The sequence below is a fragment of the Gossypium hirsutum genome, chromosome D06, assembly GCF_007990345.1.
Source record: "Gossypium hirsutum isolate 1008001.06 chromosome D06, Gossypium_hirsutum_v2.1, whole genome shotgun sequence".
In the NCBI taxonomy this organism is placed as follows: Eukaryota; Viridiplantae; Streptophyta; class Magnoliopsida; order Malvales; family Malvaceae; genus Gossypium; species Gossypium hirsutum.
In genome coordinates, this window is record NC_053442.1 from 4,951,423 (window position 1) to 5,023,511 (window position 72,089).

The following is a 72,089-nucleotide window of genomic DNA, read 5'->3' on the forward strand; positions in this document are numbered from 1 at the left end:
GGTTTCTAGATTTGGTTTTTTTTAATTTGGTTTTGGTTTTGGTTTAGTAAACGGTTGATACTTTTTTTTAAATAGTAATTTGCTTGTTTTAGTTGTTAATTTCCAAAGTAAAGATATTGTCAATATGTGACTGTTTGTATTTTAAAATTATTTATTAATTATGATTATTTTTAATGAATATAAAATAATATTATTTCGTATCAAATGTTAGAGATTTGTTGAAATTTGATCAACCATTTGATCAATTGAATCAGGGGTTGATAGATATATTAATTTGAATGAGACAAAAAATCGGTTGGTATGTTTATATGAGCAAGTTGAATCGGATTAAATTGATGATTAAGCCAAGTTTTATAATTCTTTATTAGTTACTCAATATGATGGTTTAGAGTATTAAAAAAGATGTGGAAATTTGAAGCTTAAAGTTTTGGGTTTTTGTTTATTCAGTAAATAAAAATGTTGATTTTTTAAGCTGATAGCTATGTGTGTGTGTGTATATATATATAAATTGCTTTGCATGTGCTTTCTGCGATAATTATATTTGTAGGTGTTTGGCTAGATCCCAAAATCCAACATTATTTTTTATACGAGTTTCCTTTTGTGACTTTCACTGCACTTTGTCTCTATTCACATGGTTTCCCTCAATTGGTTAGATGCGTTACTCCCGGCTTTAATAGCAGTGATATTCCTTTCTCAAAATTTTGACAGCAGCTGGTGCTTATGATAATAGTGTTTAAAAAACTGAGTTCACCTGTCGTACCGATCGTTCTGGCCTCATTAGTGTTGCATCTTGTCCTTCAGGAAAGCTAGTTCAAATCGAGCACCCTTGTCTGCAATCGAATCGGGTCAAACATCTCTTAGAATAAAAACTGCTAATGGGGTAGTAATTGCTACTGAGAAGAAATTGCCTTCGATCTTGGTTTAGCTATTAAGAAAATACAGTGTCTGACACTAAGTGTTGAAGTTGTTTACAGCGTTGGGCAGGTTATAGCATTTATGATCAAGTGTAACATAGAGTCTTTCTAAACTCGAATAGAACTTCAGGAAGCAAAGTAAGGCATTGATTGGTTCTCTTTCCATTAAACAATCAATCCATCAAAGCTATTTTAGTTCGCTCAAATAACATTTAGGTCGCCTACTTGAGAAGGCCACAATGATTTTTTTCAAGAGACCATAATGATAACGAGAAGGGAAAGGGAGTCTCAGTCTCAAAGTCCCATGTCCAATGCGTTAGAGGACCTTGTCTGATATCAACCATGACATCTTCCAAGAAGAACCAACAGTTGCCCCAAAAAGCACCGTTGTCTCTAAATTGAAAAGACACTAAGTTCCGATATCGGATTGAATAGGGAGCAGCAAAATGATTTGGTGAAGGATGTTATCAGGTAAATGACTAATGAAATCATTCGGGTCCATACTATTATTACTTTTCAGGCTATTGACATGTTTGTACGATTTCTCTTGATTATTATGCATGCACTTGCATCTCTTGATATATGATAAGTTATAAATAGCCTTTGAAGTTGGATTTTGCGAGTATAACTATGGGTTTCAAACTATTGTCGAATCTGCACTTGTTGAGATAGTCATATTTATGTTGGTATCACTTCAGGCAAATATGTTTTCCTCCCGCGAGTTTGATTATCTATCACGATACCTTGGATTGGAACAAAATGGTGTTATTGTACGTGAGCAACATGAAAAAGCTACTTGGAAAACTGCACAATAAGGAGCATCCTTGGATTTTTTGCGCCACACCTCTTCAGTGATGGCGTTTTCCAAGTACAATTTATTGAAAATCAGACATTTAGTAAACTTGTAAATTTCTTAAACATTGCACTAGAAGATTACGATATGAATAAGCATTCATCTATTGATGATGAGGTTTTTTATGAGATAGAATGCCAAAAGACACGGAATATCCATTTGAGTTGTTCTTCTTTTCTGCAATCCCATAAAAGTTTTGATATTATGAGTTTACAACTGGTGTGGATCTTTCGGAATATATGGTCCCAAATATGATCTGATATCGATGTTATGTGCTACAATTTGGTTCTCATCACCTTCCTAAGGGACATTAGTTTACTATTTATGGAGTATATTGCTGCTCTATTCTTGCATGCTCTATGTGTGAGTATAGATGTGACTTATATCTTTTGGGCTGTCAAGCTAATTTACGATCACGATTTTTGGCATTCTTATGGCTCGCTTGATTTAATATCACGACATTTGGTTTTTGACAACTTATGGACCTACGCTCCCAGCTGATTATTAAGGTTAGCAGAGTTAAGCTCGTAACCTCTGATCTAATTTACAAACAAATTCTATCTTATGGGAAATACAGGTCGCAATATTCTGCAATATAATTCTTGACTCCTTCATCACACTATCAAACAACAAAACTCACTCGATAAAGCTTCAAGTTAAAACCTGTATGATTAACACAAATTTGCCGCAAGGCATTTTCCATGGTGGATCACTTGAATACTTCACAGCAGATGACAATCAGCTTACTGGGCCAATCCCTCAAGGGTTGCACTAGCTTGAAGAGAGTCTGCCTTGAAAAAACTGATTTAGAGGTAGCGGTGTGCATTTTTTGGGTAAAATCAAAAAAATTAATAAACAAAATTATAATATATAACAAGTAGTTTATTTGGCCCCAAATTTCCTTAGTTTTCCCCATGTCAGAATCAGATTTCCCCGATTTCATTTTTCCCCAATTCAGAATTAGATTTCCCCAATTTCCTAACTTCTTTCCGCGATTTTCTTCACATCTGATTCAAGCTCCTCCAAGTCCTATTCGGAGTTAGGCTCCGATTCAGTTCGTCGACTGTTGATGCAGGTCTCAAAGGCGACGGTTTGAAATTTCTTGTTTTGTTTTTCTTCTGGAATGACGTTAGGGTTTTGAAATTTGAGAACTCGAGTCGAGCTTAGACGGAAGTCTTGTCAATTTTAGAGGTATTCTTTTTTCCTTTCTGTAAATCCTCTTGAATCATCGAGATGTCTTCGATCGAGGTTAAAAAGTAGTATAAATATGATTGAGCCTTCTTACTTTGTTATGGTAGATGTTACATAATGTATGTAAATACATATTTTGGTGACTTTATGATTGTAATTGCAGATCTAAAAGACCCAAATAATTTATGTGAATCAATATTGAGTGCTGGTTTAAGATGTGGGGATTTTATTTTTGTACTCAAAGAAACAAAATGTTTGATCAACTTCTTCTACAGGCTAAGGCTGCATGTGTTCTGATTGATCTATGTTGTGGTGTGCTAGCCCCTTGGATAACTTATGTCATTGCAAAGGTTGGTCTGAAGCATGTCTTCGTATTATAATCTATGGTTGGTGACGCACCACGATTACCATGTCAGTTTATAATTGTTCTTTTAATAAAAATTTTAATTTTCTTTATTTTTGAAACTTAATGGCTTCAGGTTGATTTAACGGTGGAACTCATGAAGGACCTTTTGGGTATAATCCAGGTATTATTACAAAAATTTTAAAGAAAAAGTGATTAACTGAAAAATGGAATTCAAAGATAAGTAATAAGGCATGATTAGTTTACTAAAGACATTTATGTAGGTGTTTGTATGAGAATAAAATTTAAGCCAAAGAGATTTATATGTATGATATTTACAGTTTACAAATGTATGGAATTGCTTGTTATGCTGTTAATTGCTGGTCTCCTTGCACTTTCCATGCCTTGGTTGAGAATTAAATAAAAAACAAATCCATGAACTTCTGTGCTTTTTAGATTTTGAAGATATCCAATCCAGATTAGTTTTGAAACAACATTTCCAAGTAGCATGCATTTCATTCCCTTTTTTTACTGGCAAGGTTCCTGTTTCAAAATTTTTATCTCAAGTTCAGAATGCATTATAGCCCATCTGGCTTAAATGCCTAACAGTTAGCATCATTGCAATATCAGGGATGCGATAGGTGAAGTTTAACATATTAAGGTGTTTTAATGTGCATTTTGGTTGGGGGCATGTGATACTTACAACTGGTTAGATTTCTAATAACTTTTTATGTTATATGTTTAAGCAGTTTACATGTCCCTTTGGCCAAACTGCAAATCCATCATACAGAAAAATAAGCAAACCTGTAGCTAAGGCATGCATCATTCCTGGTATTCGAAGAGAATCAACCCATGAATATAAGATCCCTAGAAATCTTACTTATTTGGAATGTCTATGCATGGGAGACAGTCCTTTTATCAAATAGTGGCATGCCTATCTGTTTTGATCATTTGGTCTACAATCGATGATTAACGTAGTGTTATCTGGAATTATTTGTTATTTGCTCCATGTTTGTTGTCCTATTCTTGTAACCGAAGTGGTGGTTCATTAGTTTTAGTTATTACTGGTCCTATTGATAAAGGAGAGTGTTAAGTAGTTTGGAATCAGCTTTATGTTTCCTTTTCTGCATGCACTTTGCAGTGAAATTTGTTGCTTGCGACATTCATTTTGTTTATTTCTCTTATGTAATGTAGTTGTATTATTTCTTTTAAAATCTTCTGCCAGGTAGCCTGCCGCTCAACAGCTCATGCTCGTGCTGCACTTAAGTACATAGTGATAGGTCTGTCTAGTCACATGGATGATATACTTGGGAAGTATAAGGTGCTAGATTATCATTTTCTTACTGTGTATTTGTATATGTGTTTATTTATTTGTGGATGTCGAAACCGTTTTTTTGAAAACAAAAATTTTAGGTTGTTGACTTAAAAAAACAAAACAAATTGGGAGTTGCCACCAATCTTTTATTAAGGTGTGATTGGATCACCTAAAAAACGGCTCTGGTCTACGAGTTTTAGAAAAATGGATTCGGGAGTCAGTTACGTTTGAGGAAGGATTAGCGCCCTCGTAACGCCCAAAAATTGGTACCAAATTGATTAATTAATGTCTTGAAGTCGAGAGTTTAAAAAATGCGATCCTTAATTAAATTAAATTATTTATTAAGACCTTCTCATTTTGAACAGAAAAATATCACACCCAATGCGTTAGGGCACAACATTTTATTCTCTTCACAATGAGTTAGTCAAAACTCGTGTAATAAAAAAATAAAAGAATATTCATTTGTTTAAGATTTAGGAAATCGCGGCCCAATACGTTAGGGCACAATTTCTCAAAATCCCAAACTTGGAATATTTCCTTTATTATCATTTTTAAAAAAAAAAACCTTTGTCTCGAGAAATCAATACGTCACATCCAATACGTTAGGATACAACATATTTAACTCCCCAATAACAAGCTTTTTATTTTTTATTAATGAGCAACCTTCGATCGTTGGATTTAACGAAAAAAATCGGAACCCAATACGTTCGGGCTCAATTTCCTTGAAAATCCTAAATACGAGTGTCATCTCAATTTTGAAAATCTTAAAATTGAGTAAAAAACAATGATGTGATGCTACATTAAGTATAAAAATGCAATAATAAATACAACAATGGCATAGAAATAATATGAATAAATAGGTAAATGAAACAAATATACATAAGGGAGAAAAAATTTAATGACATGCAAAATATTAAATAAACGAGCAAGATAAGAAAATAATGAAAACACAATAAAATAAAATAAAAATAAAGAATAAAAGGTACATGACATATACATTAAAACTATGAAGAATACACATGAATTTATATATAGAATTTAGAAAATTTATAAAAACAAAATACATAATGCATTGGTGAAAATAAATAATATATGTTAAAATAAGTAGGTATTTAAGCATTTTCGAAAAAAATAAATATATATGTGTTCATAAATATAAAAGAACATTTATTTTTTAAAATATATATATAGATTAAAAATAATAAATACATTATCAAAAATAAATATGTATATATACAAATATAAAAATATTTGTTTGAAAATAAATATGTACATAAAAAAATACATATAAAAATAATTACATATAAAATTTATAAAAAAATAGTAATTACATTATTAAAATTAATTAATTTTAAGATAAATGTAAAAAGAATTAAATTGAACTGCAAATAAAAAATCTGGGGTAAATCCATAAATAAATAAAGACAAAGGGACAAAATTGAACGCGCGAATTACATAGAGGGGCTGGAAGGGAAATTTTCCCTTCTCCTCTAAAACGACGCCATTCAAAGGGGACTTAATTGAAATCGCAAATAAATAAAGAGGCAAATTTAAAAGATAAAAAAACCTAATTGGGAATGTATTAAAAGGCGGAGGGGCTAAGAACGTAATTTGCCCCTCCTAAAAACGCGCGGATCCTAGGTCCAGATCGGGTCGACGCGCGGATCCTACCTCCTTCCAAACGGCGCCGTTTTGATTGGCTTATTTAAGCCAAATTTAAATAAAAAATTTCATTTCCCATTCTTTTTTAAAAAAAAAACAAAAAAAACTTTCAAGAAACTCTCCCCCTATTCAGTCATCCGGCATCGGCCGTTCATCGGCCACCGCGCCAGCCGCCGATCTCCGACGCTGGCACTGCCACCTGCGGTGGCTGGAAAAGGGGGAAACTTTAGATCTGGCTCCTCCGAAGCCCCAAAACTCATTTTTAGCCCCAAAACCCTCAAGATACCACTAAAAGAATACCAAATCTCCGAGAAATCTTTCGGCTTCCGGTCATGCACAGCGGTTTTGGGCACCACTCAGGTCGTTTCTTCCCTTTTGTTTGTTTTTTGTGTTTTATTTGTATGTAGAATAAAAAATAAAAAATATAACAAATAGAAAAAATAAAATTGCAAATATCAACCTTTTAATCGATTTGCTCATTGTATTAGACTCTAGATTTGCTGTGGAAATTCCTTTTTTTATTGATTTTCGAATCCGGATTACAGTATGTTTAATGGCTTTTTATAGCCATTCTCAAAATATATGAAGAAACGAATCTGCCTATATTGATTTGATTTTCAAATCTTTCGATTTTGTTTTCCATATACTGTTTGTTTCCTTTTTTGTGTGCAGATGAAGGTCGGGGACATTGGTGGCTTGGAGGGCAAGGTTGCGGCGCTGCTGCTCCTTAGAAACCCTAGGGTTTCTTCATCTATTTTGGGCCGCGTTTGTAACTGGGCCACCGTTTGAAATCGGTTTGTAAAAACTGGACTTTATTTGTTTATTGTGGGCCGGGTAAAAATTTGGGTATTACAGCTGCCCTTCGTTGCTCGTTGTCATATAACAGGAACGGAGGAAAGACTTTGGAAATGACCAATTTTTACCCGGTCACGTTGGATCTTGGTGCTCCTCTTCTTCAAGCAGCCACATTCCATCTTCATGCATCTTCAGAGGTATAGGGATTGGTATGTTTAGTCTGCCCCCACTGCAATTTCAGGGGGATAAGACTTACTTTCTTGAGTCTACTCCACTGCAACTTCAGGGAGATAAAATCTGTGGTTTTAATCCGCTCTACTGCAACTTCAGGGAGATAGGATTATCAACTTTAATCTGCTCCACTACAACTTCAGGGAGATAAGATTTGTCATCTTTAGTCTACCTCACTGCAACTTTAGGAGGATAAGACTTACTTATTTAGTCTGCTCCACTGCAACTTCAGGGAGATAAGACTAGATGAGATCTGCTCTCTGTAACTTCAGAGAGATAAGATCTAAGGTTTTAATCCGCTCCACCGTAACTTCAGAGAGATAGGATTATCGGCTTTAATCTGCTCCACTACAACTTCAGGGAGATAAGATTTGTCATCTTTAGTCTGCCTCACTGCAACTTCAGGAGGATAAGACTTGCTTATTTAGTCTGCTCCACTGCAACTTCAGGGAGATAAGACTAGATGCGATCTGCTCTCTGCAACTTCAGAGAGATAAGTTCTAAGGTTTTAATCCGCTCCACTGCAACTTTAGGGAGATAGGATTATCGGCTTTAATCTGCTCCACTGCAACTTCAGGGAGATAAGATTTGCCTTCTTCAGTCTGCCTCACTGCAACTTCAGGAGGATAAGACTTGCTTACTTAGTCTTCTCCACTGCAACTTCAAGGAGATAAGACTAGATGCGATCTGCTCTCTGCAACTTCAGAGAGATAAGATCCAAGGTTTTAATCCGCTCCACTGTAACTCTAGGGAGATAGGATTATTGACTACCGATCTGTTCTCTAAGGAACATGACCTGTAAAAATCCATTCCATGAACTTAATTATGCCTAGTGATTAGGATGTTATGATCAAAATGAATTCAATGCTCCTAACTAGACATGCATGAATGACATTTGAATAAATGCAGAATGTCATTTTCAAGAATTATCACTCAAATTATCATTTCTCAAAATTTATTAAGGTTTTATCGCTGACATGCTACAACGTCTTCCTGCTCTGCTGGCGTCTCCTAAGAAGCACTTAGTCAGATTGCCCCCACTGTAAACCTCAAAGTCAATCCACTGGGATGTAAAATTTGTACCATCATTCTTCCACTGCAACTTGAGGGTAGAAATGGCTTTTCCTCCATCCACTCCTGCCACAATTCAAGGATACAGAATGTGAAATTCTTTGGTCCTTTACACCATGCCTAAGGTGTCGCACCAAAGGCTCATCTGCAAATGAAGGCTTTCTTCTCCGAGGAAACCTCTTCCTAGTGCCTGGTGATTATTGCTCGCTTGTTTGTTTTAGCTTTGTCACCAACCTGACATCCTGTCACTTTACTCAATCAATGTTTTTTGACAACAGAATCCAAAGAGGAAGTCCTAATTTAGACTTTTCCTTAAACTTAGTGCGTTCTGAAAAATAGTCTTGTTTTAGGTTCCTGTATTATTTAGAAACTTCTAAAGTAATATGCAAAACTTCCCTTGTGAAAGTTTTATTAGTCCATTAATCATTATTCTAATGCAACATGCTTGCAAAAAGGCCATAACAATGGATAAGAATAAAGTTGGTTCTGAGCATAACTCGAAAAGAATAAATTATCAAAAAATAATAAAGAAGGATAACAAAGAAATCGATTGGGAATGTGTATCTTAGAAATGAATAAAGTATTCCAAGAACAGTAAATTCAATATAAATAGTATGAAAATTGGGTGCCTCAGATATCGCAGCTTGAACTTCTCTGTACAAATTTTCTGAAGACCCTTCTGAGTTTGATATGTGTTTGAGATATCTACAGTACTCTGTCGATGCCTCAAGATGTTGCCTACTCTTTCCTGTTGATTCAAGTATAACTAGATCACCACATGCCCCGATCTGATCAAGATTCAAGTTGCTCTGATCACCTCATGCCCCATTTTGATCAATATTTGAGCTGCCCTTTTCAGGTTTTCAACTCAAATCCCCTTTGGTCTCAAGGCGTCATTTGCGGATTTTCACCTTGGCCTCTCCTTTTTGCTTTTTTTTTTGGAATATTTTTTATTGAATCTGAACTCATAGGATTAGGCATGTCCTTGTTATACCTTATGATCAACGCTTTTTCGGATAAGGCCTTCCACATAAGGTCTTTCCCAGCTTGGGATGAAGTTCTTTTTGCATGGAAAGGATCTTCTTCAATACCAAGTCCCTCTCAAGGAATTCTTTAGGGTGGACCTTTTTGTGAGCTCGCATCATTTACTTTTGGCGTATTTGACCATGATAGATAACTTTGAACATTCCTCTTCAATCGGTATTGGATCCAAAAACTCAGAGAGAAAGAATGTTATCTTCAATAGGCAAACCCGCGATGAGCGCAAGAGAAAGGTATCGCCCTGACAGAGTTTTTTTTTGCTCCATCCTTTTTCGACGATATGGCATTAATCGTGAACAGACTGCAAACTTTTGATATTGTGTTGTTGTTCAAATTTAGTACATTGTCAGATATGATCCTTTTGGCGTTCCATACTAACATATGATTCTTCAAGAATTTGCTGACTTTCGACTTTATGACATTGGCATACGAGGCAGCTTCCACCCATGTAGTAAAGTAATTGACGACCACAAAGATGAATCAATGACCGTCAGACTCTTTCGGCGAGATCGACCAACTGACCTTCATGCCCCATATAAGGAGAAGTCAGTGATCCCAATGACTCTTTGTAAGGTAAGATCTGTTTCTCGACTTGTTCTACCATCCTTAACAAGTTCAGAAACAGACTACGATATATGTCATCTTCAAAATAATGAGATCCCTCTAAAAATATATCTCGCTCAAAAGGAGATTCTAAGTCTGTAGCAGCGTCACTCATGTTATTGATATCTAGGGACCCATAGTAAGTGCAAAAGAATATACAAAAGAATGTGTGAATTTATGAATAATTATCTGTACAATAATTATGAATGAAAGAATAATGTGGAAGAAAATCCAAAAGAATGAAAGCATAATTACTTGCAAAGAATGAAAGAATATTGGCTCCAAAATAAATGCAAAGAAGTATTTTATTAGAATAATGATGTTTAGACATGAGCCTATTTCACAAAGGAATTCCTATCATTTTTAGGCTAAAAACAACAAGAATGTTCTAAACATTACTCTAAATAAGCTCTAAAGACTACAGAGATTTCTTCCGCAATCCAATTATTTAGAACACTCCCAAATTTATAAGGCCAGACATCTAACAAGGTCCTTTTTCAATTGTGTCTTCGTATGTGAACACTTCTCAACACCTCTTCATATATTGCATTCACACTATTATCAATCATGATTGGGTAGCGAATTTCCTGCATTAGATGAGTCATCCAACTTGACAATACCCATGTTGATGAATTTTTCAACCAGCTTTTTGAAGGTAATGCAATTCTCTATTAAGTGCCCCGTAATTCCCGCATGGTAATCACATTGTGCGTTTGCATCATACCACTTGGGATACGGAGGTTGTGGAGGTTTTAAATAGAAAGGGGATACCACATGTGCATCAAATAAACCTTGATATAGCTCTCTATATGACATCGATATAGGCGTGAACTGAAGCCTTCCCATATTTGTCATCATGTAAGGTTCTTGCTTTAAAGGGCCCTGATGGCTAGTGGTTTTTGTCTGTGACCGGCCCATAGTGATTGGTTTTGAGTGGCCCTTGTTATATCTGCCTTCATTATTCCCCTTATTCCCCCTCTTTCTTGAGGCTTTCACAGTATCTGGAAGCTCTACCTTACCTGTTTTATTTCTGCTGGATTGTCAATAGCAACAGGATTAGCTAAATTGGATTCTAGGTCTGTCAGGCGATATACTGGTGTCGATGTACCAGTCAGATATTATCGGGATCTGATAGCAAAGAGTGCCTCTTGTGGACATGCGTCTGGCTGGGCCTAGACATTTATCGAGGTAAAATCTGGGGAATATACAGGGTCCTCATTATCATCCCAAAGTGAGCCACTGGGCTTTTCCCTTTTTCTACCCCTTTACCCAATAACCGGGTTAGCTGGCTCATCATATTTATTTGGAATTCTAGCATTTGATTCCTCATTTCTTGTTGAAATTTAGTCAATTGCTCTTGCATCTGTATTTGCATTTGCTGTATTCTCTCCAATCTTTGGTCCATGCCTCCTGACTTTGCTCGGGTACTATAACGGTGTTTGGTTGGTTGGTCGATGTCTAGATTAACTGAGGAATGATTTATATTAATTAGAATCTTTTAATATTTGTTAATACATATAAAGTAATGCAATGCATGAATGCAAAAAAATGCGTCAATTTTGATTCAATTCCATATAAGAAAACTTTACTAGAAAGTAAATTTCTTTACATAAAGTGAATTACAAATAAAGCTTTGTCTTATTACTCAGAATTCTAATCTTCCTAAGTAACAACGCCAACTCTTACCCCCGATCTGATTCTAATTCATACTTCACACTCAGCATGTCAGCCTGCACTGCTAAAGTCTGTATGTAATCAACTACTTCTCGAATTTGGACCACAGCTTCCTTCATGATATGATCTCTGCTCCTAACTTGATTCTGAAAGTAGTAAAGCTGTTCCTTGTTACGACTTTCACTTGCTTCTAAGTACTTAATCTAGATCTCACAATTTTTTATTGTCGTCTCTAACTCTTCTATTCTTTTCCTCATTTCTTTAATCTTGTTCAGGCTTGCTCTCAATTCTATTGCAGGGTTTTGATTTCGATACTAACGAAGTGACCTTTCCAACTCAATCACCCTGTCCTTTAACTCGCTTTTTTCCTTTTGGCTTTCTAACAAACTTTTCTCTAAAGCCTCATTGAGTGTTTGAACCTCTTGGAATTTCTGTTCCCATCTATCAACTTTGTCCTTTTCTTCTCGAATTTCTTCATGCCACTGTTCTGAGGTTTTCCCTAGCCCGACAGTTCTCATTCACCGACGTAACTTTTTATAATCTATCCTCAAGCTATCCAACTCTTCCTCAGCCTTATTTTTCTTTTTCCTTAATTTTTCTATTTCGAGTTTTTTAACGGTTATTGTCCGATCTCAAGTTCGTCTTTTCCCCCTCCATTTGCTCTATCTTTTTCTCTAAATCTGTATTTCTTTTCTCAAAATCTTGTCTTATGATTTCCAACTCAGAAGGGACGACTCGCAAATATTCCTCTATTGACTGGCTGTTTTCTTGACTTATCATGGGTATATTATCGGTGATCCCCCTTGTCGAAACCATTTTTTAAAAACAAAGATTTTAGGTTGTCGACTTTAAAAAAAATGAAAATTTGGGAGTCGCCACCAATCTTTTATTGAGGTGTGATTGGATCACCTAAAAACGGCTTTGGTCTACGAGTTTTAGAAAAACGGATCCGGGAGTCAGTTACGTACGAGGAAGGATTAGCACCCTCGTAACGCCCAAAATTGGTACCTAGTTAATTAATTAGTGTCTTAAGGTCGAGAATTTGGAAAAATGTAATCCTTAGCAAAACTTAAAAAGCTACGTATTAAGACCCTTATTATTTCAGAGAAAGAAGATACTACACCTAATGCGTTAGGGCACAGCATTCTAATTTTTCCCCAAGAATGAATTGGGGCCAAAATACTTGTACAATAAAACTTTAAAAGAACATCCACTTATCCAAGATTTAAGAAATCACACCCAATACGTTAGGGCACGATTCCTCTAGAATCCCAAACTCGGAATATTTCCTTTACTTTAAAAGAACATCCACTTATCCAAGATTTAAGAAATCACACCCAATACGTTAGGGCACAATTCCTTTAAAATCCCAAACTCGGAATATTTCCTTTATTATTTTTAAAAAATCTTCATTTCGAGAAATCAATGCGTCACATCCAATACGTTAGGACACAACGTGTTGAATTCCCAATAATGAGTTTTTATTTTTGATTAAAGAGAAATGCTCGATTGTTAGATTTAACGAAGAAAATCGGAACCCAATACGTTAGGGCTCAATTTCCTTGAAAATCCTAAATACGAACATTATCTCAATTTTAAAAAATTTTATATTTTTAAATTTGAGTAAAAAAATTGATGTAACGTTATATTATATGTACAAATGTTATGATGATAAATACAACAATGATAAATATATCAATGACATAAAAAATAATATAGACAAATGAATGGGCGAAATAAAAAATAATAATTCATGACATGCAAAATATTAGATGTAAACATAATTATACCATGAATGAGGAAAAACAAACAAAATAAATAAAGATCAGAAGACATATAATATACATATGGAAGTTATGAAGATTAAAAATATAAATAAAATTTTGGGTTATAGAATTTATACATATATATAATACATAATATACTTATGAAAATAAAGAAAAATATAATTATACGTACATATATAAAATAATAAAAAAGGGGTGTGTTTTAAAAGGAAAAGTGAGTATTTAATCATTTTAAAAATCATAAATATATACATATAAAGATGAAAATATTCATTTAAAAAAATAGGAAAAATATTCGTTAAAAATAAATATATACACGTACATATAAAAGGAATATATATAAATAAAAAACAATTAAACAATGAGTACATTAAAAAATATATATATACGTACATATATATATCTAGAAATGTGAAAAAAATATAAGTTAAAAAAATATGTGCATAAAAATATACATGTATAGATTTTTAAAAAAAATAAAAATAAAAATAATGATTACATTATTAATTAATAAAATAAATGAAAAGAACAAAAAAAGAAAAGAAAAGAAAGGAAACTAAATTGAATTGCAATAAAAAAACTGGGGTAAATTCGCAAATAAATAAAAGTAAAAGGATTAATTTGAATGAGCGAATTACATAGAGGGGCTGGAAGGGAAATTTTCCCTTCTCCTCTAAAACGGCGCCGTTCAAATGGATCAAATTGGAATTTAAAATAAATAAAAGGGTAAATTAAAAAAATATAAAAAAAGTTAATTACAAAAACATTAAAAGGTGGAGGGGCTAAATAAAATAAATAAATAAAATTCGCAGTGGTATCACCTTCTTTTTTTTTAAAATCGTAAATAAGTAAAAAATAATCGAACGAAAAAAATAGTAAGCCACCTTCAAAAAAAACTGCCAATCGTTCTCTTTTTTTATTCCTCCCTTTCCTCTTTTCTCTCTCTCTTTTGCAATGAAGGGAGAGGCCTCTATTTATAGTTGAGCCTCCCCAAATCCAACGGTACAGATCAATTACATCAACAGCTGAGATTAAAGGGTGTCTCTAAGATTACAAAATCATATCTTCTAAGATTGCATATCATATCTAAGATTATACATCATATCTAAGATTGCATATCATATCTAAGATTGCATATATCATATCTAAGATTGCATATCATATCTAGGATTGCATATCATATATAAGATTGCATATCATCAAAAATTATGTTTCCATATGTGAGCCTGGGCTAAAATTGGGTATTACAGCTGCCCCTCTTTGCTCGTTGTCGTGTAACAGGAACAGAGCAAAGACTTTAAAAATGCCCAATTTTGCCCTGTCGTGCTGAACCTTGGTACATCTTTAGAAGTATAGGAATTAGTGCCATCTTCAGTCTGCCTCACTGCAACTTTAGGAGGATACGACTTGCTTATTTAGTCTGCTTCACTGCAACTTCAGTGAGATAAGACTAGATGCGATCTGTTCTCTGCAACTTCAGAGAGATAAGATCTAAGGTTTTAATTCGCTCTACTGCAACTTCAAAGAGATAAGATTATCGGCTTTAATCTGCTCCACTGCAACTTTAGGAAGATAAGAATTGCCATCTTCAGTCTGCCCCACTGCAACTTCAGGAGGATAAGACTTGCTTACTTAGTCTGCTCCACTGCAACTTCAGGGAGATAAGATTTGATGCAATCTGCTCTCTGCAACTTCAGAGAGATAAGATCTAAGGTTTTAATCCGCTCCACTGCAACTTCAAGGAGATAGGATTATCGGCTTTAATCTGCTCCACTGCAACTTCAGGGAGATAAGACTTGCCATCTTCAGTCTGCCCCACTGCAACTTCAGGAGGATAAGACTTGCTTACTTAGTCTGCTCCACTGCAACTTTAGGGAGATAAGACTAGATGCGATCTGCTCTCTGCAACTTCAGAGTGATAAGATCTGAGGTTCTAATCCGCTCCAATGCAACTTCAGGGAGATAGGATTATCGACTTTAATCTACTCCACTGCAACTTCAGGGAGATAAGACTTGCCATCTTTAGTCTGCCCCACTGCAACTTCAGGAGGATAAGACTTGCTTACTTAGTCTGCTCCACTGCAACTTCAGGGAGATAAGACTAGATGCGATCTGCTCTCTGCAACTTCAGAGAGATAAGATCTGAGGTTTTAATTCGCTCCATCGCAACTTCAGGGAGATAGGACTATCAGCTTTAATCTGGTCCACTATAACTTTAGGGAGATAAGATCTATAATCTTCAACCTTCTCCGCTGCTGCTCAGGGAGATAAGGCTTGGTGGCTTAAATCTATTTCCCACTATCTTAGAAAGATAAGATTCGCCGTCTTCGATCTACTCCACTACTGCTTAGGTAAATAAGATTTACAATCTTCAACCTTCTTCGCTGCTGCTCAGGGAGACAAGGCTTGGTGGCTTAAATATACTTCCCACTATCTTGGAAAGATAAGATTCGCCGTCTTCAATCTGCTCCACTACTGCTTAGGGAGATAAGATCTACAATCTTCAACCTTCTCCACTGCTGCTGAGGGAGACAAGGCTTGGTGGCTTAAATCTGCTTCCCACTATCTTGGAAAGATTAGATTCGCCGTCTTCGATCTGCTCCACTACTGCTTAGGGAGATAAGATCTACAAGCTTCAACCTTCTCCGTTGCTGCTCAGGGAGACAAGGCTTGGTGGCTTAAATCTGCTTCCCACTATCTTAGAAAGATAAGATTCGCCGTCTTCGATCTGCTCCACTACTGCTTAGGGAGATAAGATTTACAATCTTCAACCTTCTTCGCTGCTGCTCAGGGAAACAAGGCTTAGTGGCTTAAATCTGCTTCCCACTATCTTGGAAAAATAAGATTCACCATCTTTGATCTGCTCCACTGTCAATGTAGAAAGGTAATATCTGCTCTTTCACTGATCTGTTCTCTGTGGAGCATGACCTATATAATGAACCTAACTATGCCTAATGATTAGGATGGCATGATCAAAATGAATCAAATGCTCCTAACTAGACATGTATGTAGAATGTTTTTTTTTAGAATGATCTTTTTTTATCACTTAGGTTATCATTGCTCAAAGTTTATCAAATTGCCCCCACTATGAAGTTCAAAGTTCAATCCTCTAGGACACAAAATTTGGACCATCCTTCTCTCGTTGTGATCCAAGGGTAGAAAAATCTGGCTTTCTCTCAATCCTTTCCTATTGTAATTCAAGGATACAAAATGTGAAACTCCTTGGTCCTTTACACCATTCCCAGGGTGTCGTACCAAAGGCTCACGCACAAATGAAGGCTTTCTTCTCCGAGGAAACCTCTTTCTATTGTTTGTAATCATTGCTTGCTTGTTTATTTAAGCCTTGTCGTCAACACGACATCTTATCATCAATGTTTTTTATAATAAGATCCAAAGAGAAAGTCCTAATTTAGACTATTCCTTTTCAAATTTCCAACCTTTAAACATGGTGCGTTCTAAACAACAGTCCTATTTCAGGTTCCTGTATTATTTAGAAACTTCTAGAGTAATATGCAGAACTTCTATTGTGAAAGTTTCATTAGTCCATTAATCATTATTCCAATGCAACATGCTTGCAAAAAAAAAGGGTATAACAATGGATGAGAATACAATTAATTCTAAGCATAGCTCGAAAGGAATAGATTATCAAAAATAAGGATAACAAAGAAATTGATTGGGAACATATATCTTTGAAATGAATGAAGTATTCCAAGAATAACAAATTCAATAGTATACAAATTGGGTGCCCTAGATATCGCAGCTTGAACTTTTCTGTACAAACTTTTTGAAGATCCTTCTGAGTTTGACATGTGTTTAGGAGATCCACAGTACTCTACCAATGCCTCAAGATGTTGCCTACCCTTTCCTGATAATTCAGGTATAACAAGATCACCACATGCCCCAATCTGGTTAGAATTCGAGTTGCTCTGATCACCTTGTGCCTCATTCTGATCAATATTTGAGCCGCCCTTTTCGGGTTTTCAACTCAAATCCCCTTTGGTCTCAAGGTGCCCTTTGCGGGTTTTCACCTTGGCCTCTCCATTTTCTTTTTATCACTTTCATTTTTTCATTTTTTTTGTTTTTTTGTTTTTGTTTTTTGTTTTTGTTTTTTTTGAATCTAAACTCATAGGATTAGACAAGTCCTCGTTATCCCTTTCGATCAGAACCAATGTAAGATCTTCTTTGTGATCAGATTTCTTTCATAGAGCCTTTTGGGGCAAAATTTAACTATGACGAAAACTTTGGATCTTCCTCTTCAATTAGGATGAAATCCAACAACAGAGAAATGGCAACTTGACTTCGACAGGCTAAACCATGATGAGCCAAAGGAGAAGGCATTGCCCCGAAAAAGAATTCTAAATGCATCGTTCATGATGTTAATCTTGAACATACTGTAAATTCTTGATATCGTATTGTTGTTCCGATTACAATGTCGGTGCTTACTCAAGCATATCCTGATATGACCATATGAAGACATCTTTGAACTCTTTGAAGTAACTCAACAAGGTCATGCTTCATTTCTTCGGTTATGCACGCTATCTTACGGTCACACTCTCCATTGTCCCCTCATGAAGTAAGATTTCATTCCTGTTCTACCATCCTCAACAAGTCTGAAAATAGGCTACAATCTATGTCATCTTTAAAGTCATGAGATCCCTCTAAACACAAATCCCACTCAAAAGGAACTTCTGAGTCCGTAACAACATCACTCATGTCATTGATATCTAGGGACCTACAGTAAATACCAAAGAATATACAAAAGAATGTATGAATAATCGTTTGTACAATTATGAATGAATAAAAGAATAATATGAAAGAAGATCCGAAAGAATGAAAATATAATTATTTAAAAAGAATAAAATATAGTGGCTCAAAATGAATGCAAAGATGTATTTTATTAGAAAAATGACGTTCAGACACGAGCCTATTTCACAAAGGAACTTTTATCATTTTTAGGCTGAAAATAACAAAATTGTTCTGAACATTACTCTAAATAAGCTCTAAAAAACTACAGAGATTTATTTCGCAGTTCAATTACTTAGAACACTTCTAAGTTGATAAGGGCGAATATCTTCAAGGACCCTTGTAAATTGTGTCTTCAAAAATGACATTGATGTGAACACCTTTCAACATTTCTTCATACATCCCATTCACCCCCCATTGTCATATGTGATTGGGTAGCAAATTTTCTGCACTGGATGAATCGCCAAATTTGACAACGCCCATATTGATAAGCCTTTCAACCTCTTTTTTAAAGGTAATGCAATTTTCTATAGAATACCCCGTAATTCCTGTATGATAATCACATTGTGCACTTGCATTATACCATCTTAGATACGGGGGCTGTGGAGGCTTCACATGTAAGGGAGAAACAACATGCGCATTGAATAAGTTTTGATACAGCTCCTTGTACGACATTGGAATTGGCGTGAACTGGAGCTTTTCAGTACCTGGCTTCACACGTAATTCTTGTCTTGATGAACCCTGTTGATTAGCAATCAATTTGTTGTACGTATTCACGCTGTTCACCTCATTTCCCTTTTCTTTTGAGGCTTGCCTTTTGTTATTTCCTCTAGCATCAATCTTTCCGCTCCTTATGGCACTTTCAATCATTTCACCATTCATGATTATGTCAGAAACGTTTTTTGTTGCACTCCCTAACATATGTGTGATGAATGGGGCCTTCAATGTATTAACGAAAAGCATTGTCATCTCTCTTTCTAGAAGAGATGGCTGAACTTGGACAGCAACCTCCCTCCATCTCTGTGCGTATTGCCTGAAACTTTCACCAGGCTTCTTCTCTATATTCTGAAGAGCAATTCTATCAGGTACCATGTCAGTCACATGGCTATACTGTTTTAAAAATGCCTGTGCTAGATTTCTCCATGAATTGATCTGGGTACGGCTCAATTGATTGTACCACTTGGATGCTGCCCCTGCGAGGCTATCCTGGAAACAATGTATCAGCAGTTGGTCATTATGAACATACCCAGTCATCCGTCTGCAGAACATAGTAACATGAGCTTCAGGGCTACTAGTTCCATTGTACTTCTCAAACTCAGGCATTTTGAATTTATAAGGGAGTACTAAATCCGGAACCAAGCTCAATTCTTTAGCGTCAATTCCATGGTAGCCCTCAGTACTTTCCATCGCTCTAAGTTTTTCCTCCAGTCATTTGTACTTTTCTTCAAGCTGTTTTGGCAATTTACCATTCATTTTCTCAACTGTCTCATCAAAGTCAGGGATAGCGGGATTAGCAATGTTGTCTCCAGGGTTAGAGCCTGATCTAGCTTAAAAGTTCATTGGTGTCGCAACGTCACCCGGAGGATTAATGGTAACAGAGGACCTACGCGGGTATATCTCAACTTGTTGGGGGGTAAAGTCCGGAGGATAGACAAGTCTCTCATTGTCTCATTCTTCAATATTGAGCATGAAGCCTTTTCCTTTACCAGTTCCTTTGTTGAACCATTGAGTTAACTGAGCCATCATACTCCCCTGAGATTCCATCATTTTGTCTATCATTTTTTGCTGTTCATTCTTTTGCTTTTGAAGCTGCTCCTGCATTTCCTTTTGGGATTGTTCTAGTCTTTCCATCCTTTGATCCATATCCTTAGTTTTTGATCGAGTATCGTAGCGGTGTTTAGTAGGCTGGTTGGTTTCCAGATTAACTGAGGAATGATGTAAATTAATTAGAATCTTTTAATGTTTTTAAATGCATATGAAGTAATGCAATGCATGAATGCAAAAAAGACGTCAATTTTGATTCAATTCCATATAAGAAAACCTTACTAGAAAGCAAATTTCTTTACATAAAGCGAATTACAAATAAGACTTTGCCCTAGTACCCAGAACTTTGATCTTCCTAAGTAACAAAACTAATTCTTGCCCCCGGTCCGATTCTAATTCATACTTCATACTTAGCATGTCAGCCTGTACTGCTAAAATCTGTACGTAATCAGCTACTTCTCGAATCTGGACCACAGCTTCCTTCATAAGATGATCTCTGCTCCTAACATGACTCTGAAAGTGGTGGAGCTGTTTATTATTACTACTTTCGTTTGCTTTCAAGCGCTTGATCTGGATCTCACAATTTTGCAGCACTGTTTCTAGTTCTTCCAAAGAATGCACTTGCTGTCCCCCTTTTGCTTAACTCGTGCAGCGACCCACTGCTCACTCATCCCTGTTATACCTATCAGCTTCTTTGAAAATGTTTGCACATTTACCGCTCTCGAGTAAACTCTATCCACTTGAAACTTTGAACATCGGAGTAAAGCCACATATTTTTCTATCGTAGGTACCAAATCGACATTCCCAAACGTGAAGCAACTGTAAGCAGGATTCCAAAACTGGGCGAGGGCTCGAAACAAATGTTTGTCTACCTTCACAACAAGAAAATAAGGCAAGTCCCCATAATTGTTGTAAAATAAATGCCTAGCCTCATTATTCCATTGATTCCAAATTTCTTTCAACTCCTGCAAATTGTTTTGAGCTACACTGATGTGAGTAAAATTTCATAATTCCAATACATACCCATCGGCCAGGCTATCACCCTTTTCTTGCTGCGTTGTTTCAGACCAAGTTCGGACAGCCGCATTGTCCTCCACTTTATCAAGAAACCCTTTTTCCATGTCAAGCTTTCTATCTAGCAACCGAATCTGAACTGACGCATTTTATGATGAAATGAAATGCCATGTCATGCAAACAAAATAAAACACAAAAGGTCAGTGTCATATAATAATATAAAATATAATCAAGAAATAGTAAAACGCCTAATCGAATGTATACTAGGGTTCAGTATAGTTCTACCTAGGGTGGATTCCTAAGGTTCATTATATGAAGTTTGGCTTCTAGGGTAAGGTACCCGAACCAGCAGATTCCTCCATCCTCACCCATTATAGGCTCATACGGATCGAGTTCGGTTCAGGGGAATACATTTCACTATGGCTGCACGGAGATGAAAATCTCACGAAGTCATAGGTACGGATGTATCCCGGAAGCAATCCACTACCCTACACGGAGGTGAAAACCTCACGAAGGCATAGCTTCTCACTCCCACTTAAAAGGGTAAAAATGTTCAACTCATGAAATGTATAATGCAAACAATATTTAAGGAATAAGATAATGAATGCGAAAGGATGTTATGATTTTTTAAAAAAAAATATTTTTCTCGACCATAAGACAAAAATTAATCAACTTTGTGGCTCGACTCTCTTCTTTTTTTTTAAAAAAAATTTTCCCAGTGGAGTCGCCAAGCTGTCCAAACCATTTTTTAAAAACAAAGACTTTAGGTTGTCGACTTTAAAAAAAATGAAAATTTGGGAGTCGCCACCAATCTTTTATTGAGGTGTGATTGGATCACCTAAAAACGGTTTTCGTCTACGAGTTTTAGAAAAACGAATCCGGGAGTCAGTTACGTACGAGGAAGGATTAGCACCCTCGTAACGCCCAAAATTGGTACCTAGTTAATTAATTAGTGTCTTAAGGTCGAGAATTTGGAAAAATGTAATCCTTAGCAAAACTTAAAAGGCTACGTATTAAGACCCTTATTATTTCAGAGAAAGAAGATACTACACCCAATGCGTTAGGGCACAGCATTCTAATTTTTCCCCAAGAATGAATTGGGGCCAAAATACTTGTACAATAAAACTTTAAAAGAACATCCACTTATCCAAGATTTAAGAAATCACACCCAATACGTTAGGGCACGATTCCTCTAGAATCCCAAGCTCGGAATATTTCCTTTACTTTAAAAGAACATCCACTTATCCAAGATTTAAGAAACCACACCCAATACGTTAGGGCACAATTCCTTTAAAATCCCAAACTCGGAATATTTCCTTTATTATTTTTAAAAAATCTTCATTTCGAGAAATCAATGCGTCACATCCAATACGTTAGGACACAACGTGTTGAATTCCCAATAATGAGTTTTTATTTTTTGATTAAAGAGAAATGCTCGATTGTTAGATTTAACGAAGAAAATCGGAACCCAATACGTTAGGGCTCAATTTCCTTGAAAATCCTAAATACGAACATTATCTCAATTTTAAAAAATTTTATATTTTTAAATTTGAGTAAAAAAATTGATGTAACGTTATATTATATGTACAAATGTTATGATGATAAATACAACAATGATAAATATATCAATGACATAAAAAATAATATAGACAAATGAATGGGCGAAATAAAAAATAATAATTCATGACATGCAAAATATTAGATGTAAACATAATTATACCATGAATGAGGAAAAACAAACAAAATAAATAAAGATCAGAAGACATATAATATATACATGGAAGTTATGAAGATTAAAAATATAAATAAAATTTTGGGTTATAGAATTTATACATATATATAATACATAATATACTTATGAAAATAAAGAAAAATATAATTATACATACGTATATAAAATAATAAAAAAAGGGTGTGTTTTAAAAGGAAAAGTGAGTATTTAATCATTTTAAAAATCATAAATATACACATATAAAGATGAAAATATTCATTTAAAAAAATATAGGAAAAATATTCGTTAAAAATAAATATATACACGTACATATAAAAGGAAAATATATAGATAAAAAAACAATTAAACAATGAGTACATTAAAAAATATATATACGTACATATATATATATATATATATAGAAATGTGAGAAAAATATAAGTTAAAAAAAATATGTGCATAAAAATATACATGTATAGATTTTAAAAAAAATAAAAATAAAAATAATGATTACATTATTAATTAATAAAATAAATGAAAAGAACAAAAGAAAAGAAAAGAAAAAAAACTAAATTGAATTGCAATAAAAAAAATTGGGGTAAATCCGTAAATAAATAAAAGTAAAAGGATTAATTTTAATGCGCGAATTACATAGAGGGGCTGGAAGGGAAATTTTCCCTTCTCCTCTAAAACAGCGCCGTTCAAATGGATCAAATTGGAATTTAAAATAAATAAAAGGGTAAATTAAAAATATAAAAAAAACTTAATTACAAAAACATTAAAAGGCGGAGGGGCTAAATAAAATAAATAAATAAAATTCGCAGTGGTATCACCTTCTCCTTTTTTAAAATCGTAAATAAGTAAAAAATAATTGAACGAAAAAAATAGTAAGCCACCTTTAAAAAACTGTCAATCGTTCTCTTTTTTTATTCCTCCCTTTCCTCTTTTCTCTCTCTCTTTTGCAATGAAGGGAGAGGCCTCTATTTATAGTTGAGCCTCCCCAAATCCAACGGTACAGATCAATTACATCAACGGCTGAGATTAAAGGGTATCTCTAAGATTACAAAATCATATCTTCTAAGATTGCATATCATATCTAAGATTATACATCATATCTAAGATTGCATATCATATCTAAGATTGCATATATCATATCTAAGATTGCATATCATATCTAGGATTGCATATCATATACAAGATTGCATATCCTCAAAAATTATGTTTCCATCTAAAATTGAGTATTACACTCCTAACCCACCATTCATTATACTCAGGAGTTGTCATCGGACCCACAGCTAACCTCTTCATTCGGTGAGTCTGTTTCCACGCACTAGACATCTCTTGAATCTTCTTTCTATAACCATCATCTTTATACGAAAATTCACAATCAGCTATCCTTTGGGTCATAGGTATAAATTGCCTTGACCTATATTGCCTTAGCACCAATAATGGGGCATATCCAACAGCTCCCCAAATACCAAGCAAAGGAACCCAATCAAAATTACTACACCTATTCATGATCTCATCTGGAAGCAACCAATGGGCTCTCCACTCAACGTCCTCCTCTTGAAGATTTTGAAGAATTACTATCCACTTCTCCTCCGAAATGTCGTCTCTCCTCGGCGTAGTAACTATCTCCTTTAGTGGTGAATAATTTTCAGAGAAAACACAATACGAAACTTTATCCACCTTCCAAAAGTGACTGTGAAACTATGCGAGTAGAAGTTGTGCACATCCAATAAATCTACCTTCACCCGTCTTTCGGCATGTACTCAATGACCTGAAAGTTTTTGCCAAAATTATTGAAATCGGTGTAACCTTCTTATCGAGCCGGTCGAATAAATCAGTGACTGCTTCATCCACATGCCCCAAGGCTTTAAGGAAGACAACCAAGCCATATATACTTAAAGCAAAGGCATCTAACCTCTTTCTTACGTCTAGGTGTGTGAGAATTACATCCTTCAAGCTTCTCCAAGGAATGCACTTACTATCCCCCTTTTGCTTAATCCGTGCAGCGACCCACTGCTTATTCATCCCTGTTATACTCATCAGCTTCTTTGAAAAGGTTGGCACATTTACCGCTCTCGAGTAGACCCTGTCTACTTGAAACTTTGAACATCGGAGTAAAGCCACATATTCTTCTATCGTAGGCACCAAATCAACCTTCCCAAATGTAAAGCAGCTGTAAGCAGGATTCCAAAACTGGGTGAGGGCTCGAAACAAACGCTTGTCTACCTTTACGTCAAGCAAATAAGGCAAATCTCCATAATTATCATAGAATAGCTGTCTAACCTCGTCATTCCACTGATCCCATATCTCCTTCAATTCTTGCAAATTGTTTTGAGTTACACTGATACGCGTAAAGTCTCATAATTACGACACATACCCATCAGCCAACTATCACCCTTTTCTTGCTGCGTTGTTTCAGACCAAGTTCGGACAGCTGCATTTTTCTCCACTTTATCAAGAAACCCTTTTTCCATGATAAGCTTTCTATCTAGCAACTGAATATGGACTGACGCCTTTTATGATGAAATGAAATGCCATGTCATGCAGTCAAAATAAAACACAAAAAGTCAGTATCATGCAAAAATATAAAATATAATCAAGAAATAGTAAAATACCTAATCAGATATCTACTAGGGTTTAGTATAGTTCTACCTAGGATGGATTCCTAAGGTTCACTCTATGAAGTTCAGCTTTTAGGGCAAAGGTACCCGAACCAGCAGATTCCTCGATCTTCACCCATTATAGGCTCATATAGATCAAGTTCGGTTCAGGGGAATACATTTTCCCTATGACTATACGGAGATGAAAAATCTCACGAAGGCATAGGTACCGATGTATTCTGAAAGCGATCCACTATCCTATACGGAGGTGAAAACCTCACGAAGGAATAGTTTCTCACTCCCACTTAGAAAGGTAAATCATTCAACTCATGTGATGTATAATGCAAAAATAACCAATTAAGCAATAATAACAATGAACGCAAAAGGATCTCATGAAAATTTTCCTTTTAAAAAAAATATTTTCTTGACCGTAAGACAAAATTTAATCAACTTTGTGGCTCGACTCTCTTATTTAAAAAGTCCCCAGTGGAGTCGCCAAGCTGTCGAAACCGTTTTTTGAAAACAAAAATTTTAGGTTGTTGACTTAAAAAAAAACAAATTGGGAGTCGCCACCAATCTTTTATTAAGGTGTGATTGGATCACCTAAAAAACGGCTTTGGTCTACGAGTTTTAGAAAAATGGATTCAGGAGTCAATTATGTTCGAGGAAGGATTAGCACCCTCGTAACGCCCAAAAATTGGTACCAAATTGATTAATTAATGTCTTGAAGTCGAGAGTTTAAAAAATGCATGCTTAATTAAATTAAATTATTTATTAAGACCTTCTCATTTTGAACAGAAAAATATCACACCCAATGCGTTAGGGCATAACATTTTATTTTCTTCACAATGAGTTAGTCAAAAACTCGTGTAATAAAAAAATAAAAGAATATTCATTTGTTTAAGATTTAAGAAATCGCGGCCCAATACGTTAGGGCACAGTTCCTCAAAATCCCAAACTTGGAATATTTCCTTTATTATCATTTTTTAAAAAAACCTTTGTCTCGAGAAATCAATACGTCACATCCAATACATTAGGATACAACATATTTAACTCCCCAATAAGAAGCTTTTTATTTTTTATTAATAAGCAACCTTTGATCGTTGGATTTAACGAAGAAAATCGGAACCCAATACGTTAGGGCTCAATTTTCTTGAAAATCCTAAATACGAGTGTCATCTCAATTTTGAAAATCTTAAAATTGAGTAAAAAACAATGATGTGATGCTACATTAAGTATAAAAATGCAATAATAAATACAACAATGACATAGAAATAATATGAATAAATAGGTAAATGAAACAAATATACATAAGGGAGAAAAAAGTTAATGACATGCAAAATATTAAATAATCGAGCAAGATAAGAAAATAATGAAAACACAATAAAATAAAAAAATAAAGAATAAAAGGTACATGACATATACATTAAAACTATTAAGAATACACATGAATTTATATATAGAATTTAGAAAATTTATATAAACAAAATACATAATGCATTGGTGAAAATAAATAATATATGTTAAAATAAGTAGGTATTTAAGCATTTTCGAAAAAAATAAATATATACGTGTTCATAAATATAAAAGAACATTTATTTTTTTAAAATATAGATATATATATAGATTAAAAATAATAAATACATTATCAATAACAAATATGTATATATACAAATATAAAATATTTGTTTGAAAATAAATATGTACATAAAAAAATACATATAAAAAATAATTACATATGAAAATTATAAAAAAATCGTAATTACATTATTAAAATTAATTAATTTTAAGATAAATGAAAAAAGAATTAAATTGAACTGCAAATAAAAAAATCTGGGGTAAATCCATAAATAAATAAAGATAAAGGGACTAAATTGAACGCGCGAATTACATAGAGGGGTTGGAAGGGAAATTTCCCCTTCTCCTCTAAAATGACTCCATTCAAAGGGAACTTAATTGAAATTGCAAATAAATAAAGGGGCAAATTTAAAAGATAAAAAAACTTAATTGGGAATGTATTAAAAGGCGGAGGGGCTAAAAACGTAATTTGCCCCTCCGTATAAAAACGCGCGGATCCTGGGTTCGGATTGGGTCGACGTGCTGATCCCACCTCCTTCCAAACGGTGCCGTTTTGATTGGCTTATTTAAGCAAAATTTAAATCAAAAATTTCATTTCCCATTCATTTTTTAAAAAACAAAAAAACTTTCAAGAAACTCTCCCCCTCTTCAGTCATCCGGCCTAAGTCCGGCATCGGCCACCGCGTATGCCGCCGATCTTTGATGTTGGTGCCACCGCTTGCGGTTGCCGAAAAAGGGGGAAACTTTAGATTCGGCTCCTCCGAAGCCCCAAAGCCCATTTTCGGCCCCAAAACCCTCAAAATACCACTGAAAGAATACCAAATCTCCGAGAAGCCTTTCGGCTTCCGGTCATGCATGGCGGTTCTGGGCACCACTCAGGTCGTTTCTTCCCTGTTGTTTGTTTTTGGTGTTTTATTTGTATGTAGAATAAAAAATAAAAAATATAACAAATAGAAAAAATAAAATTGCAAATATCAACCTTTTAATCGATTTGCTCTCTGTATTAGACTCTCGATTTGCTGTGGAAATGCCTTTTTTATTGATTTTCAGATCCGGATTACAGTATGTTTAATGGCTTTTATAGCCATTCTCAAAATATATGAAGAAACGAATCTGCCTATATTGATTTGATTTGCAAATCTTTCGATTTTGTTTTCCATATACTGTTTGTTTCCTTTTTTGTGTGCAGATGAAGGTCGGGGACGATGGTGGCTTGGAGGGCATGGTTGAGGCGCTGCTGATCCTTAGAAACCCTAGGGTTCCTTCATCTATTTTGGGCCGCGTTTGTAACTGGGCCACCGTTTGAAATTGAGCCATGTATTTTGTCCTGTAATTGGGTTTGTAAAAACTGGACTTTATTTGTTTATTGTGGGCCGGGTAAAAATTTGGGTATTACAGTGGAAACTGTCCAATTTCTGTGGGAAAGGAACAGACTCATCACCATTGGCATAATACCTCTTTAAGAGAAAATAATTGATTTCTTCTGATTTACCATCCAATACAATGTTCTCTTGTGGAAATGCTAGTCTTTTCAGGAAGTGAAGCACAATATGTTTGATTTTATCTTTGTAAATCATGTTAACTGTGTTGTTATTCAGTTGATTCGGGTAATTCGGTTAATTTTTTACCAAAAATAAAAAACATATAATTTTCGGTCAATTCGGTTAACCGGCCGAATTATCCGAAAAACTTTCGGTTCGGTTAATTTTTTTGAAAAAATTTTAGTTCGGTTAAAGGTCAAAATTTTTGAAAGGTCGGCTAATTCGATTAATGTTATTTCAGGTCGGTTAACCGACTGAACACCCCTACTTAGAGGGAATATATCTAAATATATAGAGGGAATATATCTAAATATTTAAGTGTTTACCCGAACCTAAAATTCGTTGACTTGACAATGAATTTCAATGTGTAGTGTCTTCTTATTGGGGGTTGTGCAAAAGTTGACATATTTGCTTTATCTTGGCTTGAATGGGAATAAAATTTCTGACAGTGTACCCTTGGAACCAAGACTTATGTCCAAACTTTTGTATCTAGACTTGTCTGCAAACCAATTGAGCAAGTCCATCCCTGAAACTTTCAGGTTAAAATAATCAGCTAAATATCTCTATTAGTACTTGTATTTTATGAAAGTTACGGAGTCAGTCCCAATACTTTAAATTGGGTTAGGTTTATAAATTATACTAGATTAGGTTTATATTGGGTAGGACTTAGTAGTGCTGGGGTGGGCCGCTGGTTGAGGATTAGGTGGGCAGTAGGCTAAGCCTAATACATATAATATGTTATATTAGTTATAAAGTTCGAATAATTTAGTTAATTACTCACTTTCGAGCCAAATTAACCGATAACTGAGCTTTCAAAAAAGTATTAACCAATCTCTGATCGAATTAGATTAGTTAACTGACTGATTAATTTTAACCGAAATTTAAACACCCCTAAATCTGTTACTCTAATATGATGTTCTTTAAATTATTTTTTTTATAAATGTATTTTTTCATTATAATATATATTTAAAATGGTATAAAAAAAGTATGAATTTGTCAAATTCATATATACCTTAGGAACCCAAATCTACTAGTTAGTAGGAATCCAACAAATTCTTGTTTTTAAGAAATAATCATGGATGTTATATTTTGAATATATGTTATCACTCAATCTGTATATATAAATATAAATTCAAATCCAAAATTTAAAGCTAAGTTCCCAAAGGCTATATAAATTGGATAGTAATATACTTCCAAATATAACATTCATTATTATTTCTAAATCCATCGATTTGTTAAATGCTTATTTAGTAGAAAATTCAAATTTCTTAAATTATTTAGGGCTAATATGAAAAATTACCTGAAATTTGAAACTTACCACTATACTTCACTCTCATCAATATTTTAAGATTTTAAAATTTTTTATAGGGCTAAAATAACAATTTCCCATTTTAGGGATCCGATCCCTTGGCAACCCACTGAATTCACCTCTGACCACGAATGTTTAATTTAATTTTCAAATACATTTATTTAGTTTTTATAAAATAATAATTCAAACCACTTAATGGGTGTTATTTGAAGGGCAAGAGCGGTGGCCTTAAAAGAACTGAATAAAGTCCAAAATCACAAAACTATATAGTTTTAATTTTGTCAATATTTCGGTATCCAAAAAGGAAGCACCCAATTACATCAACAACTTCAAAGTTTTAACCAAAATAATTGACGGCATCTTCAAAGTCTCTCTTCACCATCAACATGGGTCTTGACTCAACTCCATGCACCAACACGTTCCAGCTGAGGCCTAAAAGGGAGGGAAAAAAATCTCAGAATAAGAATATAATTTTATATCATTGCAGCGAAAATTGAAAAGAGTTAAAGGGCTTGATTGATTGATTGTAATTCAAATGTTCAAGGGCTCAATTGAGTGAAAACAAAAAAGTTCAGGGAGCTTAATTGATTTTTTGAAAAAGTCTGGGGGCTTTTCTTTACCCTTTAGCCAAAATTAAAGTATATTTAATTGATATATAATATAATCATTCTGATCCATAAAATTAATAATTAAAAATATATACACACATATCCATCAGCAGACCACATCAACAGGCACCAAATGAGCCCTAAAAATCAACATTGTTGTTAATAATAATAAAAGCTTCCATGACCTTTTATAGCAATGAAAAGTGAGTAAGATTATTATTATTATTATTATAACTCACGACTTCCAACAAAACAAACACATCGGAGAAACGATCTCCATAATCTATTAATGGTTTTTGAGATATACATCTGCAGTCTGCAGCATTCATCTTTATATGTAATTCATACCATTTTCATTTTTGACTTCTTACGTGTTGGAGCTTCATCAGTCGAGCATGCAAGAACAAAATCAAAGAAACGAGGAAAAAAAATACAGATATAATTATCGCTCCCAAACCTTCTACTTTCTAAGAAAACATACTATACAAAACCGGAAATAGGATGGCAAAATATTTTTGTCCCCTACTAATTACTTTTTCTCTACTTCAAATTCTCTAGTTGTAGGACTAAGTAATTCCCATTTATTAGAGTTATATTCTTAAGTAATATTTTGTCCACTCTCTTACTGGTTTCAACAAGCTAATAGCTCACTTAGTAATAACATTCACTATCTCAAATCAAATTCAGCTATTGAATAAATCAAATTCAGCCTAAGTACTTCATCAGGAATTTAAGCCTTTGTTTACATCAGGATATTTTCTTTTCTTTTTGGAACAAAAAACTAGAAGCAACTATTGGGGGTAAGGCATAGACAGAACTTGAGTTCTAGTTCTCTAAAAGTGCTAGGAGCCTCGTACCCATTTAAAACAACAGATAGAGCACGACGCATAGTCATAATAAAACTAAGTCTTGGAAAAAGGAAGACATTTTCACACAATGAAAATACGACACCTGATTCGTCTACTCCGTACCTTAGCATTACTCAAGTTTTATACAAGAAGTTCCAGGCTCATTATCAACTTCTTAGCAACAACAAGAGCAAACAAAATGCATTGACAAGCAGTATCGACAAATGAAAAATCCGTCAATTTACAGGGATGGGAGTAATTAAGATGTGGTAGTGATGTGAAGGGGGCACTAACCTTTATTTAGAGCAAACCAAATGTAGTGGCAAGCAGCATTGGCAAATGAATAATCATGATGTAGTAGTGAAATGAAGGGGGCTCTAACATTCATTCAGAACAAAAATATATCACAAATATCTTTGGATTGATATGGAACAGTGATGGCAGATTGATGCTCTGCAGCTGCATGAATCCCTCCCTGCTCGTTGCACCACATATTAAATCTTATGTACTCAAAACTCATATCGATATGGTTCACCCAGCCCAAAATACACTCGCCATTGCCCAAACGAAACAGAGTGCCACTCCTTGGTGGATCCATTGAAAATTCTGATGACCATTTGACGGGCAAATCTTTCTTATCAAGCATATTATACGGCTCCAAAGAAAAGAACTCACCAGAATAATTATACATGACAGTCTACAGCACATAGTTCAAGAATTGACGCTAAGTTAGACCAGTAACAAAATTTTTGTTCGAGGCAAACCCATGTTTACGATCATAGTAATAAGTGTAAAGAGAATCATTGACATGGCAGTGCACCAAAATCTGAGATCGGGAAGAATCTAGAACAGGATTACTTAGAGCAATACTTTCGGAGGGGGCGACAATGGTTCCCTCGCCAAAATATTCAAAACCCAATTGTTCGAAGACGTAAATCTCTCCTTCTGCAGCAAAAACCAGGGGAAAAGCTCGAGGGAACAACATAGAAGTAGTTTTTCTTCACCCACGTTCAAGCTCCTTCCAATCTAATTGGAAAACATCGTTTACATCATCATAACCACCTAAAATTACTCAAGTAACAAGTTTACCAGCCTAGTTACATACCGTAAGACTCAACATACAAAATAGAAACAAAATGACTTTCGAGTTGAGCTGGAGAAAATGGATGCTTGACCATGTATTTACTAAAGCTCTCATCCGAGACCTACGCACAAAAATAAATATAACTGTACGCTGAGTAATATATACTCAATAGTACTAACATAATTTAAATTCAATTATAAACATAATAAAATTGAATAAACAAATAAGTAAGAAGATTATATATGTTATTAACATGCATGAAATTAAAATTTTGAACATAGTCTAATTTCTAGCGACTTGTTTTAAGAAATCGAATTTCTCGGTTTCAATTGAAGTAATTTGCTTCAGTCTGATCCTCGATTTCAATTCTAATCTCACCTAAGCTAATCCAAAGTTCTAGTACTACTCTCTAACCCGTATTTTCTAAACTCAGTGTTTCTTTTCTTCCTCTTAATCACGTGATTTTTTTATTCTTTTCTTTTTCCTACTTCTAGTCCCGACTTTGAGGTGTGACAGTTTCTAAATATATTTAAAGAGAAAACCAACTTGCTTACCTTTCATATATCTTCAGAAATAATTGATTTCGAAAAAACTGGCTCCCTATATCAAAACATTAAAATAACAATATTCATTTAATATGAATTAAAAAACAATTTTACAATGATAATATAATTTTTCTATATTCCTTACCTGCTATTATTTCTGTTTGCATAACCGATTAAACCTTGAAATAGATGAAGATATAGTTTTGGCAGTAGCCTACTCAACTCATTCTCAATGTTAATGATGCTAATCTATAAAATAAACAATTTAAGTTAAAGTTAATAACAAAGATAAATAGAATATCATAATAAAAAATATTGAAATCTTACTTTTTGTGTTGCATAGTCGTTGTAATGACGGTAAACATTAGAGCAGTACCGTACTACAGAGGCATAGGGAGCAGAAGAATAGGCACTGGTTGGGAAACTAGATTTTCCATGCTGGTATATAGATTTAAACACTGGATCACAGTTCACCGCCAACACCCAATCATATGAATATTTCTTTCGCAAGTTCTTTAGGCATTTCTCAAGCTATTGCCACTTAATCTCTCCGTGCTTCATCATGTGATCCAGATTTATAATAAAATGGAACTTATCAACAGGTCTCCAAAATAAAGGCGCATCCAGTAGAAATGTAGGACTCATGTATTTCCTATCCATTTAGACATAGGCAAATAAGTAAAAAAAAGATTATGAAATTAATGAAGTAGACCATATGAGTTATCGAACTTTAAAGTAAAAGTAAAAATGTGAAAGATAACTTACAAGTGTCGAAAATTGAGCTGGGTAAGAAAACATGATAGTTCATTTGGCATATTGAATTTCTGATAATTTTGAATAACAGATTTGAATGGCATATTGACGATGTAGTTCATCAAATATTTTAACTGATCTATATCACCTTCGATTGGTTGGTCAGATGCATTTAAATTGGGTAAAAACTTTACCCTTCCACCGAAATTAGTGATGAATATAGACTTTATCGGATCTTGCGTGTAAATGAACTTATTACTTTTAGCCCATATACAAGCCACATCCCTTAAGATCCTACCGAAATCCTCACTAATATAATTGAACCATTCACTCTCATTTCGGTTACTACTTTCCCACCCTTTCATTCTTTCTCTAAAATATGCTACAATATTTTTAGAATATTCTAATGCAACCAGCCATTTATCTTGATACCGTATAAGATGATGGTAGCATAAAATCCAATCATCTTGATGCGCCACTAAATGTGTGTATAGTTCCAAAGCTTTCTCTTCATCTTTAAACGGAAAGAAAGTGGAGCTAATTTCTTTTTCCAAAATCTTTAGCACTCCATAATACACACTATCATCCTGGTCTATAATCGCACAATCTGGTTCCGCCATAGCTATTACAAACCAAAAATAAAAATTAAATTAACAAAGGAGACAATGATCAAATGAAGAATTAACCATGGGAACATCCTATAGCCAAACAAACTCCCACAATATCATCTCCATTTCAAAAATTTGCGGACAAGGCAACTGCTAAATTAAAAAAGTCTAAAAATGGTGGTTGCTAAAGTAAATTGCAATAGACTGTTACAACTCATTACCGACACATTATAATGTCTAAATATGATTTCATGTTTTATATTTTATAAAGAATCAAACACTAATTCATATAGTTTGAGTTGTCAAGAGATAAAAAAATAAAATAAAGATTCTACAATATCCAAACAATATTAAAAGCGGCAGCGGAACAACATTAAAAGCAGTAGTGAAACAACATTAAAAAGGACAGTGAAACTGCACCAAAAACAACTTGCGAAATGTAATCAACCAACCAAAATGCCCAAATTTGAACTGCGGAAAAAGAATTAAAACTTTAAGTTGCCCCAAATGTAATAAAAGATAAAAAAACAATTCTGATTTGAGTATACAACTTATTATGTGCTTATCATGCTTTCGCTTTGGGGTTCCCTTGGACCCTAACACTTAAAACCATGTTAAATAGACAGCAAGGAGAGTGACAGACCAAAGGTTTGCCGTGCTTGACCTGCTCCCATCTCAAGACCCCACAACTAGAATTGGTCCTCTAATCTATTGACTTATCACTTAAAACAAGTCCAATTTTCACATATTACCTAGAATTGAAGTGAATATTGAATAACAGTATGTGTTCAACACCAATATATTCAATTTTCTGAGCGACCTTACTCAGGGAAAAAAAGGTTGATCAAATTTCTTATGTATAAACCAACCATTTGCACATTATCTCAAAATAATTGCTTGTTTATGTGTATGTATGTATGTATGTATGTATGTATGTATGTATGTATAATGTTCACTCTCCTAAGAAACCTTGTAAAAACCCACCTAAATCAAAACAGAAACTCCTATTTGGTTCATCCAATTGCAGGTTTTCCCCATTTTTAATTAATAAGAAAATGCATTTTCTTGTTTTCATTCATGCTTTTTCCCTGCATTTTCTAGGAATAAATCAAAGATAAAAGAGTTCATAAACACATAAATCATTGAATAGAACTGTAATAAATCAAATATAGGCTCTAAAGTCAAGGTACCCGAACCAGCAGATTGCTCAATCTTCACCCATTATAGGCTCATACAGACCGAGTTCAGTTCAAGGGAATACATTTCCCTATGGCTGCATGGAGATGGAAATCTCACCAAGACATAGGTACAGATGTATCCCGAAAGTGATTCACTATCCTGCACGGAGGTGAAAACCTCACGAAGGAGTAGCTTCTCACTGCTACTTAAAAGGGTAAGACTAAACAGTCTTTATGCAATATGATGCCAAGGTATAAAAACACAATTTACAATAATCATACAAACACATGCAAAGAGAGGATCATAATTTTTCAAATCAAATTTTCAATTTTCGACAATAAGACAAAAAAACAATCAAATTTGCGGCTTGACTCTCTAAAGTCCCCAGTGGAGTCGCCAAGCTGTCGAAACCACCTTTTATGAGTTTGAAAAATGGGAATTGATTTTGAAAATGGAGTCCCCACCGATCTTTTATTAAGGTGTGACTGGTTCACCGTTAAAAATGAATTTGGTCCGCGAAATTTTGAGAAAATAGATTCGGGAGTCGATTACGGATGAGGAAGGGTTAGCACCCTCATAACGCCCAAAATTGGTACCAAATTGATTGTTTGATGTCTTAATGTCGAAACTTTGAAAATATTTTAAAATACGATCCTTGATGAGGAAACTTTGAATAAACTAGTTTGAATGATAAGACGCACTTATTTCGAAGAAATAAATTATCACACTCAGTAAGTTAGGGTGCTACAATTCAATCTTCGAAATTAAATGTGTTCCTTTTCTAAGAAAAAACATGAGTTTAAAGAAGGTTATTTGATTGTTTAAGTCAATCGAGAAATCAGAATCCAGTAAGTTAGGGTTCAATTTCTTGAAATTCTTAAACATCAAATATTGCCTTTATTTTAGAATCGAGATAACAAAATGTCATATCCAGTAAGTTAGGATCCAACATTTTGAAATCTTAAGAACTTTATTTTAACAATTGTATGATTTTAATAAAATGAACACTTGATTATCTAAATTCATCGAGAAGAATTGAAGCCCAGTAAGTTAGGGCACAATTTTCTCGAGAATCATGAATATCAAGTATTTTGACAATTTGCAAAATAAGATGATTTTTAACAATTTCATGAAAAAAAAATGATGTGATGAGATATTAATGTACAACACGAAATAATAATTCATAAACTAAAGTTTAGATTAATGGTCATCAATAATTTATGAATACAAATAAACAACATCATACATGTAAGAATAATAATCACACATCTCAAGCCATGCAAACCTAATTATCAACATTAAAAAAACATTAATAATTAATCTTTAAGTACCTAAAAAAGTGATAATCGATCAATTGTATACACCAAATTTTAAAAGAAATATATATATATGAATTTGTATTAGATTCAAAATAAATTTAATAAAACAAACACTACATAAATAATATTATTTAAATGAATTTGAAGCAAACATTATCCAAAAAGAAAATTAAGATTATAAAAATTATAAAAAGAATAATATTATAAAAAGAATGTTATAAAAAAAATTAATAGCATATTATGTATGTACATGTGTATAATAAAAAATAATTTAATAAAAATTATATATATATGAAATGGAATTATGAAAATATTATTGTATAAATAAAGTTAAAAATGTAGAAAATATGGAATTTATGAATATATTGTAAAATAAAATTATAAATATGTGTACAAATTAATCATAGAGAATATTTAAAATAAAGCGTTATGTAATTAGATAATAATAATACATGATAAAAGAATTAAAAACATAATAAAATAATGTAAAAAAAATAATTATACAAACTAATACGATATTAACACATATAATAATAATAGTAATAGTAGTAATAATGATGTAATTAAAGAGAATATGAAACAATAATAATAGTTAAAATCATTAAATTAAGATTAAACAAAAATTTGAAAGGGCGAATTTAAAATCTATTTAAAATACAAGGACTAATGTAGCAATTAAATGCAAAATTAAAACATTCAGATCCAATTGATAAAACGACATCGTTCACTCGTGGATCCGATTGGAATCCGAATCAAACATAAGGCAGCAATTAAAAATTTAAGAAAAACTAAATTGAAATGAAAACAAAATGTGGAGGGATTTAGTGCGCAAATAAACCATCAGACCCAAAACGCGCGGATCCTTCCCTCGGGTTGGGTCACCGCGCGGGTCAGGCCTATTCGCTGCCGTTTTGAAGCCATGGAAGAAGACTTTAAACGGCTCTGTTTAAATAATATGCATAAATTCTAAAAAAAAAACCCTAAATGATATTAATCAATCATTTAACATAAAACCTAATCACTCACTTTCCTCTCCTGCGCCATTTCGGGCCTCTATTCTCCATCCGACTCTGATTGCAATGGAGCAGAAGGAAGATCGGCCACCAGGTACATTCCTCACTCTTCTCTCTAATCTCTTTCTTTTATTCCTTTTCAAATGATTAATCACACGAAACACAAAAAAAAAGATTAAAAGACGAAAACGAAAAAAACAAAATGAAAGTTTGAATCACCTTTCAAATTCTGAAATTTTCTCTGGTTTTCTATTTCAAAAATCCGTAACCTTTACAGTATTCGTCTTGGCCTTTTTATAGCCAGATTTACAAAAAAAAATAAAAATAAAAGAAAAAAACTCCAAAATCCCCCCGTTATTCTATTATCTCCTTTTTTGTTGCTATTTTTTGTGTGTATTTTGCAGGTACAGCCAGCCTGGAACAACTGACGGAGGCACCCATGGGGAAAAGGTTCACGCGCTTGATAGTGATGCACGCGCGGAGTCTGGATCCACTGTTGCGGCACCAACGAAACCCTAGAAGCTTCTAGGGTACTCCACTGATTCGGGCTGAGCTTGGAAGATCCGGGTTTGGGGTCTGTTGGTTCTAGTATTTTGGGGTTTTGGTATTTTGAGTCTTGGTATTTAGTAATTGGGCCTATTGTATCGGGTTAGGTGTTATTAGGCTGTTTTTTAATTATTTTTTGGACTATTGGACTTTTGGACTATTATTTTATTTTATTTAGTTTATATATATATTTTGTGATGTATATGGGCCGGGCATAAATTGAGTATTACAAACACGATCCTCATCAATCAGGTTTTTAGCAAGTTTTAAAATTTTCAATGAGAATAAAGCATAAATGTTTGCTATCACAACATTACATAGACTGTCCTTTCACCAGTCTTCCCACATGTCTTCCAACGAAAACAGAAAATGTCAAATGGATTCAAGCAATAGTAGCTTGAGTGTTTAAATTCAAAGTCTATTCTGAACTTCCTAAAGGTATCTGAGTAAATTAAACAGAAAACACAAACAAAATAATTCCAGAAAGAGACTCATTTTATTTCAGAAATCAAGCATCTTGCTTAAGCAATCACTATAAGGATCTTATCACAAAGGGATCAATTAAACACAAATCATACCGAGCTAAGGGAAAATTTGCAATAGGTAGATTAAAAAGAAAAAACATAAGACTCAAGTACCGAAAGTACCTAAAATTACTCAAGTAATAAGTTTACCAACCTAGTTACATACCGTAAGACTCAACATACAAAGCAACGAAATGAATTTCGAGTTGAGCTGGAGAAAATAGATGCTTGACCATGTATTTACTAAAGCTCCCATCCGAGACCTACGCACAAAAATAAATATAACTATACGTTGAGTAATATATACTCAATAGTACTAACATAATTTAAATTCAATTATAAACATAATAAAATTGAATTAACAAATAAGAAAGAAGATTTTTTATTTCTTTCAAAGGTTGAGTGAAGCAAAGAAAGAAAGAAGTTTTTTTTGAGAAACGATACTCTTTAACACGAGAAAATGAAGCAATATCTGGAAAAAGACATCAAACATCAGGAGATTAGGAAAAGAAAAATTCTCTGGAAAGAAATTCTACGTTATAAGAACATGGATATAAATTATGGCGGCGGATGGTTTTCCAATCGTAGTCGGGAAAATAATAGTTATTTATAGCTATCGATTGCAGGTAAATATCCAGAGTCCGAAAATTAGCAGCAGTACATAAATAAATGGACATGGGATTTGAAACCCCAAAGTTAAAAGGAGCAATGCAATTCGAGAACTTGTACACAATAATTCTTATAGCATAAATAAGACCAATTAACATTAAAAAGCAAACAAAACAAAACAAAACCCTAAAATATATCTGCCAGAAGTATCAATTAAAAAAAAAGAAAGAACATGATCAAAATGATATAGAAAATGCCAAAATAAACTAAACACTTGCAAATCATTAACTCTGAAAAGTTCTACTAGTTACTAAACATCAAAGTTAACAGTCAATTTCTAGAACGAGAGATTCAATAAAGACACATTGAAGAAATTGGAAAAAAAAAACGAAAGGGAAATTAGAAGAAAGCAAACCTGGGTATGGGTATTGGTGTGGTAGAAGAGAAATGGACAGCAAAAAGGTGTGAAAATGGTGGGTTTTCCAGATACGACTGAGATTGAGATACGATTAAGTGAAAGTCAGCTGCTGAGAAAAAATTCGGTAGTTACAATTTAGATTACAAAAGCATGTAACTTCAGGAATATCTAGTAGGCTATTGTGCCTTATCTTTTTTTTTATTGGTATGTTTTGATTCATACATAAAAAATGAAATAAAATTTTTTAAAGTTAATATTAAATGACTTATTAAACAAAAATGAAATAAAATTTTTTTAAAGTAAAATAAAACAATATTTTAAAAAATTTTAAAGTGCTTATATGCATAAAAAAAAACCCTTATCTACTAAAACTATTAAAAACAATGCACATAATTAAAATTTATTCAATAAAGATATTTCCTTAAAAGGGATTTAATTGAACAACATGTTATTCACTATGAAAGTTTAATTTAATTTTCAAATTCAAATAAGATGAACAAAACAAAGACTTCATATTTAACTTGAATTTTTATATAATTTAAAAAATAAAAAATCAAACCACGTAATGGGCGTTATTTGAAGGGCAAGAGAGATGGCCTTAAAAGAAATGAATAAAGTGTAAAATAATATGAGTGTTCGATAAACATTGGCATCAACTAAGCTCTAAGTCAGCTTTTTTCTAGCAAACAGCTTCTCTATCCTTCATGTTCATCATATCCATATGGTTTCTAAGGGTCCCATTTTGGAGCTGCATGATTATGACTTACAGTGCTATTTGTCATTTCTTGCCCTTCCCACATGCACACACAATAATTGGAAGAACAAAATTATATGAACGAAAGAAAAAAAAGAAGAAGAGAGAAATAGTAACAAGGAAAAACAAATGACCAAAATGAAATCTATACAGATTTTGCTTTCGCTTTGGGGTTCCCTTGGACCCTAACACTTCAAACCATGTTAAATTGACAGCTAGGGGTGTGCATAATTCAGGTAAAACCGAAAAAATTCGGTTAACCGACCGAATTCGGTTAATCGGTCGGTTAACCGAATTTTTTCTGTCGGGGGTCGGTTAATTTTTTTATAATTTTTCGGTTAACGGTTAATTCGGTTCGAAACCGGTCAGTTAACCGAAAATTTTCGGTTAACCGAAAAAATTAATAAATAAAATTATCCAACCCAGCCCAAACTCAATTACCCAACCCAATTACCCAACCCAATAAAACAAAAACTAAAGTTTACCCAATTACCCAATCCAATAAAACTAAAACTAAAAGACAACCCAATTTACTAAAGTCTAAAACCCAATTTACTTTAATAATTTATAAATTTTTTAAATTTTAAAAATAAAAAATAAAAAAATTTCGGGTAATTCGGGTATTTTTCGGTAATTCGGTTAATTCGGTTAATTCGGGTAATTCGGGTAATTTTTAACCAAAAATAAAAAATACATAATTTTCGGTTAACCGACCTTATTAACCGAAAAAATTTTGGTTCGGTTAATTTTTTAAAAAAAAAATCGGTTCGGTCAACGGTTAAAATTTTTAGAAGGTCGGTTAATTCGGTTATAGTAATTTTGGGTCGGTTAACTGAATGAACACCCCTATTGACAGCAAGGAGAGTGGCAGACCAGAGGTTTGCCGTGCTTGACCTGCTCCCATCTCAAGACCCCACAACTAGAATTGGTCCTCTAATCTATTGACTTATCACTTAAAACAAGTCCAATTTTCACATATTACCTAGAATTGAAGTGAATATCGAATAACAGTATGTGCTCAACACCAATATATTCAATTTTCTGAGCGACCTTACTCAGGGAAAAAAAAAGGTTGATCAAATTTCTTATGTATAAACCAACCATTTACACATTATCTCAAAATAATTGCTTGTTTATGTGTCTGTAAATATTTAATATGTATGTATGTATAATGTTCACTCTCCTTAGAAACTTTGTAAAAACCCACCTAAATCAAAACAGAAACTCCTATTTGGTTCATCCAACTAATTGCTTGCTTTTTCCCTGCATTTTCTAGGAATAAATCAAAGATAAAAGAGTTGATAAACACATAAATCATTGAATAGAACTATAATAAATCAAATAAAAAAGATTCAAGACAAATCAACCTTATCCCAAACTGAATTTAACCTGAAAATCCAAACAACCACAAAGCCATACAAATCTTCAAGTTTGAGTAACCAACAAAGAATAGAGAAACCCCAAATCAATACCAAATCCATAAGTACGTGTTATTCACTTTGCAATATGAACTCATAACATCTTCAGTATATCAATCTAAGGTTTAAGTAAAGAAAAAGTTTTTATCATTTTCTGAATTACTAAAAGATAAAAGCATCTGTGACTCCTATAATTTCACCACCAAACACAGCATTAACTCCTCATAAATGATAAATCTATATGACATAAAAGAAACATTTACATACACAGCTTTTTCTCTATGAATAAGGAAAGAAACAAGAAATCTGAAGCTGATCCTAAAACATACATCAATATTCTACATCTTTGAAACAAAATCCCATTTTTCAGAGTCTCGTTTACCAATCCAAGAAGTTACTATTGCAGAAAAAAGAATAGCTGGATTTTTTATTTCTTTCAAAGGTTGAGTGAAGCAAAGAAAGAAAGAAGTTTTTTTTTTGAGAAACGATACTCTTTAACACGAGAAAACGAAGCAATAGCCGGAAAAAGACATCAAACATCCGGAGATTAGGAAAACAAAAATACTCTGGAAAGACATTCTACGTTATAAGAACATGGATATAAATTATGGCAGCGGATGGTTTTCCGATCATGTCACATTCATCGTAGTCGGGAACATAAGAGTTATTTATAGCTATCGATTGCAGGTAAATATCTAGAATCCAAAAATTAGCAGCTGTATGTTACGGACCGAAATTAAGAGTAAAGGAAGAAGAAAAGAATTTGAAGAAGAGAGGAGAATTTAAGAGAATTCAGAGATTTGGAAAATTATCATGTATATTCAGCATAACCGTATAACCATGCAATGCATTCAATATAAAGAAAAACAAACAAACAGAATGACATGGACCATTCTGTTAAAAATAAAAACTCAAAACGCCCTCTCCCAAAACTCTCTGTTTCACTTAATCTTCGCAAATGTCTCCTGCTAACTTTTCTGCTCATAACAATATTCCTTTCCTAGAAAATAGCCTTGTCCTCAAGGCTGAAAATGAGGAAATTTGGCTTGGATTGCAGTCAAAGACTCCCACATGTTTCTTCAATTATGAAATCTGGAATGTATGATGGATACGGGAGTGTTGTGGAAGTTGCAGGGTATAAGCCATTGCCCCTACTTTTTGGATCACCGGGAAAAGACCATAATACTTTGGAGATAGCTTCTGGTTGGAAACCTTCCGAATTGATTGCTGTCTATATGGTTGCAATCGCAAGTAAACCATGTCCCCCACTTGAAAACTCCTCTCCGAGCGACGTTTGTCAGCAGATTTATCACATTGATTCTTTGAGAAACCTAATATAACCGCATGTAATAGTGACTTCTTTGAAAGCTTGTCAATAAGCATCAACCAAGTTGTTCTCCTAGATCCCCAACTATTCTGGCCACCTCCATTACTTTGATTCCCCCAACCAGTACTAGTATAATTCCCAAAATTTTGGGGACCAGAATGCTTATTTTGCTTCATTCGGTTAAAAGGTTCACGTTTCTGACCTCTAGCCCCATCCTGAACTTGCTGTTTCATAAGTTCAGATGAACGAAATCCTCCCAACCACATAAAGCACCTTTCTGCAGGTGTTTTCCACATACCAGATAGCATGTGAAATACATCTGCCTTGGCACCAATGCTTTTTAGCCTGTAAACCTCATCATAATGTGCCATGACACCCCAACAAGAATGCACAATTCATTATCTCCCATATGAGAATTTACAGCTAATCTTAAGTCATTTATCAGTCGTTGATGTTCATCAAGCCAGCGACCATATTCCATGTCAAATCCCAGAGCAGCATTTCCCGCAACTGTATGGCCATGGTCCCCAGAAAGTCCAGATGTGATAAAAATACCCTGCTGCCGTGCCTTTTGAAGCTCTTGCTCTATTTCTGAAAGCCTGAGTTGACTACTCTCAAGCTGCTGGACATAAGCTTTTTTCCTCAATCTACTCTTTCTTGCAGCTTTTCGATTCTGAGCAAGCTTGCGAAGTGTCTTTTGATAACCACTTTTTGACTTGGATTGATCCACCGTATTCACCATTACAGCTTCATGTTGAACTCCATGAAGCTGGTTTTTATAGTCAGTGTCAGCATCAGTAGAAGTGTCAGTCTGTTGGCTATTATCGGTAAGGCTAGAGTCAGCCCCGTTCTTAATTTGGCCATTTCCCAACGGGGCACCGAATGTTGGCCCTTCTGGTACATGAACTGCCTTGTATCCAAACACCCCGTTCCACTTGAAACTATCGTTGTTGCACTAATGCTCGTGTTCAAGGCGCGTGCGCCCTTCTGGTACATGAACTGCCCTTCCAGGTTCAGCATTACCAGTCAGACCTTGTTAGCATCTGGAGTACCATCGGCCTCAAAGAACTGTTCCAATTTGGTCCACCATCCCTTGAAATCAGTGCCATCAAACCTGGGGCATTCCAGTCTGTTACCTTTCCCCGAAGCTCCCAAAGCAATTGGTTGCTCTCTCAAATGCACACTGCCTCCTGCAGCAATGGATGGATCTGTCTGCACCTGAGGTGGATTAGAATCTTTTGGTAGGAACCCAGGAGGAACCCCCAAAACCCCCTTATCCTTATCAACTGCAGCAGTTACCGGTAAACCAGTTGGTGGTGGCCCGAAATACTGAACGAACAACGAATGTAAATCACCTCGTAACTCCGTTCTAAACTCCTGTAGTCGGGATTCCATCTTGAACTCCAGATGCACGAATTTCTCTTGGAATTTGGAGATTTCCTGCTGCATATTACTCACCTCTTTCTGCAACCTTGTCGAAACACTATCGCCGGCCATCAAAAAGGGATCGTGAAAGCTCTGATACCTTTGTTATGAACCAAAATTAAGAGTAAAGGAAGAAGAAAAGAATTTGAAGAAGAGAGGAGAATTTAGGAGAATTCAGAGATTTGGAAAATTGTCATGTATATTCAACATAACCGTATAACCATGCAATGCATTCAATATAAAGAAAAACAAACAAACAAAATGACGTGGACCATTCTATTAAAAAAATGCAAAACACCCCGTATGACTAATTCCCAAAACTCCCCATTTCACTTAATCTTCGCAAATGTCTCCTGCTAACTTTTCTGCTCATAACACAGTACATAAATAAATGGGCATGGGATTTGAAACTCCAAAGTTAAAAGGTTCAATGCAATTCGAGAACTTGTACACAATAATTCTTATAGCATAAATAAGACCAATTAACATTAAAAAGCAAACAAAACAAAACAAAACCCTAAAATATATCTGCCAGAAATATCAATTAAAAAAAAGAAGAAAGAACATGATCAAAAAGATATAGAAAATGCCAAAATAAACTAAACACTTGCAAATCATTACACTGAAAAGTTCTACTAGTTACTAAACATCAAAGTTAACGATCAATTTCTAGAACTAGAGATTCAATAAAGACCCATTGAAGAAATTGGAAATAAAAAACGAATGGGAAATTAGAAGAAAGCAAACTTGGGTCTGGGTATTGGTGTGGTGGAAGAGAAATGGACAGCAAAAAGGTGTGAAAATGGTGGGTTTTCCCGATTCGACTGAGATTGAAATACGAAGGAAAAGAAAACAAAAAGGAACTCCTAGCAACAAAAAGAAAACAAACGTGAAAGCCAAGATGGAAAAAGCGGGAAAAAAATGGGGAAGTGAGTAAAGTGTGGAACTACAAAAACAATTTTATTTTTTTATTTGTATTATTCTTATCCTCCTATAAAAAAAAATAAATTACAAAACAATTTAATTAATATCCAATTATCAAAAACCCTCCAAAGGTTTAACATATATTTTAAGGAGTTAAAATTGTAAATAAAAAAATACTTAAAAAGAGAAAAAAAATTTCCACATTGTTCACACCTGAACTCAAACTCTAGACCTAAGGTTAAGCTATCAAAGACCTAGCCACTAACCCAAATGTTTCATTTTGGCACTAAAACACAAAAATCAACTTAATAGTCCCACCTAATCGCTGATCCAACCAACTAATCTGAATAATTCTAACTCAATTCTGGGGCATTACATAGATCGTGTAACTCACTAACTTAAACACTAAGGAAATTATCAAATGATACACGACCGTGTCGCCAAGTCATATATTTCAATCCTAATCTCACTGATTTACTATGCAAAAATTTAGACTTAAAATTTTGGTTTGGGTAAAAAAAATAAAGCCCATTTAAAAATGGGTTGAGCCTCAAGTAAGCTTTTTTAGACCAAAACCTGACCCGACCTAAATTTTCAAAAAAAATTATTGTTATTTTGTCACTGCTTTGCTGCCACACTACACCAAAACAGGCTTTTAGCGGCGGTTTTAGCGGCGTTTAGATGAAAAACGCTGCTAAAGATAGATCATTAGTGGCGCTTCACGGAAAAAGCCGCTGAAAATAAGCATTAGTGGCGTTTTCCAGAAAGCGCCGCAAAACCAAAGCCCAACGACACCGTTTATCGAGCTTTTGGGGATTTAGCGGTGTTTTTAAAGAAGCGCCACTAATAATCCTAAGCCAAACGGTGCCGTTTCCTGAGCTTTTTGGGATTTAGCGGCGTTTCTAAAAAAGCGCTGGTAAAAAACCTAAGCCTAACGGCGTCATTTTCTGAGCTTTCGTGGATTTAGCGGCGCTTTCGTTTTCTCAGGGATTTAGCGGCATTTTCGAGAAAGCGTCGCAAAAAAAATATACGCCCAATGGCACCGTTTTCTGAGCTTTCAGGAATTTAGCGGCGTTTTTACTAAAGCGCCGCTAATGCTAAGGGCTTTAACGGCGTTTTGAAAAAAGCGCCGCAATAAATCCTAAGCCCAACGGCACTGTTTTTTGAACTTTTAAGGATTTAGCAGCATTTTTACTAAAGCGCCGCTAATGCTAAGGGCTTTAGCGGCGTTTTGAAAAAAGCGCTGCAATAAATCCTAAGCCCAACGGCACCGTTTTCTGAACTTTCGGGGGATTTAGCGGCGTTTTTTAAGAAAGCGCCGCTAATTCTTCCTTTAGTGGCATTTTTGGGAAAACGCCGTAAAAAAAAAAACTAAGTCCAACGGTACAGTTTTCGGAGCTTTTGGGGATTTAGCGGCGTTTTTAGGGAAGCGCCGCTAATGCTCATGGATTTAAAATATTTTAAAATATTCGTTAAAAATGAAAAAAATAAAATACTATTATTTAAAATAATTTTAAAGTTTTTTGGATACATTACTGATTTTTTAGTTTATATATTAAATAATTTCTTATATAATCGTAAAAGAGATAGTATTAATTTTAAAATATTGAATTAATTATCACTATAGTATACGGTTTAGAGTTTAAAGAGTAGTTTGGGTATAGATTTAGGGTTTGGGATTTAAAGTTTAGGGTTTAGGTGTTATGCTTTAGGGGTTAGGGGATTTAGGGGTTACGATTAGGGTTTCAACGCATCAAAGTGTTGAGCAAAATCCATCATTTTATTTTAGGTTTTAGGGTTTAAAATTTAAGATTTAATGTCTATGATTTAGGGTTTAGGGTTTATGGTATACTGTTTATTAATTTGGGTTAAGTGTTTATGTGTTAGAGTTTGAATTTGGGGTTTAAGGTCTGAGTTTAGGGTTTTAGGGTTTAGTTTGGAAATTGAAGAACATTTGGATTTTACTCGGATTCATGCCATTTTGTACTACAGCCATATTATATATAAATAATATAATAATATAAAATATGTCTTGTACTACACTAACACTGGCCACACGAATTCCAAAAAATATGGTTTAGGATTACGGTTTGGGGTTTACGGTTTAGAGTTTAGAGTTTTAGGTTTGGGGTTTAGGATTTATGATTTAAGGTTTATGGTATATTGACGGTCAAATTTTGGGGTTTGGTTGTTAGGTTTAGGGTTTAAGGTTAGATTTTTTAGAATATAAATCTAAATAAAATAAATATAAAATATTCATTCAAAAAATATATATATCAAAATGGGTTAAATCCCAAAAGCGTACATGAACAACGATTTAATGTTCAATTGTATACATGAACTTTAATTTAATCTAGATGTTGTAAAATATTAACACAATTATTGATATAATTAACATCATTTTTCATTTATATATTGCATACATAAAAATTTATATTTATTCAATATAAAAATATATTGATGTAAATATTTTTTAGAACATGAATTTATTTTTTAAAAATGCATTATTCTCCCATTTTTTTAATTAATAATTTCATTTTATAAATTTCATTTTAATTTTGGATCAAATTGACTTCAATCTTGGAGGAAGGCATTAGCGGCGTTTTTTCTTGATACATTACCGGCATTTTGTGAAGAAACGCCGCAAATTTCCTTTAACTATAACAAAGACGGTGCCGTTTTGTTGTTTTCTTTTAGTGGCGCATTTTAAAAATGCCGCTAAAGGTGATGTATTACTGGCGTTTTGCGAATAAACGCCGCAAATTTCCTTTAAGTGAACAAAGATGGTGACGTTTTTTTGTTTTCTTTTAGTGGCGCATTTTAAAAACGCCAGAAATATTTATTACAAGTTGAGGAAACGTCGCCGTTTCCTGTTTTTATTAGTGGCGCTTTAGCTAAAGCACCGCAAAGATGTTCAATGTTATCTTATAATGGTGCCGTTTTGTCCGTGTTATTAGTGGCGTTTTTACTCTAAGCGCCACAAGTTTTACTCTAATGTGTGTTAAACGACTGAGTTTTGTACTGATATTAGTAGCGCTTATTGATAAGCGCCGCAAATGATTTCATTTTCATAAAAAAACGTCGTCATTTTTTTGCCATACATTTTACCGAAACTTTAACCCCTATCGTGACTTATCCCCCAAAATCCCATTCTCCCCAAAATCTCTAAATTTCCACTAATCCAGATTTCCCCAAACCCGACCTCTTGCAACGTTGCCGTTTCCTCTAGCGCATCACCGTCTCCCTCCGTCGGTCTCCTATGCCCCATACATTTGACCGAAACTTAAACCCCAACTATCGTGACTTATCCCTCAAAATCCATTTTTTTTGAGTTGCCTTATTAGGAGCATCACCTTTTACGACACAATCTTGATGTTATGCACATTGAGAAAAATGTATGCGAGAACATTGTGGGTACAATTTTGAATGTCGACGGAAAATAAAAAGACAATCTTCAGAGTCGACTTGATTTAGTCCAAATGGGAATTCAGCCTGATCTTCATCCCAATCCACTTCCGAATGGGAAATATCGGTTGCCGCTTTCTATTTTTTCAATGTCAAAGATGGAGAAAGAAGTGTTCTGCACGGTGTTGAAGGATATAAAGGTTCCAGATGCGTATGCATCAAATATATCTCAATGTGTTAGTGTTAAAGATCGAAGATTATATTCGCTAAAATCACATGACTATCACATCTTGATGCAAGATTTACTGCCAGTTGCTCTACGATGTTGTATGTCCAAGAAGGTGACGTCTTGTATAATTGAACTATCCAACATAATGAAAGCCATTTGTGGCAAAGTTTTGGATGTTCAAGAACTTCAGAAGGTACAGGATCGAGCCACTTTGACTTTATGCAACATGGAGAAAATCTTCCCACCTTTCTTCTTCACTATTATGGTTCACTTGATAATCCATCTCTCGCATGAAACAATTCTTGGTGGACCCATTTTCTATCGATAGATATATCCCATAGAAAGGTGTTAATTAAAATTTTTAAAATTTTTCTTTATTCACCTTTATGCCTTTAGTTACAAATTTTGATTGTGTTGTATATCGTGTTTAGGTTCCTATCCAAGTTAAAGTTTTACTGCCGCAACAAGCCATATCCAAAAGGATCGATTGCTGAAGGCTACTTGCCAGAGGAATGTATGACCTTCTACTCAAGATATTTGGAAGATGTTGACCAAATAGGAATGTTGGACTCACGGACCATAACATCTTCGATACTTATTTGTTCCAAAGTTTTGGAGAACCAATCGGCAAAGTTGAAATTGCAGAATTAGATCATTTATTGTAGGTACAAGCACATTGATATGTTCTGTTTCACCACGAATCAATGGAACCTTTACGGAAGTAAGTTCTACAAAATTGATAAATATTTATCAAATTAAAAATTGATTATCTTCTAACAAAGTGAACATTTTTTAACGTAGTGAGTACAAACAAATATTGAGATCTCGTTCGCGCTCCCAAAGAACACAACATCGAGATATCAATAAGTTGTTTACAGAATCTTTTCATGAATGGTTAAGCCAAACGGTATGCAGTTGGAGCTTCCGCTTACAAATAATAATATTTTCTCATAACATTTTTAATTACTCAGTTTACTTTCCATTTAATAGGTTTGGAGTGGGAAGAACGTAAATGATGAAGTTAAATGGCTCTCCCAAGGTCCAAATCGAGTGGTTAAAAGATATAGTGTGTTCTTCATCAACGGATTCAGATTTCATACAAAATATCACGAGAGGTTGAGGAGAACGCAAAATTATGGAATAGTTGTTAATTCCTCAATTACAAGTTATGCTAGTGCCAGGGGCAATAATCTAATCGAGGGAAATGTGGAATATTTCGGACTTCTTACTGACATAATTGAGTTGGATTACTACGGTAAATGGAAAGTAGTATTATTTCGACGTGATTGGGTTGATGTTAATACTGCTCATGGAATTAAGCAAGATCAATTTGGTTTTACAATGGTGAACTTCGCTCGATTGATTCACACAGGACAACAACTGATAGATGAGCCGTATGTATTCTTTTCTCAAGTCAAACAAGTTTTTTACTCAAAAGATCCAACTGATGAGGGTTGGTACGTTGTACTCCGTAACATCCCTAGAGACATGTTTGACATGGGCAGTGGAAGTAGAGATAATATCGACGACAGATCAGAAACTTTGCCCTTTCCAGAACAAAACTTAAACGATAATATCCCTAGTACTAGTACACAATTTCAATGGGTTCGTCAGGATACGGATGAAGATATTTACGAATAATGACGTAGTAAGAGATTGTTTAATTATATGTAATATCATTATTTAAATCTTGGTCTTATTATATATTTCAACTATTTTATATGTGCTGTTATTGTTGTAATTAGTTATTAAGTTTTCAACTATTTTATGTGTACGGCAGATAAAATGCCTAGAAGAAAATTTCCAAGGGGAAGCATTGTTCAAAGTGATCCAAACTCGACTGGAACAAATAGTACTAAACAACAGACAGTAGTTGGATCTTCGAATTTTTCGATTACACCTGAGGATCCTACAGAAGTTCAAAGTAATTTTACATTTAATTTACATGTGTGTTGACTTATAATTGATTTATTTCTCAAATTCTTATATTGTAATATACCATTTGCAGCTGAAAATGGTGGGACGCGCAGAGGTCGAGGACGTACGCTACTTAGAGATTTATACGAGTTAGATCTAGTTGAGCGTGTCAAGGTATGCAGAAACAATTTTGGTCAGCCTGTTGGATCAGAAGCTCGACTTTTAGCAGGATACATGGGCATTTTAGCACGAAATGCAAATATGATGCCTATCAACTACGAGTCATGGCGTCAAATGCCCGATAGCAACAAAAACCAAGCCCTCGATAATATTAAGGTAACAAAATGTCAATGTCATCTGTAATGCTTGGGAAATAGTTTCATTTATATTTACTTTATTAACTTGTGTTTTTTGTAGGCGAGGTTTGCTTTAGAGGTCTCGGATGCTTATGTAAAGAAGGCATTGGGAAAAAGATGGAGAGACCATAAAAGTACTTTGAAGAAACATATTTATAAGACAAAAACAACCCTTAATGAGAAATTGCAAAATGTCTCACCGGGTATGCTGAGGTACCAATGGGAAAATGCGGTTAGATTTTGGCATTCGAAGAAAGGCGAGGTATGACATACGCTAAAACTATTGTAATTATTTTGTTTTATAGTATTTACTATTTACGTACTAAAAATTTCATAATGTAGGATCGTGAATGAGTTAGAAAAAGCAGCAGGCAGCAACAAAAATTCACTCACACAGCCAGGTTGAGAAGTTTTGCATGTGTAGTTGAGGCGGAGGTATTTTTAATTTTTTAATATTGTCAAATATGTATAACTTTCCATTAAATAATATTTTTACTACTATATTGTAGGAACTGTCGTCCGGTCAAAAAGTTGGACGCCTTCAACTTTTTGAAATTACACATAGGAAGAAAGATGGATCTGCTATGACTCCTGAAGCTGGTGAAATTATGGTACGTTTACTTAATATGATTTGACTTGTTTTAGTTATTTATAGTGTTTATTTTCTAATGGTTTAATTCATTGTTTGTAAAGCGACTATTTTTACGTTGCATTTATTTTTTTAATATATATTGCGTTCCTAACTATGTGATTTATTTATTAGGAAAAGCTAAAGGATAAAAAGGCGGAGTACGAAGTGATTGTTTCTAGTGATAGTTCTGTTCATCTTGAAGACATTGATAACCAGATTATTACTGAAGTTTTGGGTCCTGAAAGGTATGGTCGGGTTTGATTTCAAGGATCTTTTGTTAACCCAACCCAATACTTCGGATCCAGCTCGTAGCTATACATGGCTTCGGGGAGTCAGGCTCAAGCTGAAGTTTAGAGATTAAAAGACCAAATGGCTCAGATGCAAGCGACCACAGTTGAGGTTCAAAGGAAATATGAAGAACTCCAGCTGCAACTTAAAGCAAAGGCCGCAGCGAGGGAAGTAGAGGCTGTAGCAAAAGAAGCAGAGGCTGCAGCTAGAGAAGCAACGAGAGAAGCAGAGGTTCAAAAGAAATATGAAGAACTCCAGCTACAACTTAAAGCAGATGCGGCATCGAGAGAAGTAGAGCAGAGCAAAAAGTATGACGAACTTCAAAAGCAGCTTCAGAGTATGATAAAGATGTTTCAGCAATCGTAACTTCCGTCGTCATAGTGTATTGCATAAATATTTTTATCATTTTAACTTTTAACATTTTTGTAAAAAAAGTATGAATTCACTTTTATTTATTGATATTAATGTTATTTTATTCATTTAATTTGAAATTTTATATAAATTTATTGCTTTTGGCTGGTTTAGATCTGGTTGCTTTTGATTTGTTGTTACAGGAGGGATGAAAAAATAGAAAATTTTATTTTACAAACTAAAAGTCATGTTCTATAGCGGCGTTTGTGAAGAAAGCGCCGTGAAAAGAACAAGATCTTTAGCGGCGTTTTTCTTCATGCGCCACTAAAGAACAAGATCTTTAGCGGCATTTTTCTCCATGCGCTGCTAAAGAACAAGATCTTTAGCGGCGTTTTTATTTAAGCGCCGCTAAAGAACATGATCTTTAGCGGCATTTTTTTGTAGCGCTGCTAAAGAACATGACCTTTATCGGCGTTTTTTTTGCAAACGCCGCAAACGTTAGCGACGTTGTCATTAGCGGCTTTTTTTCGACGCTTCCACAAGCGCTGCAAACATCTTTAGTGGCGCTAAAAAGCGCCGCTAAAGGCCTAAAAAACGCCGCTAAAAACCTATTCTGGTGTAGTGCCATTTCACTATTATATTACTATGCATTATTGTTTGGATATTGTATTAGTTTTGTTTTATTGTTAATTTTGTTACTATTTTATTTTTAGAGGCACTTATCTCAGGATTATTTAAGTATAAATACTTCCTTTTAATTTACTTTCAATTTGTTGATAAACATTTATTTTAATTTTTTAACATATTTGATTTTTTATATTTTTAAAATCTATTTATAAATATAATAATACGGGCGGATCAAGCCGGGCTCGAGTTTTAACTTTTTTTATCCAGACCAAGTTTGAACAAAAATTTAGGCCAATTTTTTGTATCAGGTCGAGCTGTACTCGGCTTATAAAACGGGCCTTAAATTTCGTTACAACCTGTCCCATAATCACCTCTAGTGCAGATCAAGTCAAACTCAAATTTTTTCAAACTTATTTGAGTTAAATTTGGGTAGAAAAGTAACGTTACGCTTTGAGTAAAGTCAAGTTCAGTCAAATAACATGCTATATTTTATCTAAACTCGACCCACGAATAAATCTAATGTTTCAAGATTGGAGTGAAATGGTTGAATGTAGAGGTGAGCAAAATTCGATTCGACTCGAAAAAATTGATAAAAAAAACTTAAATTTTAAGTTAAACAATTCAAGTTAATCGAGTTATTTAGATCAACTCGAATAAAAATATCAAATTTTTTGGTTTAACTCGAATGTGAATTATACAATTCGAGTTATCCGAAAATCAAACTAAGAAAATGCAAAACTACGTCGTTTGATAAATGTTTACATTTTCTAAGCTAAAAGTCAAAACCATTAAGTTAAAAGGTAAAACTATTTCGTTTTGATAAATGTTTACCTATTAAGTCAAAAGGCAAAATCATTATATTGTTTATGTAGTTAAATAATCATATACTTTGTCTACTAGTTAAATAATTGGTCCATATAAACACAATCGTGAGCATAAATAATAGGATTTGTTCACTCGACTCGACTTGACTCGAAATTTTTTAACTCGACTCGACTGAATACTCACCTCTAGTTGAATGAACTCTAATAAAATGCAATAGAAGTTTATGCCTAATAAAATTAAATTTGTTAGTTTGGTATCCTATAGACTCCAATTGAAATTGCTTTTAAAATAAAATGTTTTAAAATTGTTGAGGCACTTGTAAGAGCAACGACACCAAGTATTTACGGTTATGTTGATAAGTGCCTAAGGTTTTATAATTTATCGTATTTGAAGTTAGTAATTTGTTGAAACAATATAGTAGGGCCATGAATTAGTTGATATTATGGACATATATTAGTCCATATTTGAAAGTTGATATTATGAAGCAACAAATTTTTAAAGATTAGATTTATTTAAATCAAGCAAATTGGATCAACTATTTCGTGGAGATTGATTTGAATGGCTTCAAAAACATACCTTAGAGATTTTTCATTTAAATCAACCAAATAATATTTTTATAACACTTAATTAAATCAAATAATTAATCTATATGCAATTAAATTAATATGGGAAGTCACTAAATTAAAAAATGGATAACGGCTATTTACCCATATAAAGTTATGAGAAGACTATTGCAATTGAGTTCCAGCGCACTAGGCTGAGCTAATTCCCAAATTGCTACAACTAAGTGGATATAAAGCTTGTAATAAAATCCTCAAAATTGTTTCTAAAAAATTTAATGGTTAACTAATTGTGACATGGGAAGCAACACCAGAACATGGGGAGTTCATCTCACATTTATGTTTCTATTCTGTTCTAAGGTTTTAATGAGTGTGATTATGGGTAAGGAATGGCAGTTGCCTCCGGCTATCAGACTCATTGAGCTAAATACTACATATGATGGTGATGGGTGGGGCTAGATTAGTTGGAGTCTGGGTTGATTTTATACGTGGTATTAATATTATATATAATTATTTAAAAATAATCTGGTCCTATAAACCTCAAATTATACTAAATTTGTCCATATCAATATATAATTAACACAAATTTGCCGCGAGGCATTTGCCAAGGTGGATCACTTGAATACTTCATAGCAGATGACAACCAGCTTATTAGGCCAATCCCTCAAGGGTTGAAAATTTACAGTAGCTTGAAGGAAGTCCGCCTTGAAAAAAACTGACTTAGAAGGAATATATCTAAATATTTAGGTGTTTACCCGAACCTAAAATTCATTGACTTGACAATGAATTTCAAGGTGTAGTGTCTTCCTATTTGGGGTTGTGCAAAAGTTGACATCTTTGCTTTATATTGGTTTGAATGGGAATAAACTTTCTGGTAATGTGCCCTTGAAACTAGGACTTATGTCCAAGCTTTTGTATCTAGACTTGTCTGCAAACCAATTACGCAAGTCCATCCCTGAAACTTTCAGGTTAAAATAATCGGCTAAATATCTCTATTAGCACTTGTATTTTATGAAAGTTGCGGATTCAGTCCCAATACTTTAAATTGGGTTGTATTTATAAATTATACTAGATTAGGTTTATATTGGGTAGGACTTGGGAGTGCTGGGGTGAGCCGCTGGTTGGGGATTAGATGGGCAGTAGGCTAAGCCTAATACATATAATATATGATATTAGTTATTAAGTTTGATTAATTTGGTTAATCACTCGCTTTCGAGCCAAATTAACCAATAACTGAGCTTTCAAAAAAGTATTAACCAATCTCTGATCGAATTAGATTAGTTAACTGACCGATTAATTTTAACCGAAATTTAAACACCCCTAAATTTGTTACTCTAATATGATGATCTTTAAATTTTTCTTTTATAAATGTATTTGTTTCAATATACTATATATTTAAAATGGTATAAAAATGTATGAATTTGTCAAATTCATATATACCTTAGGAACCCAAATCAACTAGTTAGTAGGAATCAAACAAATTCTTGTTTTTAAGAAATAATCATAGATGTTATATTTTGTATATATGTTATCACTCAATCATTATATATTTATTTTTAAATTCAAACCCAAAATTTAAAACTAAGTTCCCAAATGCTCCATAAATTGAATAGTAAAATACTTCCAAATATAACCTTCATTATTATTTCTAAATCCATCGATTTGTTAAATGCTTATTTAGTAGAAAATTCAAATTTCTTAAATTATTTAAGGCTAATATGAAAAATTACCTGAAATTTGAAACTTACCACTATACTTCACTCTCATCAATATTTTAAGATTTTAAAATTTTTTATAGGGCAAAAATAACAATTTCCCATTTTAGGGATCCGATCCCCTGGCAACCCCCTGAATTCACCTCTGACCACGAATGTTTAATTTAATTTTCAAATACATTTATTTAGTTTAAAAAAATAATAATTCAAACCACTTAATGGGTGTTATTTGAAGGGCAAGAGCGGTGGCCTTAAAAGAACTGAATAAAGTGCAAAATCACAAAACTATATAGTTTTAATTTTGTCAATATTTCGGTATCCAAAAAGGAAGCACCCAATTACATCAACAACTTCAAAGTTTTAACCAAAATAATTGACGGCATCTTCAAAGTCTCTCTTCACCATCAACATGGGTCTTGACTCAACTCCATGCACCAACACGTTCCAGCTGAGGCCTAAAAGGGAGGGAAAAAAATCTCAGAATAAGAATATAATTTTATATCATTGCAGCGAAAATTGAAAAGAGTTAAAGGGCTTGATTGATTGATTGTAATTCAAATGTTCAAGGGCTCAATTGAGTGAAAACAAAAAAGTTCAGGGAGCTTAATTGATTTTTTGAAAAAGCCTGGGGGCTTTTCTTTACCCTTTAGCCAAAATTAAAGTATTTTTGATTGATATATAATATAATCATTCTGATCCATAAAATTAATAATTAAAAATATATACACACATATCCATCAGCAGACCACATCAACAGGCACCAAATGAGCCCTAAAAACCAACATTGCTGTTAATAATAATAAAAGCTTCCATGACCTTTAATAGCAATGAAAAGTGAGTAAGATTATTATTATTATTATAACTCACAACTACCAACAAAACAAACACATCGGAGAAACGATCTCCATAATCTATTAATGGTTTTTCAGATATACATCTGCAGTCTGCAGCATTCATCTTCATATGTAATTCATACCATTTTCATTTTTGACTTCTTACGTGTTGGAGCTTCATCAGTCGAGCACGCAAGAACAAAATCAAAGAAACGAGGAAAAAACAATACAGATATAATTATCGCTCCCAAACCTTCTTACTTTCCAAGAAAACATACGATACAAAACTGAAAATAGGATGGCAAAATATTTAACAAGAATTTCTAAATAGACAGTTTTGTCCCCTACTAATTCCTTTTTCTCTACTTCAAATTCTCTAGTTGTAGGACTAAGTAATTCCCATTTATTAGAGTTATATTCTTAAGTAATATTTTGTCCACTCTCTTACTGATTTCAACAAGCTAATAGCTCACTTAGTAATAGTTATGTTTTCTGCACTTTCATCTTGTTTCTTATCATATGCATGTTGCAAAAATTTTTGTTCAGTAAGATGAGGAAACCTTGTAAACCAGTAAAACGAGATGCTGCAAAAAGACAGAAAGGAAGACTAAAAGGAGCAAGTGCGTTGATGAAGGTTGTACGTTCCTGAGGCCAGTTAAATCATGATGATCGTACCAATCGTACAAAATTTCTTGAGAGCCAAAACTTCGTCTCTGGAAAAACTGTATAGCCTTTTCGAGTGAAGTTAAAAGGGCTGGGAATTTATTAGGAAAGCACTAATATGAAAGTAACACCAATCATGAGTAGTGGGAAAGATGAAGGTTATCAAAAGTAATTGGGGGGGTGGAAGCCAAGTAGAAGTTACAACCTAAGTAATAGTTTGGTCATAGGTAGGCCTGCTCACAAGTCAAGCCTAGACAGGATACTAACACCTTTCACGTTTGGCTAGGCCCCTGACCTAGCACAAAATATGGGCAATATCATTCGACTAAAGCCAACCCTAATTACGAAAAGGGAGCCATACTTGGCCCAACACAACCCACCCAATTTCTTTTTCTCAATTTATTTAACTGGCAGTCAAAGCTTTACTTTGTTTACTTATTGTTCAAGGTTATCATAGTCCTTATCAATATTGGCATTTCTACATGTGGTATCCATCACCGACAAAAGGACATCATTTTACTAAATCTTCACTTGCCTATAGGTAATGACCTCGCTCTGATATTTTAGGCAGAAACATTGTCATAGTCTACCAACTTCCTAAGTAGGAATTTAGGCCTTTGTTTAGATCAGGATATTTTATTTTCTTGTTGGAACAAAAAACTAGAAGCAACTATTGGGGGTAAGGCAAGACAGAACTTGAGTTTTAGTCCTCTAAAGGTGCTAGGAGCCTCGTACCCATTTAAAACATCAAATAAAGCAGACATTTTCACACAATGCAAATCCGACGCCTGATTCGTCTACTCCATACCTTAGCATTACTCAAGTTTTATACAGGAAGTTCCAGGCTCCCTATCAACTTCTTAGCGATAACAAGAGCAAACAAAATGGAATGAAAAGCAGTATTGGCAAATGAAAAATCCGTCAATGTACAAGGATGGGAATAATTAAGATGTGGTAGTGATGTGAAGGGGGCACTAACCTTCATTTAGAGCAAACCAAATGACATGGCAAGCAGCATTGGCAAATGAATAATTATGATGTAGTAGTGATATGAAGGGGGCTCTAACCTTCATTCAGAAAAACCATATACCAGAAATATCTTCGGGATATGGAACAGTGATGGCAGATTGATGCTCTGCAGCTGCATGAATCCCTCCCTTCTCGTTGCACCAAATATTAAATCTTATGCACTCAAAACCCCTATGGAGATTGTTGACCCAACCCAAAATAAGCTTGCCATTGCCCAGACGATACAGAGTGCTACCCGGTGGTTCCACCACTGGAAATTCTGATGACCATTTGATGGGCAAATGTTTCTTATCAAGCAAATTATACGCCCCTAAAGAAAAATTATAAATGTAAGTATACAGCACATCGTCCACGATTGCCGCTGAGTCAAACCAGGAACAAATTTTTTGTTCGAGGCAAACCCATGATTTACGATCATAGTAATAAGTGTAAAGAGTGCCACTGGCATAGCAGTGCACCAAAATCTGAGATCGAGAAGAATCTAGAGCAGGAACACATAAAACACTTATATCGATAGCTTCCGGAGGGGGCGACAATGGTTCCCAAATATCCCCACTTATATCGTAAACCTCGCCAAAAGATTCAGAATCCATACATTCGAAGACGTAAATCTTTCCTTCAGCAGCAAGAACATGGGGAAAAGACCGAGGGAACAACATAGAAGTAGTTTTTCTCCACCCACGTTCAAGGTCCTTCAAATCTAATTGGAAAACATTGTTTACATCATCTTTACCAGAAGGATTAGCATCATTTTCGCATATTCCCCCAATAACATAAACGTGGTTGCCACAGGAAACGACAGTGGAATTTGAAGGAGCATCAGGTGGCATCGCCTTAATAAAGACTTTATTGCTTTCCAGATCAATAAAGTGCAAACCGAGCGTTTTTTCTCCATCGGTACCCTGCCATTTCTCGACGAGGGCCCTGATCAGTTCATCTGGCTCTCGCCCATCAAAATAACTGGAGGAATCACTAGTATCGCCGCTCATGGTTCACCCTCAGCTTCGCCTTTCCAGATCCAAAATCGCTTTTAGTTTTAGGGTTTCTAGCTTTGTTTTTTTTTTTAATTTGGTTTTGGTTTTGGTTTAGTAAACGGTTGATATTTTTTTTTAAATAGTAATTTGCTTGTTTTAGTTGTTAATTTCCAAAGTAAAGATATTGTCAATATGTGACTGTTTGTATTTTAAAATTATTTATTAATTTTGATTATTTTTAATGAATATAAAATAATATTATTTCGTATCAAATGTTAGAGATTTGTTGAAATTTGATCAACCATTTGATCAATTGAATCAGGAGTTGATAGATATATTAATTTGAATGAGACAAAAAATCGGTTGGTATGTTTATATGAGCAAGTTGAATCGGATTAAATTGATGATTAAGCCAAGTTTTATAATTCTTTATTAGTTACTCGATATGATGGTCTAGAGTATTGAAAAAGATGTGGAAATGTGAAGCTTAAAGTTTTGGGTTTTTGTTTATTCAGTAAATAAAAATGTTGATTTTTTAAGCTGATAGCTATGTGTGTGTGTATATATATATATTGCTTTGCATGTGCTTTCTGCGATAATTATATTTGTAGGTGTTTGGCTAGATCCCAAAATCCAACATTTTTTTTATACGAGTTTCCTTTTGTGACTTTCACTGCACTTTGTCTCTATTCACATGGTTTCCCTCAATTGGTTAGATGCGTTGCTCCCGGCTTTAATAGCAGTGATATTCCTTTCTCAAAATTTTTACAGCAGCTGGTGCTTATGATAATAGTGTTTAAAAAACTGAGTTCACCTGTCGTACCGATCGTTCTGGCTCATTAGTGTTGCATCTTGTCCTTCAGGAAAGCTAGTTCAAATCGAGCACCCTTGTCTGCAATCAAATAGGGTCAAACATCTCTTAGAATCAAAGCTGCTAATGGGGTAGTAATTGCTACTGAGAAGAAATTGCCTTCGATCTTGGTTTAGCTGTTAAGAAAATACAGTGTTTGACACCAAGTGTTGAAGTTGTTTACAGCGTTGGGCAAGTTATAGCATTTGCGATCAAGTGTAACATAAAGTCTTTCTAAAATCGAATAGAATTTTAGGAAGCAAAGTAAGGCATTGATTGGTTCTCTTTCCATTAAACAATCAATCCATCAAAGCTATTTTAATTCGATCAAATAACATTTAGGTCGCCTACTTGAGAAGGCCACAATGATTTCTTTTACAGAGACCATAACGACAACGAGAAGGGAAAAGGAGTCTCAGTCTCAAAGTCCCATGTCCAATGCGTTAGAGGACCTTGTCTGATATTAACCATGACATCTTCCAAGAAGAACCAACAGTTGCCCCAAAAAACACCATTGTCTCTAAACTGAAAAGACACTAAGTTCAGACATCGGATTGAATAGGGAGCAGCAAAATGATTTGGTGAAGGATGTTATCAGGTAAATGACTAATGAAATCATTCGGGTCCATACTATTATTACTTTTCAGGATATTGACATGTTCTGACGTTCTCTGATCATGACTACCTCCATATCCTCATCGGTGATTTTTCCCTTCTCGACTAGGGCAGAAAAATCTCACCCCCCTGCAGGGCTATCAGAACTCTGAAATTATCCCTGAGGCCATCCTCAAAGCGAACACATCGCTTATACTCAGATGCCACCATACCTCGTGCATAGTGGCTCAGTCTCAAAAACTCAACCTCATACTCGGCCACATTAGGGTGACCCAGTGACACCCCTGAAGAGCTCAGTACTATTGGACCGGAGTAGTTCCGTAACTGACCCTCGGCCCTCAAATCCAATATTGGGCCCAGCGACCCTCTCCAAAATCCTTAGCATAGCCCGGGACAATGCATCGTCCCCAACCATGCGATCTTGAGACCTAGTCTCAGTAGCAGGCGACATTGGCATCTCACTCGCATCCAAATTTAGCAAACTGCCCAGTGACGAGGACTCAGCTCGAGCCCTTCTATAGCCTTTACCTTGGCCTCTAGTACTCCGTCCGCGAGTACCTCTGGTGCTCATTGTCTAATTGTGTTTTATCAGTATTAACAGTTTTATGCATCAGTTTACAGTTTCAGTGTTTATTACAGATATTTTTAGAAAAAAAGTATCAAAAGTGTAAAGTTTGTTTCATCAATTGCAGTGTCAATCAATGTCTAGAAGTTTTACTACAATCTCAGTATACACTATTTTAAGTGTTTTCAGTATAGTCTATCTATAGTAGCATTAGTATATACTATCTATAGCAGTTTTAGGATATATTATCAAAGACAGTTTCAGTTTTAGTTTCAGTTTAAACAATTCATGCTTTTAGAAAACTTACTGGATCGATGCCGGAGACTCGGTGTACCACACTTTCATTAAAAACATTTAAAAATCAGTTCTTAGAAATCACGTCTTAAAAACCCACATCCACAACTGAGTTTTGCAACTTGGCTCTGATACCATTAAATGTAACCCCCAAACCCGGCCTAGACGTTATTATCTTATGTCATCGCTAAATTTGTCGTCGCTAAATCCTCTTTTCTACTTAACCATTTTTTTATTATCTTTGTCGAAACCACTTTTTGATAAAAGGGGTCGACCTTTTATTTAAAAAATGAAAATAGAGTCGCCGCCAATCTTTTTTATTTAGGTGTGATCGGATCACCTCATAATTTAATCATTTTAATAAAAGTCTAAATTTACTAAAATTATAATTTTTGGTCTACAAAATCCAGAAAACGGGTTCAGGAGTCGGTTACGCACGAGGAAGGATTAGCACCATCGATACGCCCAAAATTGGTACCTAGTTGATTAATTAATATCTTAATGCCGAATATCGAAAACTTGAAAAGATTAAAAATACAATCCTTTTATTTTTTTTAAAAACTTGTATAAATCAAAATGCATGCTAATACCCTCTTACTTCGGGAGATAGAATGTCACACCCAATGAGTTAGGATGTGATGTTTTGCATCCTTGAAAATGAGTTTGTCTTTTAATTTTTAAAACTCATGCAATGAAGTTTAAAAAGGATATTCAATTGTTTAAGTCAGATGAAAAATCGAAGCCTAATAAGTTAATGTACGATTTCTCAAAATTTCGAACATTGAATATTGCCTTTATTTATTTTTTAGAAAAAATTCTCATCTCGAGAAAAGAAAATACCGTATCCAATGAGTTAGGACACAACGTATCGAATCTTCGGGAACGCTTTTTATTTATGTGTTTTGATTAAAGAATATTCTCGATTATTTAGATTCAACGAGAAAAATTGAAACCCAATAAGTTAGGGCCCAATCTTCTCGAAGATTCCAAATACCGAGTATTGTGTTATCTTGAAAGCTTTTGAATAAATTGATTCCCAAAACTTAAACCATATTAAACACAACTTTTTGAACAAATAAAACGCAATGGAATAACAATGTATGACGCAAGGTGATAATTCGCAAACCATAATATATGTTAATGAACACAAATAATCAATAAATACCAGTAAACAAATACCATACACATAAAGACAATAATCTCACATCACATGTAAATATCAACATTAATATTTAAAAGCTAATAAAAAACTAAGAAACAAGCAAATTAACATAAACACCAACCCAATGTACAAGTTTTGAAATAAATAAAAAAAACATGAAAGAAAGGAAATTGTAAACCAAAAGTGTACGTACAAAAATTTAAAACAAATAATATGTAAGAAAATTTAAAATAGATAAAAAATGGAGTTAAAAAATATATATACTATGTGAAACAAAAATATCTAAATAAATTTTAAAGTAAATGTTACATATGAATAAAATCAAAATAAGTAATATATAAAATAATATATATATATGTTAATCTAAATAAATAATACATATGGAATGAAAAACTCAAAATAAATAATAATATATATGATGATACTGTTGGATCGCCGGCACCCCTAAGGCGCAGCGAAAAAATTTAATAATCGGCGACCCTAACCACGGATCCATCTGTGAGGAACGAATCGGGGTGGAAAAGGGTTACGAAATTACCTAATATTTATTCTGAGTAGACAACAACTTCTCAACAACGTGTAGTCTGATCTACAATCGAACCAAGCCGCAATCTATCGAGACTCCGACCTCTACGTAATCCACCCAGTTGACTACGAACTGAAGAAATCCCCAAAACGGTTTTGAGAGTGATTTTTCTTTGACGGCTGTTAGACCCTAAAACAAAGAAAAATGGGATTCTTATATATCTTTTTATTTTAGGGTTTTTAGGAATTAAATAAATAGAATAATGCTTTAAACCGAAAATTATAATTACATTAATTATAATATAATTTCGATAAACCATATATTTATTTGAATTCATATGCTAACCAAATTTATGTCCTCATTATGCGTACAACCTTGTACATAATGTGTTGGAAATTTGATTACCGAATTAAATTAATTCTATAATTAATTTAATTCAAGCGACGCCCAAAAACAATACCAACTATGGTTTATTCCGTTCATTTCAAGTATAGGGTGTGACCCTGTAGGTTCTTCTAACGTTAGCAGTAATACTAGAACGATTCCAATGTTACAAACAATGAGTGGCATCTAGCAATGCATCATTGCTACCGAAGTCACAAGAGATCATGATTCGACATAACCTTTTTATCATTAACCTTTTATGCAATAATCCTTAAGTCCTTTATCTCTGGATTGGACACAAGTCATGGAATAGTCACACTTGTATAGTCCATTCCATGTTCCTTGAAATTTTAAGCAGACTACGATATACAAATAAGTATGACATCTCATATCAACTTATTTGAGCATGGCCATGCATTTCTAGTCTCACTTAATCAAGTGGCCTAAGATATTACTCCCATTATGTAGGAGGGACTTATTCTATATCGACCAACCATATCCCTCTACATCGATTGTGGTAAATCCAACATCAGCCTTTATAGAACAACCAGTTACAGTGTACGTTTGACTGTATCAAAATATACTACTCATGAAGTTGGCATTATGATGATCTCAAGTCTGAGGATCATATACATATTAATCACTATGAGTAATGTCGTGACAATTACATAATAATCCAAAAAACACACTCATAATGGGTCAGTCCAATATGTTGTTCTCTAACACACATATTCATGCATCGATTCTGACATTCCATATCAATGACAACTCTTTATCATCAATCAACTACATGTTAGTCTTAATGCATTATCGTTGTCCTATCCAACAATAATACTTGACTAAGGATCTTTTAAGAATAATCATATTATTCTTAGGACATTATTATAAAACAGTTTATTCATATACACAGCAAAGAAACTGAAATAATAATGGTAACGCCTTATATTAATAAACATGACAAATCAAGTATGTTATTACAACCATCTCATGATTGATCTTTGGGCATACTCTAACAATCTCCCACTAGCACTAAGACTAATCACTTATATATCTAATACTAAGTGACTTAGTGTGACGATCATGCTTCTGCTGTGTCAGAGGCTTAGTCAAGGGATCAGCAATGTTATCATCTGTAGGTACTCTGCATATCTCTACATCCCCTCAATCGATAATCTCTCGAATAAGATGGTAGCGCCCAAGTATATGTTTGGATCGCTGGTGAGATCTAGGTTCTTTAGTTTGTGTAATGGCTCCATTGTTATCACATCGGAGTTCTATAGCATCTGATATGCTAGGCACAACCCCTAGTTCAGTAATGAACTTTTTGATCCAAACTGCTTCTTTTGCTGCCTTACTAGCTGCAATATACTCGGCCTTTATTGTAGAATCAGCCACTGTACTTTGCTTTGAATTCTTCCAGCTCACAGCACCACTATTAAGGAAAAACACAAAACCAGATTGTGATCGAGAATCATCCTTATCGGTTTGGAAGCTGGCATCAGTGTAACCTTTTACACGTAACTCTTCCTCACCTCCATATATTAGGAAAGTATCCTTAATCCTTCTCAAGTACTTAAGGATATTCTTGACTGTGGTCCAGTGACCTTCACCGGGTTCTACTTGGTATCTGCTCGTCATGCTTAAGGCATATGAGACATCTGGATGGGTACATAACATGGCATACATGATAGATCCAATAGCGGAAGCATATGGAATTTTACTCATGCGTTCTCTCTCTTGTGGAGTTGAATGACACATTTCCTTCGAGAGTGAAATACCATGTCTCATAGGTAGGAATTCTCTCTTAGATTCTTCCATACTGAACCTTTTCAACACTTTATCTATGTATGTACTTTGGCTTAGACCTAATAGTCGTCTTGATCTATCTCTATAGATCTTTACTCCTAAGATGTAAGTGGCTTCGCCCAAGTCCTTCATGGAAAAACAACTTCCTAACCAAGTCTTAATAGACTGCAGGGTAGGTATGTCATTTCCTATGATACGTATGTCATCCACATACAGTACCAAGAATGTTATAGTGCTCCCACTAAATTTCTTGTAAACACATGGCTCATCTTCATTTTTGATAAAACCAAACTCTTTGATTGCATCATTAAAACGAAGATTCCAACTTCGAGAAGCTTGCTTTAATCCATAAATGGATCTTTGTAGCTTACATACCTTTCCAGCATCCTTTGGATTGACAAAACATTCAGGTTGTGTCATGTACACATCCTCTTCAAGTTTCCCATTAAGGAAAGCTGTTTTGACGTCCATCTGCCAGATTTCATAGTCATAAAATGCAGCTATAGCGAGTAAGATCCTAATGGATTTAAACATAGCTACAGGAGAAAAAATTTCATCATAGTCAACACCATGAACTTGGCGAAACCCTTTAGCAACTAATCGCCCCTTGTATGTTTGTACATTACCATCCATGTCGATTTTCTTTTTGAAAACCCACTTGCACCCTATGGGCTTAACCCCTTCGGGTGGGTCAACCAAAGTCCATACTTGGTTTTCATACATGGAATCCATCTCAGATCATATAGCTTCAAGCCATTTCTCAGAGTCGCTCGTCACCGCTTCTTGATAAGTCTTAGGCTCATCTTGATCTATAAGTAGAACGTCACCATGCGTTGTAATGAGAAATCCATATCTCTCGGGTGCTTGGCGTTCTCTTAAAGATCTACGTAGTGGTTGTGTTTCTACAGCAATTATTTGTTCCTCAATCCCTTGTGGAACTTGCTGTTGTTCTATCTCTAGTTCAGTGGTATTTTGCGATTCTCAAACTTCATCAAGTTGAATCTTTCTCCCACTTCATTTTCTAGAAACAAATTCTCTCTCTAGGAAGACACCAGTCCGAGCAACAAATATTTTGTTCTCAGTGGGATTAAAGAAATAATATCCTTTGGTTTCTTTTGGATACCCCACAAAAACACATTTTTCAGATTTGGGTTCAAGCTTAGTAGACATCTGACGTTTAACATAAGCTTCGCAACCCCAAATTTTCATAAAAGACATACTGGGACGTTTTCCAATCCACATCTCATATAGTGTCTTTTGAACCGATTTAGATGGAACACAATTTAGTGTGAAAGCAGCTGTCTCAAGTGCATGTCCCCAAAAGGAAGTCGACAGATCAGCATGACTTATCATGGATCGAACAATGTCTAACAAAGTTCGATTTCTTCTTTCAGAAACTCCATTCCATTGAAGAGTACTAGGAGGAGTAAGTTGTGAGACAATCCCACATTGCTTCAAAAGATCATCAAACTCTAAGCTCATATGCTCCCCACCTCGAACAGATCGAAGTGTCTTGATAGTTTTTCCTAGTTGATTTTGTACTTCATTTTTGAATTCCTTGAGCTTTTCAAGGGATTCAGACTTATGGCGCATGAGATAGACATACCCATATCTACTGAAATCATCAGTGAAAGTAATGAAGTAGTGAAATCCTCCTCTAGCCTGTGTATTTATTAGCCCACATACATCAGAATGTATTAAGCCCAATAAATCACTAGCTCGTTCACTTTTACCAATAAAAGGAGATTTAGTCATTTTTCCCAATAAGCAAGATTCACATACTTCAAATTTTTCAAAAACAAATGAATCCAAGAGACCATCTTTATGGAGCTTGGATATGCGTTCCTCATTTATATGGCCCAAACGACAATGCTATAGATAAGTTTGATTTGAGTCATTTATTTTTGATCTTTTAGTATTTATGTTGTAGATGAGATTTGTTTGATCTAAAATATAGAGGCCATTAATCAATTGTGTCGAACAATAGAAAACATTATTGAGATAAAATGAACAATAATTATTCTTAATAGGTATCTCAAAACCAATTTTGTCTAAACAAGAAATTGAAATAATGTTTTTAGTCAAACTGGGCACATAATAACAATCCTCTAAACATAAACCAAGTCCACTAGGAAAAGATAAATTATATGTTCCTACAGCTAATGCAGCAACTTTTGCTCCATTTCCAACTCGTAGGTCCACATCTCCTCGAGCCAAAGTCCTACTCCTTTGCAGTCCTTGTACAGAAGTACAAATGTGAGAACCACAACCAATATCTAATACCCATGAAGTAGTAGTTGATAAATTAATATCAATAACATAAATACCTGAAGCAGACGTTCCGCTTATTTTGGCCTTTTTGACTTCCTCAAGATAGATAGGGCAGTTCTGCTTCCAATGTCCAGTCACACCACAATGAAAACAGTTTCCTTCCTTAGCCACCCCTCCTTTAGGTTTCAATGCAGCCTTTACTTTTCCAGGCTTGGGCCTACCTTTGCCCTTGGGCTTTGTTTGAACTTTGGCCTTTCCCTTGCCCTTATTATTACGGACCATCAGTATAGGCTTGGGTCCAATCCTTTTCATGTTGCCTTCAGCAGTTTGTAACATACTGAGCAACTGTGGAAGAGTCTTATCAATTTCATTCATATTGAAATTGAGGACAAACTGGCTGTAGCTATCTGGCAACGATTGCAGAATAACATCCGTGGCCAATTCTTGGCTCAATGGAAACCCAAACTTAGACAGGCTTTCAATATAGCCAATCATCTTAAGGACATGAGGTCCTATTGGGCTTCCTTCAGCCAGCTTACATTGGAATAGGGCCTTAAAGATATCGAACCTCTCTTTCCGTGCTTGCCCCTAATAAAGTTCTTTCAGGTGCTCAATCATTTCATAAGCAACCATGTCCTCATGTTGGTTCTGAAGCTCAGGATTCATAGTGGCAAGCATAAGACATCCAACGTCTACCATGTCATTGAGATGCTTCCTGTAAGCATCTCTATCAGCCCTCGAGGTATTAACGGGTGGTTCATTCAGAACTGGTTGTTCAATGACATATAATTTCCGTTCTTGTTTGAGGACAATCCTTAAGTTACAGAACCAGTCAAGAAAATTTAAACCATTCAACTTGTCCTTTTCAAGGACCGATTGCAATGATAGTGTACTTGTGTTTGCAGCCATAATATATCTACAACAATGAAATTATGCGTGTGAAAATTTATCAAATTTATATCAATCATTAAAAGGACTTAATTAAATGATGTTTCCACTATTTTATTACAAAACTAATACCCTCATAGATTAGTTTCGGAAAGACTTTCTCAAAAAAAGTATTTCAAGTGGGTTAAGGATCTATATTTCACCTCCTCTTAAGTCAACTTTGGCTTTACTCTCAAGATTATGGTTATCTAGGTAAGCAACACTTTGCTAATTACATCATATGTAACTCCTAAAGTTTGGTGAACAACTCTTGTTCTAATCATCTTATGATTTATCCAAATTACTCGCCTCTAGGTTTCTAATCCTATTAGAATAACCTAGTTAAGTCATTAACCAATTTTAACCAGCAAATATCACTTGTTTATTCTTCATGTTTAACCAAGATAAATACTAGTACTTTGCTTTAGCAGAACCTACACAGTATTGATCGAAGCCTTAACGAGAGCAAAATTGGAAGGCTTTGTTGACTTAATATTTTAATAGAGGGATTTTATTAAGATCATTCCATCTCACCAATTATGGTTTACTTTAGTCCATTTAGCCATTTAATTGATCTTATCAATTAATGTGGTTCAATATTATCAAATTTTAACATGTTTAAAATTTGGCATGCTTTAGACATCCATAACATCTCATACATGAATAAAGCAATAAATAAATGCAATAGTTATAGCCCATAAACTAAGGTGGCACAACCCAAGCCAATGGGAGAACCAAAACGAAACCTAAAGGTGTAAGCCGGTTTTCAAGCTATCAGTCCACACTTGTTGACCCATCTTCCTTCTCGGCTAGCCCACAGCAACTCTTGTAAATTACAATATGTAGAAACTCGTTTTACATACGAGGGAGTAAGATGAGAAGAGAAATACAAGAGAATAGTAGCAAGGCACGACACGCAGGCCGTATTTATAAAATTACAACCTTTTATCAAATGGGTTGTCAGGCTATAACTATGCATTTCAAACACCGTGCATGTAAAAAATAGCATACATAAATAAACACTTTTGTTAAGGTGTATTAAAACATATCCTTTCAACTTTTATGGCCCATCAAGTTTTATTTATTAAAAAAAACATACTTTAAGAAGATGGGGGCTGAGGTGGTGGAGAGAGCGGGCCGAAGTATTCAAATAGTCAGAAATTTAATAAACTTGCAGCATGCATCTCATACAATTGCATCACCCAAGTATTTAAAACCCGAGTCCGTGTCACACAAGTGGCTCTGACACCACTGTTGGATCACTGGCACCCCTACGGCGCAGCGGAAAAATTTAATAATCGGTGACCCTAACCACGGATCCATGTGTGAGGAACGAATCGGGGTGGAAAAGGGTTACAAAATTACCTGATATTTATTTTGAGTAGACAGCAACTTCTCAACAACGTGTAGTCTGATCTACAGTCGAACCAAGCCGATCTATCGAGACTCCGACATCTACGTAATCCACCCAGTTGACTACAAACGAAAGAAATCCCCAAAACGATTTTGAGAGTGATTTTTCTTTGACGGCTGCTAGACCCCAAAATAAAGAAAAATAAGATTCTTATATATCTTTTAATTTTAGGGTTTTTAGGAATTAAATAAATATAATAATGTTTTAAACCAAAAATTATAATTACATTAATTATAATATAATTTCGGTAAACCATATATTTATTTGAATTCATATGCTAACCAAATTTATGTACTCATTATGCGTACAACAACCTTGTACATAATGTGTTGGAAATTTGATTGCCGAATTAAATTAATTATATAATTAATTTAATTCAAGCGACACCCAAAAACAATACCAACTATGGTTTATTCCTTTCATTTCAAGTATAGGGTGTGACCCTGTAGGTTCTTGTAACGTTAGCAGTAATACTAGAACGATTCCAATGTTACAAACAATGAATGGCATCTAGCAATGCATCATTGCTACCTAAGTCACAAGAGATCATGATTCGACATAATCTTTTTATGATTAACCTTTTATGCAATAATCCTTAAGTCCTTTATCTCTGGATTGGACACAAGTCAGGGAATAGTCACATTTGTATAGTCCATTCCATGTTCCTTGATATTTTAAGCAGACTACGATATACAAATAAGTATGATCTCATATCAACTTATTTGAGCATGGCCATGCATTTCTAGTCTCACTTAATCAAGTGGCCTAAGATATTACTCCCATTATGTAGGAGGGACTTATTCTATATCAACCAACCATATCCCTCTACATCGATTGTGGTAAATCCAACATCAGCCTTTATAGAACAACCAGTTACGGTGTACGTTTGACTGTATCAAAATATACTACTCATGACGTTGGGATTATGATGATCTCAAGTCTGAGGATTATATAAAATCACTATGAGTAATGTCGTGACAATTACATAATAATCCAAGAAACACACTCATAATGAGTCAGTCCAATATGTTGTTCTCTAACACACATATTCATGCATCGATTCTGACATTCCATATCAATGACAACTCTTTATCATCAATCAACTACATGTTAGTCTTAATGCATTATCGTTTAAAAATTATCATATTATTCTTAGGACATTATTATAAAATAGTTTATTCATATACACAGCAAAGAAACTGAAATAATAATGGTAACGCC

General features: G+C 34.3%; 2 protein-coding genes, 2 long non-coding RNA genes and 1 pseudogene across 11 annotated transcripts; 2 read left to right on the forward strand and 3 right to left on the reverse strand.

The window, feature by feature from the left end:
• Positions 1 to 2,340: 2,340 nt before the first annotated feature.
• LOC107949211 (uncharacterized) lies at positions 2,341 to 4,816 on the forward strand. Of its 6 annotated transcripts, none has more exons than XM_041095129.1 (4): positions 2,341 to 2,958; positions 3,122 to 3,308; positions 3,438 to 3,485; positions 4,051 to 4,520. In XM_041095129.1, the coding sequence occupies exons 2-4, from the start codon at positions 3,174 to 3,176 to the stop codon at positions 4,225 to 4,227; spliced, it is 360 nt and encodes a 119-aa protein (XP_040951063.1). In that variant the 5' UTR covers positions 2,341 to 2,958; positions 3,122 to 3,173; the 3' UTR covers positions 4,228 to 4,520. The 6 variants fall into 6 exon arrangements, 2 of the variants coding, with proteins under 2 accessions (XP_040951063.1, XP_040951064.1); XM_041095130.1 differs by lacking the exon at positions 4,051 to 4,520 and adding an exon at positions 4,527 to 4,814 and having other exon boundaries at positions 2,364 to 2,958; XR_005914426.1 differs by having other exon boundaries at positions 2,399 to 2,958; positions 3,234 to 3,344.
• A 25,176-nt stretch (positions 4,817 to 29,992) lies between these two features.
• Positions 29,993 to 45,637, reverse strand: LOC121218248 (uncharacterized). 3 transcript variants are annotated; one of them, XR_005914429.1, is made up of 9 exons: positions 45,475 to 45,637; positions 39,801 to 39,909; positions 38,943 to 39,039; positions 33,162 to 33,486; positions 32,980 to 33,083; positions 32,844 to 32,889; positions 32,311 to 32,410; positions 31,500 to 32,231; positions 29,993 to 30,181 (listed from the first exon to the last, which is right to left on the reverse strand). It is a non-coding gene; the product is annotated as an uncharacterized lncRNA (long non-coding RNA). The 3 variants fall into 3 exon arrangements; XR_005914430.1 differs by lacking the exon at positions 45,475 to 45,637 and adding an exon at positions 41,765 to 42,022; XR_005914428.1 differs by lacking the exon at positions 45,475 to 45,637 and having other exon boundaries at positions 39,801 to 40,066.
• LOC121218247 (uncharacterized) lies at positions 37,506 to 38,500 on the forward strand. The gene is made up of 2 exons (XR_005914427.1): positions 37,506 to 37,800; positions 38,111 to 38,500. It is a non-coding gene; the product is annotated as an uncharacterized lncRNA (long non-coding RNA).
• LOC107949207 (transcription factor PERIANTHIA-like) lies at positions 42,775 to 44,322 on the reverse strand (annotated as a pseudogene).
• Positions 45,638 to 56,784: 11,147 nt separating the features above from the next.
• LOC107949208 (putative F-box/kelch-repeat protein At4g34170) lies at positions 56,785 to 60,176 on the reverse strand. Its single transcript, XM_016883943.2, has 2 exons — positions 59,119 to 60,176; positions 56,785 to 57,010 (listed from the first exon to the last, which is right to left on the reverse strand). Exon 1 carries the CDS (start codon positions 60,067 to 60,069, stop codon positions 59,125 to 59,127), a length of 945 nt encoding a protein of 314 aa, XP_016739432.1. The 5' UTR covers positions 60,070 to 60,176; the 3' UTR covers positions 56,785 to 57,010; positions 59,119 to 59,124.
• Between the last annotated feature and the right edge of the window lie 11,913 nt (positions 60,177 to 72,089).

Coding starts and splice junctions, on each gene's coding strand:
- LOC107949211 (XM_041095130.1), top strand. CDS start 3,174: ATGTGGGGATTTTATTTTTGTACTCAAAGAAACAAAATGTTTGATCAA. Junction 3,309..3,437: donor TAACTTATGTCATTGCAAAG/GTTGGTCTGAAG, acceptor TAATGGCTTCAG/GTTGATTTAACGGTGGAACT. Junction 3,486..4,526: donor ACCTTTTGGGTATAATCCAG/GTATTATTACAA, acceptor ATCTTCTGCCAG/GTAGCCTGCCGCTCAACAGC.
- LOC107949208 (XM_016883943.2), bottom strand. CDS start 60,069: ATGAGCGGCGATACTAGTGATTCCTCCAGTTATTTTGATGGGCGAGAG.